Source organism: Populus trichocarpa, chromosome 1, assembly GCF_000002775.5.
Source record: "Populus trichocarpa isolate Nisqually-1 chromosome 1, P.trichocarpa_v4.1, whole genome shotgun sequence".
NCBI lineage: Eukaryota > Viridiplantae > Streptophyta > Magnoliopsida > Malpighiales > Salicaceae > Populus > Populus trichocarpa.
In genome coordinates, this window is record NC_037285.2 from 17,931,240 (window position 1) to 18,003,328 (window position 72,089).

Below are 72,089 nucleotides of genomic sequence, written 5' to 3' on the forward strand. Positions count from 1 at the left end.
TATATTAAAATAATATTTTTTTAATTTTTTCTATATATATTAAAATTATCAAAAAAATATTTTTAAAAAATATTAATTTAATATATTTTCAAATAAAAAATAAAATTTAAAATACAAATTTTGACCACAAATTCAAATATGAATGCAACAATGAAAGATGTAGGTAGTGTTTGTTTTTAAGATCAAATCGTGTTTTTGAAATTCTTTTATTTTTACTTGCTTCAAATTAATTTTTTTGAAGTTTTAAGATTGTTTTGATATACTAATATTAAAAATAAATTTTTAAAAATAAAAAAATTATTTTAATATATTTTTAAATAAAAAATATTTTAAAAAATTATAACTATTACAGTAGAAATACTAATGTAATACCGACACTTTGTTTAGTAGTTTTGGGTCTAGTCTCTTATAGATTTACTGTGCGCTATTGACTAGGTCTCGGCTTATGTGTCGAGGCCATGTTATGTATAGATTTGTTGGTAGATATTGATGGTATACATGTGTCACTCATTTATTTCTAATCAATGCATACCGTATTGTATTAGCTGTGTTTCCGGTATACAGAGGTTAGACAAATAGCTGATAATAATTATTTTTTATTTAAAAATATAATAAAATAATATATATTTTTTTAAAATTTATTTTTGATATTAGTATATTAAAATAATATAAAAATATACATTAATTTAAAATTTTACAAAATCACAAAAGCAAATATGACATACGTATTCCATGTTATTGTGGCCTGAATATGACAAATTACTGGTCATGACGTTCCAAATATAATATTCAGTTTGATTGGTAATGTGATAAAGAGTGGTTAAAGCTATATTTTATTCTAACTATAATTTTAAAATGTTTGATTAATTAATATATACTATAATTTTTCATGAATCCTACTAAAATCTCCTTTTAAAAATCTTGGTTACAGAAAAAAAATATAATTTATAATTTTTTTAAATCTACTTTTTAATCCATAATCTTAGTGGTACTGCAAATGAAATACACTAATAAATTATGTAATAGGATAATAAACTCAAGAGTGGTTTTATCATTAACGAGATTTGTTTATTTTTATATTTTTAAATTAAAAATTAAGAAATTAAAAGTCGGTCTTTAAAATCACTTAAAAATAGCTTAATCTTGACTCATAAACAACCTAGTCCGAATAAATTAAAATTGAAAAAACACAACCAATTAGATAAAGAAGCATCTAGAAAATAAGGTTTCGGATGATGCACAAAAAAACAAACACTAAAATACATGAGAGAAGCAAAAGACTGCTGTACCCCTATTCTCTTTCTGGAATGCCCTTCATCTATTTTGTGCCCCTAAAATACAGAGGCAAAATTAATTGTATTAAAGCACAGTTGCTACCCGTCCCTCTCACTTTCTGGCCACCTAGTTCAAGAAAAAATGATCGACGGCAAAGCACTGGTGACTTTTTGGCTGTATTTGGCTGTTGTATTCACACCGCCACAAGCCAAGTCAAAGATTACACAGCCACAGCCCCTCACTTCCTTCAAGATCAACACGACGCTGCAGGTATGAAGTAGTCTGTAGATAATTAGACGATTTTTATATATTTGCTCTTTCAAGACAAGTTAATTAGTCTTATGACTGATATCATATATGCATGCATATAACTATTTCATAGAGATACTGTACAAAAAATTTAAAGGATTTGACCTGTAAATTGTATAGTAGATTCTTCTTCTTGTACATGTATGTATAAATTAAGAAGATCTGATGAAATTGTTTACTCAAATTATTAATTCTTTAGTTAATTATCTATATATCTGTTCTTATGGCGTAAATGTATATGATTATTAGAATACTGCAAGCAGCTGTTCTTACACGGTGACAATAAGAACAAGCTGTTCTTCAAGTCGGTATACACGTGATCGGATCAGCCTTGCATTTGGAGATGCTTATGGGTATCAGGTTGGTGTCCAAACAAGGCTCCGCATCAGCAGTTTATTAGAAGCATATGATAATTAATTTTTAGTCAAAATCTTATTAGAAGCTTATTCATGCCAAAGTACTGTCAGTGAATGCTGCAAAATACTACCCAATTCTTTGAGGTTTAATTTATGTTCTGGGTCATTGGCATTCAATTCTTGATAACAAATTTATATATGAATGACCAGGTATATGTTCCGAGACTTGATGATCCACGTTCAAGAACATTTGAGAGTTGCTCAACAGATACATTTCACATTGATGGGCCGTGTACATACCAGATCTGCTATGTGTACCTCTACAGAAATGGCTACGATGGCTGGAAACCTGAGTCTATCACCATATCTGGCTATTACACTTCTTCTGTTACATTTTACTACAACACATTCATCCCTAATGCTGTTTGGTATGGCTTTAATCATTGTAATGCTGCTTCTTCTTCCGCTTGAACAATCTTATCACTTAAAATAGACTTCAATCTTTAATTAATAATTTAAGTTGATTTGAACCGTTTAATGTGGTATTTTGTATGTACCATTTTAGTTTGCTTCCATTCCATTTATTTTGTTATTGGTGTTGGGTTAAGGGGGACATAATAGGGAGACTGTAAGGACTAGAACAAAAATATCTGCATTATTATCTAGAGCGCTAATATTGTTTGGTGATTTGGTAAAGTTTTTTTGAAGTTTTGCGCTCATCGCGCGGTCCAGATGACATAAACCCCAATAATTTTCGAGCTTGTTTACGAAACGATGCTACATTGATTAGAGTAAATGCAGATCATTTGTTTGTTTAACAATATTATTAAATCTATCATGATTATCGAACAAAAGGGAGGTAAGCAGCAATAATTAAGAGGAAAGAGAAAAGGTAAAACTATAATTGTTATTGTACTATATGATTTACCTGCATTATGCTGCGAATTAATTTAAATTTAAATTTTTTTGGACATTAAAAAAATATTTAAATATTATTAAAGATGATATTTTTTTAATATTAAAATAAAAATATATTAGATTGACTTTGAACAACCTGAGTTAACATGTTAAATGTATGACCCGGGTTATGAGACTATGATAACCCTATCGAAAGTAAATCAAAATAAATTATGAATTTCAATCTTCAACCAGCCCAATATTGAAGGATAAAATTGAAAAAAAAATCAATTAAAAAAAGACCTAAAAAACTATCCAAGTTAACATGTCAAACTTTCAACTCGGTTCATAAGACCAAGATAACCTTATGAAAAATAAATCGAAATAAATTATGAATTTCAATCTTCAACCAGCCCAATATTGAAGGATGAGATTAAAAAAAAATCAATTAAAAAAAGAACATAAAAACAACCTAAGTCAATCTGCTAAACTCATGACCCAGGTCATCAGACCGAGATAACCTTATAGAAAAAAATAAAAAACTGACATGATTTAACTCGGGTCAATCTATCAAATCCGCGAATTTGATCTTGAGATTGAGATATCCTTATAGAGAAAAAGTCAAAACAAATTATAAAGCTCGATTCTCAATTACTCATGTTGGACCTAATGTTAAACGATGAAATTTATAAAAATATTAATTAAAAAAATGACATAAAAAATAAGTCAAGTCAACCCGAGTTAATTGTTAAGCACTATTACTGGGTCATGAGACTAGGATAACCTAATGAAAAAAAAATCAAAACAACTCATGAAACCTAATTCTCAATCAAACACATTATTAATTGAAAAAATTAAAAAAAAAAGTCAATTAAAAAAAATAAGTCAATTAGGTTAACCCGTGACCTGGGTTATGAGATGAGGACAAGCCAATAAAAAAACAAGTCTAATGTTGAAAGATCTGTGACCTGGGTCATGAGAATGCTATAACCTCTCAGAAATAAAATAAAAATATGATTTGATTTAACTAGGTTAAAATGTCAAAATACATGACATTGATCTTGAGACCAAGATATTCTCATAAAAGGCAAACCAAAATAGATTATGAAGCTCAATTTTCAACCGATCTAATATTGAATGATAAAATTAAAAAACAATTAAATAAAAGACAAAAAAAACAACTTGAGTCAACTCGGGTTAATCTGTTAAGCACTATTCTTGGGTCATAAGATCAGGATAACCTAATGAAAAGTAAATAAAACAAATCATGAAGTTTAATTCTTAATCAAATCAATATTAAAGGACGAAATTGAAAAAAAATTAAGAAAAAGAAAAAAAAATTGAGTCGACCGGGTTAACCCGCAAACTTAAGATTAAGATCCATGTCATGAAAGTGTGATAACTAAATAAAAAAAAATATAATATTAAAGGATAAAATTTAAAAAAAATCAAAAAAGAAAAAAAAAGAAAAGCAAAGCATTATTCCAAAGAATAATGCTTTGTGATGAGGGATACAGTAAAACCCCCTCCTCTTTTAGTTTATTATTAATAACAAATACAAATTATATAACTCTATTTTTTTTCCTTTTACAGCTTCAAATAGGTTTTCTTTCAATTATTATAATTATTAGAGTGCTAATAATCACAAAGGGTAGGATAGGCAATTTGTGTTTCTTGGAATTTATCTCTTTCACTATAAGTTATTGCACAAATCATCTATTTTCCACTCAAATAAACAAATACAATATCAATGCTTGTACTTTGTTTATGAGGTGTTGTAACTTTGTGTTAATGCAAGTGAAAATAGTTTTAAGGAATATTTTATACATGAGTCCCTTTATAGGAGAGTTAAGGATCTCGTTTGAGTTACGTTCATAGGAGTTAAAGATAACTGCTCAGTTTTATGAGGTGTCATAAGTGTTATAGCAAGTCAAGTAGGTAGAAGAATCAATTTCTTCTAGTATAAGCATTGAACACGGTCCACTTTTCGGTTGAGGAAGCCCCTAGGATGAAGAATACTTTTTTAAGGGTGATTTTGATAGGTGGCTAATACTATGGATTAATTTGGAGAGGAGTTATGGAATCTAGGAACATAATAAAAAATTACAAAAAAAATATCAAACACATGACACCCACGAACTAGCGTCTGGAATAATGTTCTTATATACTTGAGATGGGTGTGTCAACTTTTAGTGGCTAATCAAGGAGTTTTTAGTTGCGTTGGATTCTTTTTTGAAGAGATGACCCTTCCTGTTTGACATGTGTTAATGGGAAGTCCATGGAGGAGGAGCACCGTCACAATTTTGGTTCTGCCTTCTCCGTCTCTCTTCTTGCTTGAATTTGCACCACTTTTTTCAAGTTTGGGCTTGGTTTAGATGCAATGGGTTTGGTTTTTGTTGCAATGGGCACAACTTTGAGCCTATCAAACACCTCATTTAGGTCTGGTTTTGAGCTTTTTTTCTAGTGATTTTTTTCAACCCATTTTATAGGCAAATTTGGCTCTATTTTGGTGCTTGTTTTTCTCCATCTACTGCTTAGTTTTTTCAATAAACTTTTATAGGATAGAGATTACTTGGAAAGGATGTCCAAATACAAACATGGATTTATCATAAAGAGTTTGGAGATGTGGAATTATTATTAACCTTATTTTTTTTTAAAGATGTCATGTTAGGTTTATATTGATTTCTAAAATTAGAAGACATGTTAACCTAACCGTAAAAATTCAAGTTTTCAAAACATGATGCTAACATGATGAACACATCTGTAACATCTTGTTAGTTTATATGTATTAAAATCAACATTTCATATGATATTCATGAAAATAGGGATAATTATTTTTTTAACTAGTGATGAGATAATTCTCCTTTAAATTATTACCAATCATTCATCATCGGTTACCAATGGTTTGCTTCTTCAACATTTCATGCTGACTCTATGCAAGATGAAATTTATGATGAAATTTATGATGTAATATATATATATATATATATATATATATATATATATATATATATATATATATCAGTGTGGTTATTTCATCCACATTATTTTTAGATATTACTTGCACAATTTTTCTTTTCATAAATCATATCCATTGAACATTACATACACTTTTTAATTCAACCAATTCATTTATTATTTAAAATTTATAATTTTTTTGATTTTAACAAAATTTTGTTAGAGCCTCCCTTATTTGGGGCCTTGTCTATATCCTACATAAAACACATTTTAGTAACCTCCACACATATGCCTTATACATACCACTAGTTCATTTATTAGAGATTTTTCCATAGTTTATCCACAATCAACTATAACAATTCTAATTTTTTTCTTTCATTAGTATACTATATTCTCCACATTATGGATGCATGAATGAATTTAACACATAAGAGTTTAATTTAACACAAAAGAGTTTAATGTACATAATATTTCAAGTAAAGTTTTGTAATTAAACTCATTCCAAAATAAAATTATTGCAACAACATAACTAATTAAACTACATAGGCTATATACCTAACAAAATCTAGTGAACTAAGTGTCCGTTTATTTAGGAGGTTGCGTTTGCGTTTGAAGCAAAACGCAGGCGCAACCTGTTTGGTAATCCCACAACACAATTTACTATGTATGTGGGACCTATGTAGATTTTAATGTAAAACGCAGGTTTGCGGAAAGCAGCTCTCAGCTGCTTTCCGCAAACCTACGGACGTTCAGTGGAGAGTGAAACTCCACTGTTCACGTGAACAATGGAGTCATTATCAACTGTTTCGGCCGAACCGGGTCCGGTCCAAAGCTAAATGCATTGAACCGGGTTCGACCCAGTTATAAAAAATTCAATTTTTATTTTTTTAATTGTGTTTTATTCAAAAAATTAGAAGGAGATCGCTTGATGACGTAACATTTGCAGAATTTGATCGCAATCCCAATTTTATTCTTGCCGGGTCTGATCCAGTTAAAAAAAATCATTTTTTATTTTTATTTTTAATTGTGTTTTATTCTAAAAATTAGAAGGAGATCCCTTGATGCAGGCATATTTGCAGAATTTGATCTTAATCCCAATTTTGTTCCTGATGATATTTTACCTGATGTTGTTGCGCGCTTAAGAAACCAAGAAAACTGTAGTCCTTGTCGGATGGATTTCGTACGTGATGAAATTGTAGATCGTTTAATGGAACAATAAAAAATATTTGATATCAATATTATTTATTTCATGATGTAATAGTAGTAGTTAAATCTACAATATTTAAATTAAAAAATCATCAATATATATATATATATAACTTCAATTTGAAAAGCATTCTTTTAACCAAACACATTAAACTACTTTTTGTTCAACCTCAATTTCAACCACAGTTTTAACCAAACATATATAAATACCAAACCAACCTCAACTAAAAGTACTTTTTATAAAACAACTTTTTTCAAACTACAACCACAAAAGCTACCACAATACCAAACACATAAGTCACCATGATCCTGCTGAATGAGATGGACCTACAAGGAATATAACATTAAACTACTTTTTGTTCAACCTCAATTTCAACCACAGTTTTAACCAAACATATATAAATACCAAACCAACCTCAACTAAAAGTACTTTTTATAAAACAACTTTTTTCAAACTACAACCATAAAAACTACCACAATACCAAACACATAAGTCACCATGATCCTGCTGAATGAGATGGACCTACAAGGAATATAACATTAAACTACTTTTTGTTCAACCTCAATTTCAACCACAGTTTTAACCAAACATATATAAATACCAAACCAACCTCAACTAAAAGTACTTTTTATAAAACAATTTTTTTCAAACTACAACCACAAAAACGACCACAATACCAAACACATAAGTCACCATGATCCTACCGAATGAGATGGACCTACAAGGAATATAACATTAAAAGTATTATTAGTTAATATATATACATATATAAAACTCAATAACCTTATCAAGAAGCTTTCATTATCATTAACAAAAAAAATCAACTAAATACTAGTAATAATTCAAAATTTCTCACCACAACATCGATAATTAGCATGTCTATACTTATTGAATAAGTCGCTGTCAATATAACAAACTAAAATTTACATTAGTCTCATTAGTTGTCGTTAACACGGATGACTAAGTATCAAAACCATCTCTTTAGTTACTGTCTACATGGTCAACCAAGTATCAACGATCTCTTTTTAGTTGCCATCAACATGGTTAATTAAGTATTAAAACATCTTCTTAGTCACCGTCAACATGGTCAACTTAGCATCAAAACATCTATTTAGTTCTGTTAACATGGTCACCTAATGTCAACAACATATTCATAGTTACCATCAACACGGTTAACTACATATCAAAACATCTTTTTAGTTCTATCAACATGGTTAATTAATATCACCAACATATCCTTAATTACTATTAACATGATTAACTAAGTATCATAACATCTCTTTAGTTCTGTCAACACGATCAACTAATATAAATAAAAAATATTTTCTAATTAATTCATATCAAAATATATCTTCTACAATTGATTTATATATTCTCGTTTCAATCAAGTAATACATTATTTTCATTTCAAAACATAACACCACAATTTCCATTTCAACCCTTAATTAATAATGATACAATAATGAAGAAAACAATATTAAAGAAATATACTAAAATTTAAAGAGAATGAGTTGCTGAACACCTACATGCTCCTTTTATAGACATAACTCCTCCAACTGATGGCCCAACTCGTCATGCCTCTCCCAATTCAAGAAGGAGATACAACATCAGTCAATATGTCTCCTAAATTGACTCGTCCATATTCAAGTCAACAAATTTTCATTTAATACAAACATATTTCACTCTTTCTTAGCACATTACTAAACACAAAATATTATAGAATCTAACAATTTCATATTCATGAAATCACACAACCTAACAACTGTCAAAATCCATACCTAGTTACACTCAATACTTTTAAGAATCTAGCTAGTATTCAAAATTATATTCTACACTTCTATCTTTGTATGCCACACACTCAAAACACACTCTAATGATCACCTTTACATATCATTTCAACACTTCTCACTATTTTCATAATATGTAAATCATTTTTCTTAGAATATCTATAACACAATTTATACAATGAATATTAACACTCGATTCAAAATACATTTTTCACATATTTATTTCAAACTAACACACGATTTCACTAGTTTTCCACTAAATTCTCATCCCCCTTAAATGTACCTTAGTCAGCCCTAAAGATCATTACGATCTATTGTTTTTTATTTAATTTTAACTAATTTTTACTCTAGCTAACATGCATTCCATGTCATTATAACAATTCTACAATTAAACACACTTTTCCCTAAATTTTGTTCAAAAACCCTAACTTGAAATGAAGTTTTCACCCAAAATTGTCCCAAATCCAAAACAAAACGAAATAATTGGTGAGAAACACATTAAAAATTGATTTTGAGTTTAATTTATGACTCTTCTTTCTCCTCCTTTAATTCTTCTCCCTTTAAAACCCTATGTTTCTCTCTCATGCTTCTAACTTTTTATCTCTTAAACTTTCCCCTAAATTCACATATTAATCGCGTTTTCTCCTAATAATCTATCCAACACATGCTTAACATGTTTTTATAAGAAGAAATCTCTCAAAACTTTTAGATAAAAATAAAGATCAAACCATTTTTCTCTAAGAGTGGGGCTAACCAACTCTTTTAAAGTAAAAGGGGGCTATTTTGCCATTATTTATAGAATTTCCCCTCCTTAATAATTTGTTTTATTCCTTGTAGTTTTTCCCGATCACTAGTATTTTTGCATATTGATTTATAAACAAATTTTAATATTTCTCAACTAAAATTTTGGGACTCTTTCCCCTAATTATTACCTTTTTTTCTTATTAATTTATTTATTTCCATTACAATTTATTATCATTACAAGAAAAAATTAAAATTTCTAACCCAAGAGTCAATAAACATTCTACCTATTTAAATTCATCAAAAACTTTTCAATAACTTCCTAAAATCTTACTTCATTTCAATTTTTTTAAAATCTCTAGGCCTACGTCGGTCCATAAAAACTAAGAGACACAATGACCTAGTTGTTAATACCCAAGTTTGATAAAACAATCATGACTCTAACTTGATAAAAACTCGTCAATGTTGTTTTTCATTATTTGTTTGAAAATAAATATTTAGACACACATACATACGCAGAACTTTCAACGTCGAGGCTAAACCATTATGTTTCAAATAAACCTGTTGCAACCTATCATCCCAACCCCATCGTGGAGTATTGGTTCTAACTTTATTCCACCTAAAACTATAAAGCCCCGACGACCTTATACCCCTAGGGTTGTAACATAAAGGTATGGGCCCTAACACTTTAAATATTCATCATAATCAATGACAAAAAATTAATAATGCATTACAAATAATAATAAAAATCATTTAGGGTTCAAGAACGATCTTCAAAAGTTGTTGGGATCACCCGGGAGAAGTTGAAAAATGGTTAGAATAGTGACATCAATCTAGATAGTGTTGGTGTGTGGATTCACATGTCGTCACTACTGCTAGCATATTGGACCACACACTAATGCTGTTAAGGAGCATCACCTAGCAAATTGAAATAATTGTCACCATCTCTTCCTCTCTACACTAGCAATAATGCATACCACCACCTAAGAGAGGAGATTAAGTCACTTGAGGTTTTAGTCTTTTCTCTTCTCTTCGTTTCTCTTTCTCCATCACAGGTTAGGCTGTTATTTCTATTATTGAATGTTTTTTGTGGAGACTATTATGGTGAGCGAGATGGAGAAGGTGTTGTCATTGTTTGGCTTATAGAAGAAGGCTGGTTCAGGTCGACTAAAAACATGGTGATGGCTACTGAGTTGACATTGTTGTTGTCTACGTGGGGAGTTGAGTTTTTATTGGTAAGGATAATGGCTATGGTGTGAAGGATGGGCTGTCAATGGTGTTGGGGTGAGTAACGCTGTCTATAATGGTGGTTGTTGTATTAATAACTGAGAAAAATAAGAGGGGAGGGTTGTCACAATTCCCTTTTTTTTACTCTTTTTCATCTTTTTCTTTCTTTCTTTTTCCCTACACAAAAATTTCTCTTTTTTTTCTACTCGATTTTTTTTTCTTTTTTTCCCTCTATTATCCACCCCTTTTTTATACTACCTAATATTTTTTTTTATTCTTATCCTATATTCTCTTTTTTTACTCTTTATTCTCTCTTCTCCTATCTCAGTCTCTAACCTTCCACATCTTTCTCTCTCTCTCTCTCTCTCTCTTTATCTTTAAATTGCTTGGGGAAGGGGTTAGAAATGTTCATATTAGTCCTTTACGTCATCCTTAATTATTACTATGCTCACTAAGCTTTTTGTTTCTTTTCTTGTCATTACTTTTTTACTTTGTTTTCAAAACTTAATTTTTGAAAACTCATTAAAATAAAAATGATAAATGAAAAGGTTGTCGAAAATCATGAAATGGCAGAGAATTTGGCCATATTGCGTAAAAAATGCGCTTTTTTGGATTTTTTTTTAATATATGATCGAAACAAGAGGATCAAAATTAAGTTATGATAGCTACCATCTTTTTACAATGCTTATAGTAAAAAGTCTATAAATAATGAATTTTCTTAGGCTTGTTTAGTAAGCTTATAAAGAAAAGATGGTGTATACGAGAAAAATTTAAAAGGTGCTCAAATCGAGAGACGACCAACCTCAAGAATTGAAATTAAAAGAATCAATTGGGATTCAAATTCACACGAGTGATGCTTTGGACTTAAGTTTACAAGAGTCTTATGAGACTTAAAAACAAAGAATTTTGTAAGAGTTTTTTGAGACGTAAACACATAAAGATTTACAAGAGTTCTCAAAGACTTAAAAATAAAAAAATATCTTGTGAGAATTCTTTGAAACATCGTATAAGAAAATTACAAGAGTCCTCTAAGACTTAAAAATAAAGAAAGATTTGTGAAAGTCCCTCCAGACTCAAAAGTAAAGAAAAAGTTGTAAGAGTTCTCTGAGACTCGATTGTAGAAGAAAATGCTGAGTTTTTTAAGACTCAAAAGTAAAGAACGAGAGTCCTCTTATATATAATCACATAAAAAAAATACAAGAAACTTCTAAGAATTAAAAGTAAAGAAATATTTGCGAGAGCCTTTTGATACTCAATTGTAAGAAATCCTTTGAGGCTATGCATCACAAAAAATTTATAAGAGTCTTCTGTGACTCAAAATAAAAAAAGATTTATGAAATTCGTTTGGGATTCAATCATAAGAGCTTCATGATGGAAGGGTTCGACTCAAATCCACAAGAATTCTCTAAGACTCTAAAAGTAAAGTAAAACTTGTAAGGGTAATATGAGGTCGTGAAGATTGAGGGAAAAAGAAAAAAAAAATAGATTGAGAAAGACCAAAGGTTTCAATTGAAAAAATTATATTTCTGGAACTTCATTGAACTACGAGTAAATGTAAGCGCACAGGAAAGAAATGATTTCTCTAACCCATAGCTTTGTTTAGGAACTCTAGTTCACAATGAACAGGGACTGAGAATTGTTCTTGTCAGAATCTTATATCATGCCCATGTCTATTTTAATTTATTCAAAATCTTGGACCTTTGTTTTTTACCTTCAGACAGACTACTTTTCTCCTTTTAAAATCAAATTGCCAATACTGCTCTTCTTGGGATAAAAGAGAGCCTTACAGTCTCGACTGAAGGTAGCTAGTTCTAAATAATCTAACCATACTGACACTTTATTATGTGAGATGCCTTTTTCCTGTTTTTCCTATAGCTTCCTGTACAGAAGTTTTAATGTATCTTCCACCTTGTATTATAAGTGCTTGAATTTTATTGTTATGTCAGTATTCATCATGGAAAGAGACGTATCTGTGCCTCTTTCATATTCATGCCCGACTCATGCAGGGAAGTTTTACAGGGCCAAGGGTATTTTGGTCTGGTTCTAGCCTTCGAACTGAAGCTACTGGCTATGGGCTGGTAATGATTCTCCCTTCAAACTCTTAGTTACTGCACGTGCAACATGTTTTTAAGTTTTGTGCTTTCTAGCTGTGTGCATCCATGTGTAAACTTCTTTATTCTCTGTTTTGCCATAGTCTGTGATTGTTACCTGTGTGTGAAATTCTTTATTCTCTGGTTTACTATATATTTGTCTTCTTAATGAGTTTATTGAGCTCATTGTATTACTCTCGTTTAAGCATCTTAATATCTAACAAATTCACCATGCTTTTGCAGGTTTTCTTTGTGCAGCTTATGCTTGCTGGCATGAATAAAGAAATCAAAGGACTAAGGTTCCTCCCTTGACTCCAAAAACTTGTTGCTGTTGATGACAGTATCCCTCAAGCCAATGGCATAGTATAGGCCTATAGAAATATATTCTTACATTCTCCATAATGCACGGTGAGATGTATTGTGTTTGAGACCTGCTGCGTTTGATTCTTTCAAATATCAGAATATTTCTCACCTTTATTAGGTTTATTAGCTGCTTAATATACTACATAAAGCATTCAGTTGATGCTGAGCTTCTTTTGCAAATTTTTAGCTTTTTTTTTCTAATTTCCCATTCAGATGTGCTGTAAGTGGTTCTGGAAAGATTACAATGCTTGTTCTAGAGAAGCTTATTGGTTATGGCTCTCTTCCAATCACAGTATCAGGTACATTTAGTTGTCCGTGAATATTTTATACAATCAAATTGAGTGATGGGCTCCAGCATGTCAAATTAGTTCCCAAGTCAAAATACCTCAAAAAGAACAAGCTATGTTGATCATCACAACTCACAATATCTATATGACCTTTGAGTTTTAGTTGATAAGGAATGTAAGGTTCTTCTATTTCAACTGCATCTCTCAAAAGTGTTTCTTCCATCTTATGTAGAAGACTTGCAAGAGGAGTGATGCCTTCAAGGTTTTGCAGGTCTTTTATCTTGCATCTCGTCAACAAGCATAAAAATACAGAAAAAGCTTTCTATTTCTTTTCACAATTTTGTTTATTTGGTTCTTCCACTTTCAGTATTTCTGATATTTAGGGGTTAATGGCCATAGTGCAGTTGAGGTTTTGCTGCGGAGGATTATTTGAGTAGCAACTCTTGTAACATGTATCAAAATATTGGACAGATTCAAAGGGATATTTGGTGGATGAGGATGGATTTGATTACATGAAAATATCTTTTCTGAGAGATATCAAAGCGCAGAAGAGAAGTTTGCGGTGTGTTTTCCTTAGTCATCATTAATCTTGTTGCTGGGGTGATTTGTTAACATTTTATGGTGTTATTATAAATGTGAAACCTGCAGAGACTACTCAAAGACTTGTGCTCGATCAAAGTACTATGATGAAGCAAAACCTTGGAGTGTAAGGGGTGATGTTGCATTTCCTTGTGGTTACCAGAATGAAATCGATCAATCTGATGCCATTAATCTGGTTAATTCAGGCTGTCGTATCCTTGTACAAGGTAGGAGTTACCAGCGTAATCCCTTATGGAATTAATATTTCCTCCTTCATGACTTTCAAACTGGTGCTGGAGGGATAGGTTATTTCAGTTAACTTGTGCGCCATAAATATTCAATACACGTTGAAAAAGAACAATGACATGAATTTATGTTTGACATATTATGACTCCACCCCATGCTCTGGGGATGAATGTTGACCAAGCATAACTTTTGAAAAGAAATGCATCTTATCATGATTATGAAGTAGGCTTGTTTCCTTTATTTTTTTGCATGGGGAAGGTTCTGCTACTATTCAAAAGATTGTAGAAGTCCAGGTGCGTAGGTCTCAAAAATCATTGAAACTTGAATAATTGTCATAGTTCCAACTTCTCTGAAGAGTGCTATTTTTCAGGGCTTGATGTAGGACTACTTTGGATTTTTGTCCCACAAAGGGTTGTGGTGAGCCGGGGTTTGTAATTTGCAGAATTAGGGTTGACTAGTTTCGTCAAGCGTAGCCGTGGCCAAATATGGTCTCAAAGCTGTGTTGCACTTGCAATCTATGTTAGAAAGTTGAAGGTGGATTGAAAAGACTGGTCAGTTTATCACTGTTTGTGCAAGATGGGTTTGAGTCTTCACAAGTTTATTCAGCGTATTTATATGTGCTAAATCAGTAATACACCTGGGTGCAGGTTGTTGCTGGGGAGCTTGAATTAAACCATGAGTGCAATTTGCTGAACTGGTCACCTGAGGACTTTGAATCTAAATTGCAGGTAAGGCTATTTTGCTTTTATATTTTTTCATGTTTTGAATATTTTCTAGCTGGAATGGGATTTTCTTAAAGCTTGGAGCTTTGTGCTCAAACTGAGAAGCAATGTAATCTGCTTGCAAGAACCACCTTGTTCAGATTTCCTTCTAAAATGACTCCAAAATAATCAACTCAAAGCTGTAAAATATTTATTTCTGGTCCAGACAGCAAATTAGATTATAATGTTTGAAGTGGCCTGAAGTGTTCTTAAGGGATCCTTCTCACTACATTACTACATAATGACTAGTGTTTAGGTCTGTGTTGGGGTTCAGTAGGTGGATCCGCTCTTTGTGGGTTGTTGGTTGTACTTCATTCGTATATTCTCCTTTCTGATGACTGATGAAAATATACCTGATGAACATTATACATTGTAGTTTGGTTGGATTTTCTTTTTTATTGATGTATTTTATGTGGATTTTCCAATTACTCCTCCTAATGGTAGGAAGCAATGAAACAAGATCTACCAAAGAGCCCTGAAAGCAGCAAGCGATTTTGGCTACCAAAAGGAGAGTCCCGAGGAAGCGCCTTATCATGTCTATATGAGTTGTGATCCAAGCGACCCATAGCAAGCAGTTGGGGAACGAGTGTCAGTCTGAAAATTCCAACGTAAAGCAACTTGAGAGCTCTCATGTTTCACGATTTATATTATTATGCAATGAGTTTTTGATTTGTGTTTCTTACTATATGATATTATCACACGGTGTGCTATGTATCAGAAACTAGTTATTGAGGTGTTTTCCGTTAAGAGTCTAAGTCTAACAAGTACAGTTTTGAGACGCCATGGTTAGAAGAGTTGATGGTCTGGTGACTTGGTTCAATCTACTACGCTCTTCAAAAGTTGAATCCGTGAAGGTTTTCATGATGTTGTTTACAGTCCACAAATTCATGAATTGAGAACACGTCTAGTGACTTTGTGAGTGTAACAAGTGTGATAGGTTTAAAAAGCCTATTCACTGAAATTAGTTTAGACGCGTCAGTGTTTGGTTTTATTTGTATCGTTGTAGGGAGATTCTACAGACCACCGAAGGCCAAAATGATGCGATGCATGAAATTATTTTGAGTCTGCATCACGAGAGATCTATTATTTTCCTTACCTGCCTTTTCATCCTCTGTTCTTCTCAGGGCGTTGGTGCACGGAGCTGTCTTCTCTGCTTTTCTAACCATTGCTCAAGCCATGTCTGATCAAGGATGCGTATAGAAGTCAAGTTGTATGATCTCTGAAGAGGGCACTCCTTGGCATAAAGATGATTGATCATTATCTGCACCGTGCGGATCCTTAATGCCAGGGAAGGTAATCGGTGGGGGGTTTATTACAACATATTTATTGTGAAAATATCCGTAGTTCTTGTGGAGAATAGAAGGACGCCAGAGCCCGGGGGGTGTGTGTTCTATTCTGGACCCATTAATCAATCCAGATGTTGCAGTCTTGTGAAATATTAGAATACTGTGATTAGAAATAAAATCAATCATTCATCGTTGCTATTCCGAGAAAAATGCTCTCCTTTGCTTTATATTCTGATCTTTTCAACTCATGGATTTGGAATCAACAACACACTTAATTCATGAATTTTGTCATGCTGGAGTAGTTCTTAACCAGCTCGGTAAGTCGAAAAATGCTCGTTTACATGTATCTAGTGGCGCAAGAGAAGGATGTTCTCCTTCATCCATCGGAGCCCCATCTCAAACAGTAGAAACGAACAGATCCTTGCTGTTTGTCAGCCATTGCGAATCTGCATCTTCAGTATAGGTTTCCATTTATTGGAATGAAGCCTTTATGTGCTGGAGCTCGGGATTGAGACTTGTGAGAGGCTTGGAAGGCTGGATATGTCGCGCCGTCGCTGCTTACCATGACTTTATTTTCACGTTAACATTGTCCACATGTAATGGTAATGGATTAACTTAGCAAATAGAGTACTTAGATTCATGTGCAAGATTTTTCTCAACTTGTTCTAAATTCTGGATTGCATCTCTACATTAACCCCTCCTGCCCCTCCCTTGAACAAAAGGAAATCACTCGGATCTACACATCCCTCTTCCTCACTCAATAAATATATAGGGGAGAAGGAGATAAATACGTGTAGGACAACGCCCAGAAAGAAATTAAATTTTCGGCCGATAATGCCCATACACTTGCCTTCGACAACCTTAATTTCAACACCAAATACTTTCATTTACGCAGCTCTCCTTGAAGCATGAGAAGAGTCAGATTTATCCGCCAGATAGTGCTCAAGCATATCTTCTTCATCATCTGCCATTACATCAAAGAAAGGACATACTTCAAAAGGATGCATGTGATAAAGTTCCAACATTGAAATTCAAGTTACCAAATAAAATTTCCATGCCAATAAAATGCCAAAACTATATAAATTGTAGACCAAGAAGATAAAGAATCACCTTCAAAATCGTCGTCATCAAAATCAATTTCTTCCTCATCTTCCTCATCAGATCCTTCATTGACTGCTACTGCACCTTTCTGCAGAAGGGACTCAACATGTTATTTACCTTTTAGCATAAAAGAGGTTCAGTTAGAAATTGGAATGCAATTTCTATCTAAAAATGAACCCTTCTCTATGATAGACATCTATTGAGATGTGCCAGCAAAAGATGTATGAGAGAATTCAAATTATTTTAGAAACATTTAGTAACATTTTAGGTCTGTGATTTAGAGCGGCCAGTAAAAATGACAATCAATATATCGAGCCATCCCAGTGCTAACAATCTAAATCAGAGTTGACCTCAAATGTTACTAAATGCCTTTAATCAAGTGAAATAGCCAACTCAATGAAAGGATGAATTAATGACGTCTAAGAGCATTGATGGTTCATCTTGATTCATATTTCTTGACCTAAAATAAAATTTCATCAGCCAAGGGCTAGCACTGGGGGGAAAAGAATAATGTTATTTAATCATCCAGTCCAAACTTGATTAAACATTATTGTATCATTAGTTGAAATTGAGCAAATGGGATATCATCTCTAACGCAGGTAGGGAAGCAATATTAGCGAACAGGATGACTGCTACAGCTCAGGTAGGGAAGCATTATTAGCGAACAGGATGACTGCTACAGCTCAGCCACCAAGAAACCATACATCATCAGAGATACTAAATATTTTAGATGCTATGGTTTAGAGCAGTCTATTAAGTGCACATTTTGGGAATATCATCAAATCTTAACATGGGAAATTGAATTGTGCATCCACTTTATAAGAGGGAGGAAAAGTCAGGGATAGCATACCGCTTTTCCACTTTCATACCACAGTCTGCCTGTAAGCTTCTTCTCCTTTGGGGCTGTGAGGGCAGACTCCGGCATCAGCCTGAAAAATGGTCCCAGACATTAGTCATGAATTAATGGTTGAACAAAAACTTATTCCACTGATCCGATTATAATCTAAGAAAAAAAGAGTTTACATAAAATGCAGCACATGGTTTTTTGTGAGATGAGATGTACAAGAAATCATCTGAAACTGCATATCCACTTTTCCTTACACGGTAGTAGCATCACATGCTTGCTAATATAAAACGTAAAAAGACATCTATGAAACAAATGACTCAACTATATATTGCCCATAACATGAAGAACATCACTTGGAATAAAAAAAAAGGCTTCTAGATTGTTTGAGATTTAAACCTAGTGCTAAATAGAAAATTGACAAATTAAAATAATGAGTAAATTGCAATACCACTCCCCCCCTCCTGAAAGTTTCTCGAAGTTTGACAAGAAACTCCTCCCCATTCAAGAAAATATTACACAAATCACCTTTTATGCCAAAATGCTCATACCATAAAATAGGGTAGTTTTAAACCTATTAAGGTCATTTTGGATATAAAACGCAGTTTTTGTTGTTTATTTAAAATATAGAAGGGGACATCTATCAAACATTCAAGCTTTGGGAAGTGCTTGTAATTTCAAGACACCACCAGGGGTAGTATAAACATAAAAGAAGGCTTCTTCAATGAGATGAACAAACCAATTCACTCTTGTAGTGTATGTCAATAAAAAGGCTGAAGTCAAGCATACAGCTGTAAATGCTTAAATAGGAAATTTACCTTACTATATTTAGCTTCCTAGATTTCCTCTTTGTAATTACTATGTACAGCACAACAGCACTACTTTTCCTATATATAATGAAAGCCTAGTCGAAAGGTTGAGGCAATTCAAACAAATCTGTTATGGTATCAGAGCCTCTCTCATAGAATTCCTAAAATCTTAGTCTTTTTTTTTTTTCTCTCAGTCATAGCCTCATGAAAAAGTCAGATAATGTTTGTCAGATTTACTGGCAAAAATTATACTGCTTGGGCATTTCAGCTGGAGATCTTTCTCAAGGGAAAGGAGTTATGGGGCTATATAGATGACAGCAACAAAGGAGACTTGGCTGTTGAGGGATCTGTTGTTGCTAAGGCAGCATGGGCAGCCAAAGATGCACAAATCATGTCATGGATTCTCAGTTCTATGGAGTCACATCTGATCCTGTCTTTGCTCCCTCATAGATCAGCAAAGGCTATGTGGGATCACCTCACACAAGTCTATAACCAAGATAACAATGCTAGGCGGTTTCAGCTTGAGTTGGCTATTGCCAACTATACCCAAGGAAATCTCTCTATTCAAGATTACTATTCTGGATTTTTGACTCTATGGAATGACTATTCTGATCTTGTTACAGCTAAGATCTCTGCCGAAGGAGTGTTGGCAGTGCAGCAAGTCCATAAGATCAGCCAACGCGACCAATTTATGATGAAATTGCGATCTGAATATGAACTAGTACGTGCCTCTCTTGTCAATCGTGATCCTGTTCCATCCTTGGATGCTTGTTTTGGAGAACTCTTGCGTGAAGAACAACGTCTCCATACTCAGACCATTATGGAGCAGACCAGAGTTGCCCCAGTTGCTTATGTTGCTTACAGAAAAGGGAAAGACCATGATATGAGCAAGACACAATCCTATAGTTGTAAGTATGGTCATATTGCACCTCATTGTCCAAATAAGTTTTGCAACTACTGCAAACAGCCAGGACACATTATTAAGGAATGTTCTATTCGTCCTCCTCGCATCAACAAAGCCTATCACACTGCTGTTACCAATGCTGGTCCTTCTGCTCCACAGCCTCTTGTTGGCTCACCTATCTCACAGCCTCCAGCACATTTATTAACCAAAGAGATGGTGCAGGAAATGATTGTGAGTGCTTTCTCCACACTTGGTCTTCAAGGTACTGGTTCTTCAACTCTTCCTTGGATCTTAGATTCAGGTGCTTCCAATCACATGACAAACTCCTTTGGTGGCTTACGTAATATCCGCAAATATTATGGATCCTCACATATTCAAACAGCTAATGGCAATGCTCTTCCCATTGTAGCTGTTGGTGATATACCTCCTTTAAAGGATATTTTTGTCTCACCTAAGCTTGCTGTAAATCTAGCTTCTGTAGGTCAGTTTGTGGACAATAACTGTGATGTATCCTTTTCTAAACATGGTTGTATTGTACAGGACCAGATGTCGGGACAGCTGGTAGCGAAGGGGCCTAAGCACGGACGTCTATTCTTCATCCAATTTCATGTTCCACGCACCTTGGTTCCTTCCTCTGTTTTATCTCTCTTTTGTACTGCACCTAAAGTGTCTAATGAAGTTTGGCATAAACGTCTTGGTCATCCAAATCCTAGAATTCTCTCCCATCTGTTGAAATCTAGATTAATAAACACTACAATGCATTCCTCTTCCAGTATGTTCCTTGATTGTGTCACATGTAAGCTTGGCAAAAGTAAAGTATTACCTTTTCCCTCTGAAGGCAGCAGAGCAACAAATTTGTTTGAGATAGTTCATAGTGATGTCTGGGGAATTAGTCCTATCCTTTCTCATGCAAGATACAAGTATTTTGTAACCTTTATAGATGACTACAGCCGTTATACATGAGTTTATTTCTTGCGGAACAAATCAGAAGTTTTCTCTATGTTCAAATTGTTCCTTGTACTGGTTAACACCCAATTTTCTGCCACTGTTAAAACTCTTAGATCAGATTCAGGAGGGGAGTATATGTCTAACGATTTCCAATCTTTCTTGCAATCTAAAGGTATCATTTCTCAATGCTCATGTTCCTATACTCCTCAGCAAAATGGAGTAGCGGAACGCAAGAATCGCCATCTTTTGGATGTGGTCCGTACTTTGCTCATTGAAAATTCTGTTCCTCCTAAGTTTTGGGTGGAAGCACTCATTACAGCAACTTATCTAATCAATAGACTTCCTTCACAAGTCTTGGGTCTAGAGTCTCCATATTTTCGGCTTCATCATTGCCCTCCTATATACACCAATCTTCACACCTTTGGGTGTGTATGCTTCATGCATCTTCCTCCACCTCATAGAAATAAACTTTCTGCTCAGTCAATTAGGTGTGCCTTTCTTGGATATAGCATTACTCAAAAAGGTTATCTATGTTTTGATCCACACACTAATCGAGTTCATGTTTCCAGAAATGTTATTTTCTTTGAAAATCAATGTTTCTTTCCTTTGCCTTCATCCTCAGCCACTTCTCTTGCCTCTTTACCCTCTTTTGATGACTCTTCTCATCTGCAAAGTGCTCAAGTTGACAGGTTCAAGCCACATATGGTATACAAGAGAAGACTTCCAGTGCTGCCCCCTTCAGCTTCTGTCCTGTCATCTGCTCCTCCTTTGCACCCTTCTGTGGCTTCTGAGGTAACTGTTTTGGCTCCTTTACGCCGCTCCTCTAGAGTATCTGTACCACCTGCTAAGTATGGATTTAACTCCTTTGTGGCACACAATTCTACTGCTGCTCTCTCTGCCACTTTATCCTCTATTGCTATTCCTACTGGTTATTCATAGGCAGCTAAAGAACCATGCTGGCAGCAGGCTATGCAGGAAGAATTACATGCTCTCGAAGCTAATCAGACTTGGGACATTGTTGATTGTCCTTCTGGTGTGACTCCTCTTAGGTGTCGATGGGTCTATTCTGTTAAAATCAAGGTTGATGGCAGCTTGGACAGATATAAAGCACGATTGGTGGCTCTTGGAAACCATCAAAAATATAGAGTACATTATGAGGAGACTTTTGCTCCCGTAGCCAAAATGGGTACTATTCGAACAATTCTGGCCATCGCAGCATCTAAACATTGGTGTTTACACCAATTGGATGTGAAGAATGCCTTTCTTCATGGTGATCTCACTGAAGATATATATATGCGACCACCAGCCGGCTTATTTTCCACTCCTACCTCTGCTGTGTGTAAGTTACGCCGCTCCTTGTATGGTCTCAAACAAGCTCCTCGTGCTTGGTATGAGAGATTTACTTCAATCCTTCTTCAATTTGATTTCCTCAAAAGTAAATATGATGCATCTTTGTTTCTACGTAAGACTGCACATGGAGTTGTGTTTCTATTAGTGTATGTTGATGATATAGTTATCACCGGTACTGATTTAGCTCTGATTGATCAACTAAAGCAGCATTTGCAGAAATCCTTCCACATGAAGGATCTAGGTCCTCTAACATATTTTCTTGGTCTAGAGATTCATGCTGGTTCACATGGCATATTTTTATCCCAACACAAGTATGCCATGGACTTGGTGACAACTGCTGGTCTCCAGAATTCGCCACCCCTTGATACTCCGATGGAAATTAATCTCAAGCTACGCAAAGATGAGGGTGATTTATTATCAGACCCGGCAGCATATCGTACACTCGTGGGCAGCTTGATCTATCTTACAAACACTAGACCTGATATTTCTTATGCAGTACAACAGGTTAGTCAGTTCATGGCTTCTCCGAGGCACCTCCATATGGTTGCTGTTACAAGAATAATTCGTTATGTTCATGGCACAATCCGAAGAGGACTTTGCTATCCTGCTGGTACTTCTCTTGATCTTATTGCTTATAGTGATGCTGATTATGCCGGGTGTTCTGACACTCGGTGTTCAACTACTGGTTGGTGTATGTTCCTTGGCCCTGCACTTATTTCCTGGAAGAGCAAGAAACAAGACCGTGTTTCCAAGTCTTCTACTGAGTCTGAATACAGGGCTATGTCCCAATCTTGTTCCGAAATCATCTGGCTCCACGGGCTCCTTGCTGAGCTAGGTTTTCAGCAGTGCACTCCTACTCCTCTTTTTGCCGATAATACAAGTGCTATACACATTACCGCCAATCCTATCTTCCATGAGCGCACGAAGCATATTGAGGTGGACTGCCACTTCATTCGTGACGCCTTTGCAGCTCAAACTATATCACTTCCACATGTGTCCAGCAATCTTCAGGTGGCTGATGTTTTTACCAAGACTCTCACACGACAACGTCATCATTATCTTACGACCAAATTGATGCTTATGGATAAGCCCGCATCAATTTGAGGGGGGATGTCAATAGAAAGGCTGAAGTCAAGCATACAGTTGTAAATGCTTAAATAGGAATATAAATGCTTAAATAGGAAATTTACCTTACTATATTTAGCTTCCTAGATTTCCTCTTTGTAATTACTATGTACAGCACAACAGCACTACTTTTCCTATATATAATGAAAGCCTAGTCGAAAGGTAGAGGCAATTCAAACAAATCTGTTAGTGTATTCGAAATGAAACCTGTTCTTGTTGAAGTTCCACAACTAGTCTTGGCAAACTCCGATGAACAAGCACCTTTATTCTCTTCTTTTCTCCTGTTCTTTATACAAGCAAATAGAACCTATAGGTGGGTTGTCCATCCTAATGCATGGTAAGTCTACTGTATGATTAGTCTTTTGCTTGGCATGAAGTCAACAATTCTCTTGCACATGAGAGCAAAAAAATATTTTGAAAGTTACCTCCTAAAAGTAGCAAATGATGCTAACTTCTTCAAGGTTTGACCACCTCCCTCTATCGAATTGTTTTCAAAGTGAACATTAACAAAAAAGCAAATTGAGAACCAGCAACCTTATCTAATTAGAAATAGTTAGCTTTAGACCCATCAAGTTCTAAAATCATTCAACTATCAGTTTGCAGCAACAATACGTTGCACAAGTTTTGCAATTGAACTGTGTCAAGACAAGCCCACCATCAAACTAGACAAAGGTAGTCGGCCTCACAGAAATTATTAAATTCTTCCAAGTCAACCTCATGAACATGATAGGCGACCCTATACACTCGCTCCATACCCTATGAAAAAAGGGTAGCTATGCCAACTAACAAATTTTATTTAGGGTTAGGAAAACACCACGACACAATAACGACAAACACAAACAATAAATATGATGGTTTTGTTTCCTAACTGTGGACGGTAAGGTTTCAAGGTTAGAAACATATCCAAATAACATAATTGAAATGGAACCTTGACCCTGAAATATAGTGTTCAAATAATAGGACTTACTTGGCTCGCTCAAGGGCCAACTCTGCTTCAAATATTTCTCTCCAAGCCAAAAATGTCTCGACAGTAACAGGTTCTCCATGTGGGACAATTACCTGTAAATGGATTAACGAGCAAGAAATGGCTTCTTAAGAAAATAAAAATGACATCAGCAAACATCTGAAATTATCAATGCACAGTAATTTGGTAAGCTTTTGAGATCAAGTGGACATATCTTGGAATGCTAAATTATGTTTTCACTTAAATCTAGTAAGAACGCAGCCAACAAAAAAGAAAAATTCACAGAGGAATACATACATCATCTTTAGCTGCCTCTTCGTTTTCAATGTCCTCATTGATAGCATCTTGACAATATCTTTCAGACAGCCACTCTTTAGCAGATGTAACTAGTGTGTAGACCATCGCCATACCAAGATTTTCGAATGACTATCAAGTCAAATTATTAGCATAACCTCACAGTTTCCTGAATTGTATATTCACTTTATGGTATAAACATATTTTACCAAACAAAAATAAACAGCTTATAAATTTAGAGGGTAGATTTTAGTTCTTATAGCTATCCTTATCCCAGGGAATCAACGATCTAGACTTGAATATTTTGCTGCTCTACAGAATTTACACTTTTGTAGTGCCCTATGTCATCTCAGTTCTTGCTCTTCTTAAGTGTTTTTGAGGCTTTTTCTGTTGTATTTACCCAATCACTGTCTCAGGGAACACATCATGAAGAGAGTGCATTAACATTCCTCGGCATTTCCAAGCATGAGAAATTGTTAGACACAGCTCCATCATATGAATGATACCTCCATAGCTTGACTACATTCTTAAAAGGTACAGTAAAAAATCAAAATATAGAGTTCAAGTAATTACCTCTTGCTCAAGCTTTTCTTTCAAAATTTTAAGATAATCTGCTTGGATACCTCGTATGCTGGAACAGAGAGGAACAACAATCAGATGTCTCTGGGCATGGTTCATCTATATAATACTCCAATTATAGGTCATACTTTTATCACTTCACAGTAGTCATTTTGATACATGTTACATAAGTATCACCCAGCTCTTGCACCACACAGCCCATCAACTGACTTAACAAGATAGGTGGTTCAAACACCTTCTGGGTGCATTTGAACGTTTAGCAAAGCAGCAAGAACTCAACAGCCTTTTTATGATCATTTTATTTTTGTAGGTCAGACTTTCTAATGGGTGAAAAGAATACTTTCGAAATAGCACTTAGTGCAGGTTAGCTGCCTCTATGGCTTGCACTTCAAAATTGATATCCTGTCAGTGCTTATACTATAAAATAATGAAAATAAATGTGAAAAAAAAAAGTCTACTTGCAAAACACCAAGGGATTCTGTTTCATGAAAATTAAGTTTAAGATTTCTATGGTTTCATGAAAATAGCATTTTAATGAAAACCTATGCACAAGCCACAATGAATTTACAAAGAATTTCCGTTACACTGTCAACATAGAGAAATATCAAGGTTGATATGGAGACTCTACAGAAGAAGAAACCAGTAGCATGCAATAACTGTATATCTAGTCACTTTTGCTGCAGGTAACCTGGTTGCTGTACCACTCTCATTAAAGGCCTTTCACGTGCTGCTGGCTGTAACTAGATTTTGGAGATGACAGCGCAGCAGTGGAAACAACATTGTAGCAGAGACATGTACACAAGTTGATGCAACCATGGAAAAAGGAAGCTAGTTTTTCTTGCAATTTTCAGATTGGCAAATGCAGCTTCTCCTTATGAGTTGTGAGTTGTGAGTTGTGAGTGGTGAGTGGTGCACATGAGGCATCATAAATAAAAAGCTTCAAGTCTTTCAATAAGGTCACTACCTTACTGATTCATGATCAAATTATCTTATTGTTTCAGGTTTCAATTTTTGGTAATTCTGCGACCACAATTTCCTTCTGTATTTTGGCACTTTGGTCAATTTTCTAATGGTTTTATGAATCTGAGGTTTATTTTCTCTAGGTCCAAGTCAGTCTTGATATTGACAATAAACTTTCCTATACAGCATTCCGAAATGTCCATGAATACTCAAGCCTTCTAGTTATTTGCTCAAAACCTTGATGGCAAAACTCTCAATATTATAATCTGGGTCCAAGGCATGTGTGCCTCTAATGTCTTCACCTCCCCCTCTCTTATTTCTCTCTTTCTTCTTTTTTAATCTTTCAACTCAATTGGATTTCAGAAGAAGGTAGCCAATAGGAAAACAGTGGTCCTCTGTTGTTACATGTTTGTGTGGTATTTGAGAAGCATTTAACAAATCAAGGAAAGCACTCAGAGAGCAAAGTCGAGCTCCACAGACAAAAAAAAAAGTAATTTTCTTTCAAGTAATACATTTTAATTTTGAATAGAGATAGAGAACACTAAATCAAAAAAAGAACACCTCCAAATAGGAATGTCTGCAAAATGTACATACTAACCTCTTCACATTCAAAAGTGGTGGTTCATCTGGATACTTTACTGTGTGGGAGAAAACTAGACCTAGCTGAACTGCAAAAGAAATGGGAAAGAACTTAATAAATAAATACTCAAGTCTGATCAAAGGAGGGCACCCACCAAAACAGTCCTAAAAGCAAAACATGAAGTTGAATTTAACAGGATGGCTATGGCAGTTTCTTAAAGTCTGTAGGAAGCTGGGATAACCTTCATTTACTGATCTAGCAAAAATCAAAACATGTTTATTGCACCAAAATAAAGAGAATAACCTGGAATGTCAGTAGACTCATCCGTGTCATCATCCTGTTGACCACAGAGCAAAGTATTACATGTGAAGAAAAACGAACAAATTAATATTTTCCAGCCAGTGCTAAAATACAAAGAAAAAAAAAACTTGAAAGAGTGATCCAATCTGATAGAATGGATGTAAAGTAAGAAGAACAAACCAACCAACCTGTGGAGAAATTATTATTTGGAAGCAACGATTAGAAGTATTTAAGCCACTCTCGCTAGAATGAATTTCTGCCATTGCATATCATTAGTTTGTTTACTAGGGGAAAAAAGAAAGAAAGAAATAAGGTACCTTCGAACTCATCCATGAGTATGGCTTCCAATGCTTCAATTTCCATCTCCTGCTCCTGTCCATAGTCTGCCAATTCGTTTCATTCAATCAATCAATCAGTTCTTAACACATAGATATAAACATGCCCCATTGCTGCAGCGCAGCACAACACTCCTCTACTTGGAAGGAACTGATTATCAACCAACCAATATATGTAATCATAAACAATATATTCAAAAAAACCCATTAAGAAAATCAAAGGAAATTACCAGTCATGGTCGATAATTTGCTTTTTTATTGAATGTCAATCTCTCTCTGTATCTCAGTTTCTCCAGAGGGCCGTCGCTATCTTTTCTTTGCTATAGAAGATTAACGCCGACTACTCAACAAAGCCAAAACCTAATAATGCAACCCGGACCGGGATTTAAAACAAACCGGGTCCCAAATTTAAGATTTTATTTTGTTACCTAAAAAGAATTATTAAATGTTTCGTTTATTTATAATTACTAGATTTAATACCTACGCTACATACATAAGATTCTAAGTTGATTTTTATCATAACATAAAAATATATCAATGTTATGCATGTCTATTATAATATCATACATTGAGTTTTTCAAATGTCATTACACGCAATAAAAATAATAAAATAAAATTATTCATGAGTTCTTAAAATCTTATTATACAAATCTAGAGTTGTTTAAAGGATTTATTATTTGAAGATTTGATCTTCTTCGACTTTGAATAATTATTTAAATGCTAGGTTATTGTAAACCACAAATTGTTTAATTGTTCAGCCTCCAACAATAATCAACACGAATCACTAATGAGAAATCTCCTAAATCCCTATTTAGGATAGATGGATTGTTATGTCTAGAGTGCTAGCTCTTTATTCTGTGACTTGTATAGTTTTTCTGCCTAACAAACAGCCACACTTAAAAAATAAAAGGTATAGCTTACTATTTATAAAAAAATCTGAAAAATCTCAATTAAGTCATACTTAATTAAGTCATCCTGGTTTAATTTCTAACTAATGGTTCTTAATGTGTGTGACCCATTAGGTTTTTAATATATTGGCTCAAATATAAATTAAATATAATTAAATAAATAAAACAATTTAATTTATTATCAATTCAACAATTGATTAATTAATATTTGAAAATCAAGTGTATCATTTAACAACGTGTCATGATCCCCCAAATATTAAAAAAATCATTAGTGGTTTGACTTAACTTTTTAGTTATTAGTTTCTCGGTATAACTAATATCCTTTCAACAATAATGTTTTTATTAAACATTAAAGCATAGAGTATGTCCGCCATGTTAAATCATGTTTGCTCTCTACATAATAGTCATTGATCATTTGAATAAAATTTGAAATTCTTTTCAAATCTCATTCCACTTGGCCAATAATTTCTTAGTCAATATTATTTGAGAATAGATGAAATATTTTCCTTAATTCACCTAGGGTGATAAATATACTCTTGACCACTCAAGTACTTTCATATAGTTCATATTATACATAATGTCTGCCCTTTCGTTACCTCGATCAAAACAGCATGCAACATGATCAAAACATAACATTTTCTATATAAGATAACTTAGTGATCTTAAGTGTAAGAATCACTTACACAACTATCATATGAGTCTTTCTATATACATAGGTGATCTTTCTATATGGAATTCTTATACGGGTCATTTCAGTGTACATTTCTTATGACAAGCACCTATATATTAGTTCCAAGTATCCCTTATACCTTAGCTTATAAGAACAATTGCTTCCTTTCATAAAAGAAAGAACATATTATGTATCAGTCTATACGACTTTAATAAATGTTCAATATTTAAGAGAACATCAACCAAAAATATTTTAGGAACAATGCTATAATTATAACAACTTTATAATTTCTTTTGCAAATTATTTTTTGTCTCTTGGACTTTATCTTTACTCTAGATTCATTAATATAATATTATATGAATATTAAAGATAAATTAAGCCTTTATTAATAATAAATATATATTTACACGAATATAATAAATACCACGTGTAACCAATTGATTAGCTATAGGGCATATTGAAATATCATGTTTTTTAATTGAGAAATATAAAGATGTCATTTAAATTTAATAAAATCAATTAAAAAAATCAATCAATCAATCATGGAAAAACCGCTGATAGTAGGGCCTTGAAACATAAGGTCAAGTAACTAGGCTTATATTGTTTTTTGCAGGCCCACTCTTTTTATTTTCAAAAACAAAAATTAAGCATGCGACACATCATCTACTACTTAGTTTTTTTACCTCTTGAGGTGGCTTAAAACTAGCTGGAAAGTTATGTTTTAATTTTCAAACTAAAAACCTTATTTTCAATTAAATTTTCATATAAAAACACCTAAAAAGTACCTTAAATGAAGGCCAAAAACCACCACCATAAAACTCATCTCGTTGAATAGAACATTTTGAGACCAAACTTGGCCATTTTTGTTGCCTTATTCATTACAAATAATAACTTTCTCTTTTTTCCATCATTTTTCAATGACCTTCTCTCTCATCTCTTAAGCTGAGTGATTGAAAATGAATAAAATGAAATTTTGAATCAAAAATAAAAATTATCACATATTTGGGATTATCATGTATTCTTTGTGCTTTACATTTCAGAGCTTTGTCTTTTAATTTGATCTTTCTATCATAATTTCAAACTTAAGCTATTTTAATTATGCCATAAAAGGATTCAATCAAAGAAAAAAGTTGGAGGAAAAATATAGAAAAAAATGGATGAAAATGAAAAAAAAAATTTAAAGAATAAAAGATGAAGAGTGAAGCACCATCAAAAACTTCAATTCTTTTAGTTTTTTTATATGATTTTTATCCAATAGCAATTATAGAATTTAAATTATTGCATGGATATAATTTATTCATAATAGTATATTAATGACTATTTAATTAGAAAATTATTCAATATTGGGAGTGTACTCCCCTCTCTTTTATAAAAATAAAAATCATAAATAATTTTTATAACAAACCTTATGTTTATGTGAGATAGAGAATACAACTCTTGATATATAGTTTCTCTTTTTAATTAACCCAAAAACATGTGATCTTTCACAAAATATAACCATGCAGTATTTTTTTATTAATACCACCAAAATGATCAAAATTGTTTGGAAATTAAAAAGAGATTGAAAACGTTGATTTTATAATAGTTCATTATCAATTGTCTACTCTATTTTCTCAAGTTGTATGCCCACTAATTAGGTTTTTTTTAAGAAAAATATTATACTTTTTACATTATTCGATTTCAAACTCGCAAACTCTTTAGATGCACTTACTTAGTTTCAAATATTTAAAGTATCATTCACATTCTTACAATACAATAGCTCAATTTTAAAAGGAGTACAAGAAATATATTATATTTGTTGATACCTAATTTTTTACCTTGTTTTTCAAAAACCAATTGGAAAAAAAAAGAAAAAGAAAAAAAACAACAAAACCCAAAAACAAATATGTTCTTGATGTATTTGCATTATTTTCAATATTTTTAACATCTTTTTCAAAAAATTTAAAATTAAAAAAACTCTACTTTCAACGCTTTAAGTTTTTAACGTGTTTGTTTAAAAATCTTTGATTAATTCTTCTCATTGAGTCTACGTTCATGTTGTCTTTTTTCAAAAAATCAAAATAAAAAAATAAAAAATATATAAATATAATAAATGGGCAAAAGGACTAATAGTGAAAAAGAAGAAAATAAAGGACCAAAGAAAATTTATATTGCTTCAGGATCAAGCAATTAGGGGGAAGAAGACAAAAAAACATTTACGTGTAAATAGGTGATTATAGACACACAAAAGGAGGGGAAGCCATAAAAAATAAAACAAGGGAGAGACCATTAAAAAAAACTAACAGAAATAATAAAAAGAAAAAGGCGCACACATTCTCTAATCCTCTCTCACACACACCCGCACAAAAAAAAAAACCTAGACCCTATCTTCTTCTTTTTTATCAAATGTAAGTAATTTATAGATCAAATGAAACAGAGCTGGAGAACCAGCAAGTCAAGAATATACAGATATAAACAGGAAAAGGGAACATGCTCTCTTGAACATAATATGTGAACAAACTCCTACTGAGGCCGAGAACAACCTTAAACAAAAGAACTAGAAACTAAACAAGCAGCAACTGCCCTGCTAGACTACAACTGAAGCTATGAACAACAATTGAGGAGGCAAACAGGCAATGCACCAACACAAAACCAGCAACACTGCGGCAAGGTAGCCTCCACTTCAAAAGCCAGAGCAGGCAAGAGCACAACTATACTGAGCAGCAGAACCAACACAGCCAGCCGCACAACCAATCAACAACACCTATATGTGAACCAAGCAGGCAAAGCAACAGCAAAACCAGCAGCAAACTGAACCAACACAGACAGCAACAACAATCAAAACCTGATTACAGAGAAAACAAGCAGGAACCTACACAAATGGCAAACCCAGCAATAAGCTAACCCCAGCACAAGGCCTAAAGGAAAGTAAACAAGACAAGAGGGCAATAAGGCAGAGATCCAACACAAAAACAGAACCGACAACGTAACAACAAGCTAACCCCAGCACAAGGCAGAAGGGAAAGCAAGCAAGAAAAACCAGCATAGAGAACATGGCTGCATTAAGACATCAACAAGCCAACAAAAGGCAGAATAGACCTATCAAGAAGCAAGAGAAAACCAAAAACCAAAACAAAAGGCAGTGGGGACTTAATCTGCTCAGGATCAAGAACAGCACAACAAATCCAATACAAGAGACACAAAAGGATAACAGAGGGAACAAGCTCCCTTACAAATAGAGATCCACAAATATAAAGAATCAAAAGAGAAAATCAAAGAGAAGATGAGGCAATAAAATCATCAGAGCGGCTCTGATGCCTTGAATCAACTGCAACAGAGGGCTTGGATTCTCTCCCCTACTGGCCAAAGCTAGTGGTCGCAACAACTCTGCTACGAGTTGGATATTGCCTCTTAGGAGGCTCCACATCTGTAATAACATTCTGATCATCAGAGATATGAACAACATTTGAGGAAGCATGGTGTTTAGCACCAAAATGTCCTGTTTCAGCTAGTTTGGTCCTTTTACGCCTAGGAGATAGAAGTCTCTTATCCACAATTATGGCAACTTCAGTAGACATTGGATCAATGGATGGTTCATCATGAAGGCCTTCGTTGTATGGTTGTTGTTTCTCAACAGCAATAGTTTCTGCAGAAGGGCTAGAGCATCCAGAGCGAACATGAACTTCATGGGACCTCTTCTTACGTTTATGACCAGTGCCTTTATTACAGGTATAAACTGTAAGCCCGAGAACCCTGCATTGTTTGCAGAAGTGAGGCAGTGATTCATACATTACCTGCTGAGATAAAGAGGAACCATTGGGCAGGACTAGATTAATAAAAGTAGGTAGATCGACAAGCAGGTCAACCTCTATGAAAATTCTGGCATCTGACAACCGAGTCATAGAGGCAGTAGGAGAATCACAGTGAACTGGTTTCCCAATCATACTAGCAATTTTGAAAAGACAGATTGAAGACCAACATTTGAGAGGTAAGTTAGGAAATCTTACCCAAATCGGCATATGCATCATATCAATGGCTGTGAAATCAAAGAATTCTGGCATGACCTTCAGAATGAAGGGCCGACCAAAGACAAAGTAAGGACCGCCACCAAGAATATCAAGCATTTCCAATTCAGAGGAGAAAGCAAAAATTAGCCAGCCAGAGTCATGCATAGTAAAATTTGCTTTGTGTTTCCAGGAATTGGTAATGAATTTTAACAGAGATGAAAATCCTGGGAATTTCCCAGCAACATAACCGATTAAGCAGAACTGCCATAAGTCTATATGTTCTCCAATATCAGTTTCCTTCAAGTGACAAGATGTTGAAGATGTATATTCAGGAAAATGCACTAAAGTGAGAGATTGTGTGTTGGGGGTACTTGTTGAAATATCAGAGGGGGCTCGCAGGTGACTATTAGAAGGGCCTTGCCTTTCAATAGGGAAGGAGAAGAGGTAGCGCCAACCGGAGAGGTGACACCAGTAAGACGTAAAGTGGGGATGCCGCACCCAGAAGTTGGAAGGGGAGAAGGGTCCTCGTTCAGTCCTAGGTTAGGGTTACCAGTACCTGGGAAGGAACTACAGGGATTAGACCCAGTCGAATGTTCATTTGAAGAAAGGTGGGGTCTGGAACTGCCAGAAGAACCATCATCTTGTCCACATGAGGCAGGAGAGGAAGATGATTGGGCATTAGGTTTATTCCTTTGTATATCCCTCTTTCTACTCTTCGAGCAAAACCTAACCCTACGAGAGGAACCAGCTACATCGACAAAGACCACATTGGTTCTAAGAGGAGTGTAGGCTTGAGATGGAGACAAGGGGTCTTGCCGGACATGAGATCTACTGCGAGACAGAGCCCTTGGTGCACGCGAAGCGGACGAAGGGCGAGAAGCTTGAAGACTGTAATTGTGCCGAGCAAACCGTAAAATCGAAGATTTGTTTTTGGATTTTGCCATCAAGTTGTGACTCGGAGAAAGGAAGAACAATGAGAGCAGAGAACAAGAAGACAAAACGCTGCACAATGAGAGGAAATCATACTCATGCAAACAGGAGCATCTCTCACTACAACCGAGAGCTTCTCTCTCTTGTTCTACTGAGAGCTCTTTGTGTGTTCTTTTACCTAGACCCTATCTTTACATCACTGAGTCGCGACCTTTCATTTTTTTTCACCCAAAATAGCAACTTATGTCCTAGACTTTTTTTTGCAAGAAAATATTATTTACTTTTAATATAAGGATAAAAAAACATAAAAAAAGTTAATATTCAAAATATTATTAGGGATAATAATTTATTATTACTCACTTTAATATAAGGATTTAAAAACATGTATGAGGTTAATATCCACGATATTATTAAGAATAACACAACTCATTCATCATAATATAAGGATAAAAAGACTACAATGAATTTTATCTAAAATGTTGCACGTGGGCAAGTGGCGTAACGAGATGTCGGGGTCGAGGAGTCGCCACCTAGTTGTTTGGTTCCGGGTCACTAGGAGACCTGGATGAACTGTACTTATCAAAAATTTCAAGGGTAAGAGATTTGTTGCGGTTAGGAAAGGTATCAGCACCCCTAGCGCATCTTACTTGAAGTTAGCTGCTTTATGTAGTTTATATATGGTTTAAAGGTTTTGATGGGTTCATAATCGATGGTTTATTTATGACTCAGAATAAAGATTTACTCACATGAATAAATCTGACATTTCAAATTTATTATAGGCTCGTATGCCCAAATAAATTCTTATGGGAATAGTCCATATAGGTGCCCTGATAGAGTTCACTTATCCTGGAAGGCGAAAATATTTCTCACAACTCGTACATTGTGATGAAAAATACTTCCAATTAAAATTGATAAATGTTAAAAGAATTATGAGAATTTTCTAGTCAAATCTTGATATTTAAATACTAGCCTCTTTATAGGTCCAACATTTATACCAGAATATTGACCATTAATTTTCAGAGAAAGAAAAAAATAAAACTTAGGGTTATTGAAATATTGGCAAAATCCTTAAGGAATTTTACAAAGTTGTTGTAAATTCCACAAAAATACAAAGAAATACAAAAAACTTTCTAAAACGATGCTAAAATATTTTTTCTCTTCTTTATAAATAAAAATGTAATTTTTATAAGGATTGAGCCATATGAAACAAATAAAAATTACTTTTTTAGGTCATATGTAATTAAAACATTTGGTTAAATTTTTTTATCATTTTTCCTTTTTTAATCATTCATTTAACACAAAATAAAATAAAATGCAAACATGCATACACAATTTTTAACTATATTTGTACTCACACACCCTATAAGCACATGTTCACAAGTCACAAAAATTCAAAATTTAAAAATAATTTAAAACACAAGCTAAAAATTAAAAAAATATTCAAAATAGTCCTTCCAAAGATTGGAAACAAGTTGGAGAGATTGTTGGGAACTCAGGAAGCGCACTGAAAGATTCTAGGATCGTCGGAACAGTATTGATGCATGGGTCTCACACACCACTGCCACTGTTTACTCGTGCAAATGATGCTCTAGCATCTTTGAAGGCACGTGATATCGTGGATTAGGCAGCTCTTCCTTTCCTCTTGACTCCTATACCTACGGTGTAACTAAGAGGAACCAATAAAAACAAGAAACAAACACAACAAAATTCGGTTCTTTTTCTTTCTTTTCCTTTTTTTAGATTTGCCTATCTCTCATTATTTTGTTCTTTAAATGGTCATTGTCGTTGCTACCACGGGTGGAGCATTGTGTGTGGAGAGGGTCAGTTCAGTGGCTGTTGATGGGTCATTGATTCACAGCTAGAAAAAAAGAAGAAGTTGTTGGTATTGGTATTCATAGCAATGATGCTGCTAGAGCTGGCGTTGTTGAATCTATTGCTAGCGGAGGTTGCTATGATGTTGAGGAGCTAGTGCTTGTGGGTGGAGGAATGTGGGGCTGGTGAGGTTACATCCGTTGACAATTGTTGCTGGTGGCCAGAAGCAAAGGAGAAAAAAACAGGTAGCAAGCAGGGTTAGAAAATTTTAGGGAAGATGATAGAGAGGGTTGATGGTTGTTGTTGATATAAAAAGGTATATGCGTTGATGAGGCTTCTAGTTGGGAAAAGGTTGAAAATGAAAGGATAATATGGTGTGTTTTTCGAGATTACGAGGGAGAAGGAAATGGGTTTTTGAAGATTGGTTTTTTATTTAGGTTTTGTCGGAGGCTCCAGTTGAAGATGAGTGGCTAGAGGAGAGTTAATTATTTTGCCATTCTTTGGCTTGAGGGAGAAAAGGTTGTTTTGTGAATGTTTTTGGTCATTGGGGTTGGCGGTTTAGTGTTTTTGTAAAGATAAGGTCCATGTTTTTTTGTGTTGTGTGGGTATGTGAGCTAGAGAGAGGTTTTTTTTTATATAATGGACTCCCTAAAATCCCCCATATTTTGTGTGTGTATAACCACCTATTTATAAGTAATTTTTTTGTCTTCTTCCCCTCAATTACTTGGTCACCAAGCAATCTAAATTTTCTTAGTCCATCATTTTCTTCCTTTTCACTTTTGGTCCCTTTGCCCATTTATTATATTTTAATTTTTCTTATTTTTTTGTATTTTGATTTTTTTAAAAAAGGCAACATCAACATTGACTTAAAAAAAACGCGCTAACAACTAAACACATTTGAAAGTAAATGTTTTTTCAAAAAATTAAATTCTTTAGAAAAGACGCTGAAAATGATGCAAATATGTCAACATATTTTTTGGGTTTTTGTTGGTTTTTTTTTTAAATTCAAAAATTTGGTAGCAACATGAAATATTATTTTGAACGCAATAGCCAAAAATTCCATTTTTACCCCTAAAGAAGCATCAATAATAATTGAGGATAATTCACCATTCCAGACCAAGTTCTTGACCAAGGAAACCAGGGTTTATTCACCATAGCAAACCTGTCATAGTAAGCTAATAGGAATAGAAACATCATCACACCATAGCAAACAAAGAGAAAAAACAATGCAACTTACCTTAGGTAAAGAGTATTAGGGGTATTAATACCTTCCTTTTATACAACTAGTCTCTTACCTAGAATCTCTAAAAGACAGACCAGTTATGGTTCTTATTAATCATAATACTAAGTGGCGACTCTCTTATCCAACCAAAGACCTTCCAAAACACCGTTTGAGAAGTGTTGTCGCGACGTCGCACCCTTGTGAGGAAGGTACGACAAGATGGCGACTCCACTGGGGACCCTTGAACTAATGTTTTGTTTGTTTATGCTATATGAAAACCAATGTTTGTTTATTTTTCTACTATGATTGGTTTACTTTGTTTAAGAGCTTTAACATGCATTCTATTTACATCTTGTCATGCATAGTATATTGGATAAGGATGAAAGGCATTCATGCATCACTTATATTATTTGTGAGAGCACACACTAAAACTTTATGTTAAACAGGGGCTTAACAGCTTACCTTATGCCTTTTAGTCAATGTTTAAGTTTGTGTAAACCCTAACTTTTCATTGGGTGCTTAGACTGGTAATGAATGATCCACATGCCGTCACATTGCCTACTGAGCCCCCATATTACCTTCACAAAGGTGATCACTAGGAGAACAAGAGACCCTTTTTAGAGACCAGGTAGTAAACTTACCATTTGTCCCACGTAAAGGAACCATAACATATCTTTAGGGTGTATGCTCCACTCCTTACACATGTTTTACATCAAGGCAAGCCTTTTATGTAGCATCTTGAGTTCAGGACTTGCGAGTGACATAATGGTCGTTACTCAAGAAATTTTCAATGTAGAGTTTGGGAAAGAATCAAAATTCTTGTTCATCATGCAAGAGTAATGATCATGTCTCACCCTTTAAACGGTGAGCTTATCATATGAACACATACATAGTCTCCATTTTACATGCATGTTAACAAGTTAAAATATAAGTCCCTCAAATCTAGTTTTTCCTTGAAGAGTCAAGAGTTGCCAACGTCAACTTTGCTTTATAATGAACTTAGCTCGTGACCTATGCTCGAATATCATCTATAAAGTTTTAACGTATTCATCAATGAAAACCATAGGGAAATGTAGGGTTCTTTTCAAAGAGTGCAACAAGTTCACTTATGAATTCACTTTCACGAATCTACATAGCCAAAGAACCAACACTATCTCTGGGTTCTTTATACAAAGCATGATAAAAAAAAATGAATATCATATTTCCTTTGTTTTAATTGACACTTCAATGCACCATCCTAAAATGTGATTTAATTTCCTTCCTAGCCATGTGGAGATTATGACATCAACAAATCAAGGAGTGTTACTTTGTCATGCATATAATGGACCATGCTATTATATGTGCAACCATAATACCAAACAATGGAAAAGGATCTCGAATTCACAGACACGATATGATATTATGGAATTTGACATGATGGTTAAAAGATCAAAGCCTTTACACTACAAGATCGTGAGATTCTTAAAGCTCAAGTTTTGCCCGCATGATAAAGAATTATATATGTACCACTACATTAGAGCTGAGTTGTTTGACTCAAAGAATTGGAGATAAAAGTTATTAAATGAAGTGAAGCTGCTACAAGAGGAGTCATTTCATCGTATGACAAAAGTATCTGTGAATGGTTTACTTCACTGGCTTACTTGGAAAAGAAATGTATTTGCATTTGATGTGAAAAGAGAGGGTTATTGCTTGTTTCCACTTCCTTCACCAATCTCCGAGGGCAATAATAGCAAAGATATTGGACTTGTCGAATACAACAAAAAAAAAAAACTTGCCATAACCTAGATGGATAGGGAAAGTGATTTCATGAAAGTATGGGTCATGAAGGATTATAATGGAAAACAATGGAACAAAAGGCATTCAATAAGCATTGAGATTTTAACAAGGAAAAAACCTCATGTAAGTCCATTGGCCTTTTACAATGTTGATGCTGTGCTGATGGGAGAATATTTTCCTGACGTGATATTTTTCAACTTCAAAACCAAAAACATTGATGTGTTGCAATTAGAGAAAGGTTTACTCCATGAATGCTTCCCATTTCGATCAACTTTTATTGCAAAGGAAAGAGCACAATTGTAAACCTCGAGAATAAACTTTTACATAAATTGAAAATAATATAGATGGAAAAAGGAAAATGAGATAATTAATGTACAAATTAAATAAATTAGGGATCAAAAATTTTTCTAGTATAAATTTCCCGTGTAAAACCCGAGAATAAAACTCTACAAAAAAAATTTAAAATAAATTAAATTGCTGGGGTTTTGTTTTGTTTTTTTTTTGTTTTAAAAGAAGAAAAGAGTTATGACTAAATTGTAAAAGAGAGGAAAGAATGGGCAAAAGTATAGTTAAAAGAGAATGGGACTATAAATACCCTCATTCTCTCCTCCATGTGGTCGACTGCAATTTAATTTATTTTCTCCACCAAAATTGGGGGAAAAACACCAAAATTTTTAGGACTATACAAACTTTAAACTATTAAGTAGAGATAACACTCCTTGACAAAGGAATCAACAAGTGAAGAAATTGTAAGGAAAAGAGGAGGAGAGGGTCGACTGCATGCAAGGAAGGAGAAGCTAAAAATCTTTAACCAAATTTGAGTTGAAATCCAAATTTCCTCAAGGTAAGGACCTTAAATCTAATTGTGAAAACCAATTTGAAATTTGATTAGGAATTGTGCACCAATTTCAGATTTTGTAAATTAGGGTTCTTGAGTGAAAATTGGGAGAATTGCATAATTTGCTAGAATAAAGTTAATTAAACTATTATAAGTTGTTTTGAATATGAAAATTCTGCAAAATTACCAAAGAAAAATCAATGACCAAGGGACATGAGTGGTCGTCATGTGAGGGTTGAATGGGAGGAAAAGAAATTATGAATTTATACTTGATAAACCTTGTGATATGTGTTTATGATGTGAACAATGAGTAAATGAGACAAACCATTGTAAAGAAAGGAAAAGGGGACCCTTAGTCCTTTTAGGCCAAGTTCGTTCGAGAATAGATTAAGGGGAGGGGGGAAGAGTTTTGGCATGTTATATGTTAATGATGCATGAATTAGTTGTAGTAGGAAGCTTACTAACGGGAAAAACATGAAAACTTGATAATAGAAAACTTCATAAGTCAAATGCATGTGTTACGTGAGGTGGAAATGAAATTATTAACCATGGGTATAGCTTATGGTTTGGCTTAGAAGGAGTTGTGAAATGTAGGAAAAACTTAGGAATGAGTGTCTTGAGAGAAAAGGGAAAATAGGGGTACTGGAAAGTTCATCTAAAAACCATCGATAAAAACTGGACAGATTCGTCACCTTGATTCTAGAGAAGATTTGGGCCTAACAATGATAAAATTCAGGGAAGGGTTCTGCATAGAAGTTATAACCAGGTATGTTAGCTTTCCAATGAATCTGACCTCGCTTAATTTTGAGCTCTAAAACTCCAGATATAGGTAAATATCTGAGGAGAGGTCGAGCTGTCACCTCTCCTGGTAGATTCGACCAATTGACAAAACAAGGAAACTTAGTTGCGTTAGGGGTAGAATCAGACTCCTTTCACTCAAGAAATGTGTGGTGTCATGTCTTAGGGTTCAAATGAAATAAGACGTATTTAAAAAAACTGAATTGGTGATGATAATTATAATTTAATAAAAAAAACAATGATCTAAAGGGATATAGTGGGAAACATAAATGTAAAGGAAACAATTGTTAAAAAGAAGTCAACATTGCTGTTATTATTACTATTGTTGTTGTTATGAGAAATGTAACTGAGTAAGAAATGGTGTGGTATACATGTGGATTTAGAAGAGACCACAGGAGAAGCACAACAACAACGAAGGAACGCAAACTGAGCTTCTGCAGCAGGTAGGTGTTCTACACCCATATCTTTCTTAAATGTATATAATTATGAAAGCTTGTTTAATTTTTGGAATAGTTAATGATATCGATGGGCTCATCGATATTGGTATTTTCATACAATTTGATTAGCTATTTCTGGTATGGAGGCTCATGATATCAAGGGTCCTTGACATCGACATTTCCGAGGATATTTCAAAGTATTGTTGGGACTTGATTAACTATTTTGGGTTAGAAATAGTTAATTATATCAAAAGTTTGTATTGATATCGATATTCACGATAAATTTGATTAGTTGGTCCTAGTGAGGGAGACTAATGATATTAATAGGATTCATTAGTATCGACATTACCATCCCAAGGTTTTGGGAAAAAATAACAAAAAAGATATGATTAGCTATCTGGTGAAGGATGGTTAATGATACCAATAAATTGGTATCGACACTTTCTTGAAGGAATTGTCCTTCGGTATAAATATGTGATCTTGGTTGGAGATTGAGAATGGAATGAAAAATATTAGCGAATTCATGAGAAAAAAAATCCTAAAAAGAACCAAGCAGGAATTATAGGGAAATATGAATGAATATTAGTCTTGAATAAATTGCTTACTTACCAATATTAATAGTGTTTTCCATAATATTTATATTTTAATGTTATATTTGTTCCAGGTCCATCACACTCACGACATGAGTGATTTTCATATCTTTCTATCATTTAGTTATATAGCTTTAGGTGAATACTTAAGTATTTTGTATTTTAAGAAATTGTTATGACTTGAATTGTAATAATACCTTTTAAATTGAATGTATGAACTTAGATTTTATTTTCATGTATTTATAATCTACATGTATATGTGTTTACTTATTTAGTGTCATTTAATACTTTATTTCTATTATAATCTACATGATATTGCGATTCCATTATATTGATTGTTGGAATTGAGACCCAGGATGACTGGGTTGTGATTGGATAATGGTTAATAGAAGTGTAACAAGTTGTTGTCGATAACTTGAGACCTCACAGTATAGGGGAGATTCTGTCAACATTTTGATGGACCCTTATATGAATTTGATTTTTTAAAAAACAATTACCATGTTTTTCCCTAAATTATGATTGGTGTGTTTTCTGATAACTAGGATGTTACAATAGTTGGACACAACATTGAAATTGTTATGTGACTCATGCTCTCAAGAACAATTACCCAAAAACCACCATTCCCTATGTGGTATAATCTAGATGAGAGATGTTATTATGAAAGTATCATTTGACATTTTATTTTTTCTTTTTTACTCGGATTAATATAATGGCAATTTGTCAGAAAGGTTGAACTCAAATATGCATCAAGACACTAAGAAACACCCCTACCTTTTCAAAACGTTGTGACCAAATCAGTTTTATAATAATCTTTTACCAAAAAATCAATAAATAAATGTGTGTTTTGATTTCAGAAATAATTTGATTTTAACTCAAATCAATGTTTCGACTTCCTGTTTATAGGATGAAAAACGAATCATTCAAGCAATTTTCATTTTAAAGTAACTAAACAATTCTGAACCAAGACACAAAAAATTAAAAATGCACAAAAAGCCCGCACCCCATGTCTCTTGGGCCATATTTTAATTGTTCGCATAATTGCATATAGTTGGATTTACTAGTCATTGATTCATAAAAATATAAGTTCCAAACAAATACACTAAACAAGGACAGAACTTATTGGTTCTAACCACTTGCACTTGAAATGATGAAAGAACATTTTATTATCCCTTCATATTCTAAAATATATCCTTTATGGTCCCTATTTGAGCTTGAAATAGTTTTTTTTCTTTAAAAACCTTGATTAGGATCATACCCCACACTAGAAAAAATAGAAATTTCAAAGATCAAGAGTTGATCCTAACTAGGACCATACCCCACACTAGGGGTAAATAGAAGTTCTAAAGGTCAAAGGTTGATCCAAACTAGGATCACACCCCACACTAGGGGCTAGGCAAAAATTCACATATCAAAGACTGAGGAGATGCTATGAAAAATTCAAAGAGCCTAAAAAATTTAAAATACTAGGGGGCATGCCCAAATGAAAAGATAAAAAAGACCAAGTAAAGGTCAAAACAAAACAAGGATGTCTCACCAAAGCAATCAAAAAGGGCGAATCAAAGAAACATGATGAAAAGATTGAAAGATATAATGATAGAGATATTAAATCCTTATGACCTTGAAACACTCTTTGAGCCTACAAATCCCTTTCTCTCATAGTCAAAAGTCATAGCCTGCATTATGTGCCTTTAAAAGCCATTTCTAATCAAGCAAGCAAACGAGCAAACTGAACAAAAAAATAACACTCTTAAAATGCAGAAAGACTTTTCATAAGAATCATGATATTGTGAACAAAACTACTCATTATTATTCATGTTGATAAAGTATGTGCTGAAAATGAGATAAATTTTTAACAAAACATCAAGTTTTTACTCAAGCCTCTTGCTTTAAAACCCACAATAGTAGAAAGTCACCATATTGAACTAAAGAAAGCGTTAAAATTTGACAAAAAAAAAAAGAAATAATAATAATAATAATAATAATAATAATAATAATAATAATAAAATCTCATCATGTGCCTTCACCAAGATCAAACCATCTTTTTCCTAAAGAAAGATTAAAACCCCTAAGAACTATAAGAAATTTAAAACAAATTTGTTTTAAGCTTACACAAGGCAAATTCTTGTTTTCAAAATGCAAAGAATTTTATTTGAGCCATGGATAATCCCAACTTTGAGTTAATATTTCTTTCTCAACCTATACCTTATCAATCATTAACAAAATATCTTTTAGCATTGAATGGTGTGTTTTAGGTCTTCAACCAAAGAGGTTTAAACTTTAAAAATACTTTCAAAAATTGCATCTCTCTGATTTCTTTACAACAATTATATTTGAATGGATATAATTCTTGAAATTTAGAAAGTTGATTCCAAAACAAGAAAGAAATTTTCAAACAAAAAGTCATTGACCAAGTTTGCAAAGTCTTATTGACACTTGTTATGAGTCGTCCTTAAAAAGTAGAAACTAGGGACAATGTAGTGGATCCTTATAGGGAAAACAAATAATATTCAAATAAACTAGGGGGCAAAGAAGCACATAATCAAATTATGATTCAGTGAAATCCATCAAAGTTGTGGTTAACATCTGGCAATGACAATGCCTTTTGATGATAGAAAAAAGAATAGACACATCTATTTCAGCTAATGGCGATGTTACCTAAGAAGTTTATGGATTACTCAATGAACTCCAGTAGCAGTTGAGAGTAACGCTGCACTTGAGGGGCATCTTCATGTCTAAAAGCATGGATTACCCTTTGATATATGATTATGACTCTTGAAAGATGTTATCACATGGGTGCATTTGGATAAATGTTGAAAGGATGCACATTACCTAGATTAACCGAGGACAATTTGCTTTGAAACCTATCGATTCAAGGTGCATTTCACTGCATAGATGTCAATGATAAAAGGAACATCAGTGATGATGATAATGTATTTCTTTCCACGATCGAGTCTAGCTGATTACTAAGCCTTGAAATGAAAGAGAATCTCTAAAATAGATTTCGTCTAAAGGGATTAACCTAGCCATATTAGTTAAAAAGATGTTAAAGATCATTAGCAAAGGATAACGTAATGGTTTTATTTAAGAGTCTAGGAAATGTTATTATATTGTAGAAGCATGGCCCAATTGGGCGACAACTTCATGGCTATATAAGTACATATAATGGTTGCTAGAAATATCAACAATAGTTGTTCAATAAGATTAGACGGGATAAGAGCAATTAATTGTGAAGAACACCAAGTACAATTATAAACTTTTGTTGTAAGCTATGAGTAGAAAAGATGCACTCATGAAAATGAAAATGCATGTCTAGATGACTTAACAATTCAATGGCAGTTAATGATTGACACGACCAAAGAGTTGATGTCTTCTCCCAAGTGTAGGAGTGTCGAAGTAATAAATAACCCGGCAAGACCGGGGTCAAACCACAGGGAGGTTAACTGTATAAACTACAAATAAAGAAATAAATAATAACAGAAAAGGAGTTGAAGAGAGATTTGAGATGTTATATTGATATAAGGATTAAACAAGGATAAAATAATTGTCAAGGTTAGAGGATCCACTAATGGTATTTCAAACAAGTATAGTATAAACTCTTTTTATTACTCAACTGGAAACCACACACAAAGTAGGTTCCAATCGGATTATAAATTATTAACATGATTACATTAGTTATCTTATTCGAATAATGTTAATACTTGTAAATATTGTCAGGTATTCATGATTATAACTTATGTCAACAACAAATCAAGTTCCTTTCATAGCACAGATGTCGATTATACCATACAGTTGGGTTATGAAAGTGCCAAGTATTTGTTGTACCAAGGGTTATACAACATAAATCTAGATTAACCATTTAACAAGTAAAGTATTAAAAGTGAACAAGATAACAAATACAAAACATGTTAGTATCAAACATTAAAGTTCATGTTGAGTTTATACTATACTTATTCTTACACCATTAGTGTAACCTTTTCACCTTGACATAATAAACTTAGCTAAACATAATGAAAGAGAGAAACATAAATAAACAAGATAAGAACATAAATAAGATATAAGTTAACTAAGTAAAGGAAAGAAAATGAAAAGCATAAAGAAGAGATTAATATAAATAAAACTTAAGCATTACAAAAATATAAAGAGAGAGAGCAAGAACATGATCTTGATATGAAAATCAAGATGCCTAAATGCATGGCAAATGCCTCCTTTTATAGGCCAAAATACGGAACTATTGATTTGATGACTAATTGTTGAGTGGGTCTTGACTTGGTAACACTCTTTATCTTCTTGTCTGCAGAAAACATCATTGCTAATACCAGAATTTGAATAGATAGTCTTCATAAAAGTTCTGGGAAATTATCTCAGCTTTCCAACAAAACAAGAATCGGTACATTTGTACTTCTAGAATCGAGATATGGGCTGAACACTGAACAATGTCTGAACTGTAGAACAGATTCTAACTTCTCTGTTGTTGCTATCATTTGAACTCGAGAATGACACTTTTAAATCTTGAACTCTTCATGAAAGTTTTAGGTCTATGTCTTAGCTTTCCATACATATAAACCAGACCTAAATCCAAGTTCTACAGCTCCAGTTATGATCCAATAACCGTATGATGTTCCAGTTTGGACTGAACCATTAAACTTAGCCCTCTCTTTGTCTTCTCAATTTTAGTAGTTAAACTCATTAATCAATCATTTGATTTATGTGATAGACCTGCATTTAAGATGAATATTTACCATAAATTAAAGGTATCTTATATTATTAGACATGTTATTATAAAACATGCTCTAGTTAAGGAGTTATTGATACTTTAAGTGCAAAATGATGATATAAAACCTTGATAAAAATGCACTTTTAAGTACTAATCAATGATAACATATGCTTGAAGAATATAGTTCAACTGAAGGCAACTACGTGGTTGATTGACAATCTAAGATGAGGTCGACATTAGAAAACCTTTTGATGATTGTTGGAAGAATACACACAACTGATCAGAGGGTAATTTTTGAAATAATCTAAGAATTTGAATGATTTATTAAACTCTTGTATGATAAAACAAGCAATACCATACTTAGGAGCATGGTATGACCTGATAAATAATAAAAACAATAATCATTATGGACAGTCTAAGATGAGAGCACTTACATTCAAGTAGAGGATTGGCATATGGTAAACTTGAATGAGCTGGTGGATTAAGGGATTAAGAAAAAGTAGCAAGCAAAGACAACCTATGATGATGAAGCATAAAAATGTAAGGGCTTATATTTCAAACCAGGTAAGGATGCATGCATGTTATCCAACTCCAATGCATTGCATAGGTGTTTTTGAAATTTTACAGGAAAATCCACAATGAAATCAGAGTTGGCAAATAAAGAATTCATTGAGCTATGATAGCAAGGAATCTTAGTTTTAAATCTGCAATTAAGAAAAAAAAAAGATAAACCCTATTATCAGGAGTTTATTAGTTCTTTGGCATCGGGGAGTGTCAAAATATTCAACCCCGTGACCGGAAAGTATCATATGTCAACCCTCCAATCAAAATGTTTCAGGTCAATGGAGCTGAAAACAAAAGTCGTTGAGATGACAGGACTCCACCAGAAAAACAATGCCAAAAGAATAATTGTAAGAATACAATTCTCCTGGTAGTTGTAAAACTTCAGTTCTAGTTGAAAGAAATTGCTGAGATGCAAGATTTCAGGTCAACTAAGCTAGAAAAAAAAGTTGAGAAGAGACAATTTTCGCCAAACCAGAAGCAAATTCATAAGTCGAATGCTGCTTCATTTTTGTAAAGAAAAGAAAAGTGACAAAAACCCTATTATTAGGAAATTCTTAAAGAAAAAGAAAAAGAAAAGAAAAAGAAAAAGAAAAGGATCAACCATGTCATCAATAAGAGTCTTCAGGTCAACATGTTGTTAGGAAAAGAAAGTTCAAACCCTATCATCAGGAAGAACAAGAAAAATCCAAGCATCAAGAAATCTGAGTTTTGGGAACTCTGCCTTCAGGAACCTTAATTTTCAACTCACAATCATAATGTTTTGGATTCAGTCATAATAGTTAAGAAACATTGGGAAGGTTCTAGCGAAGGGAATCACTGAGATTCCGGATTTTTCAGGTCAACTGAGTTGAAAACATGGGTCGTTGAGATGACAAGACTCTGTTAGAAAAAAGTTGCACAAGAAAATAATTGTGAGAATATGGTTCTCCTAGTAGTTGTGACAAAGATTTTGGTTATGGTTAAAAAGAATTTATCAAATTGGGATTTCAGATTAACCGAACTGAAGACAAAGATTTTGGTTATGGTTAAAGAGGATCGTCGGATTGGTATTTCAGGTTAACCGAGATATATACAAAGATTTTGGTTCTGGTTAAAGGGTATCACCGAATTAGGATTTCCAAGTTAACCGAGCTATATACAAAAATTTCGATTTTGGTTAAAGAGAATTACCAAATTGGGATTTTAGGTTAACCAAACTATAAAATCAAAGTTTTAGATTAAAAAGGATCACCACATTCAAGATTTCAGTTAAACTAAGTAGGAAAAGAAGACAGTTGCGCAAGAGAATAGCTGTGAGAATACGGTTCTCTTAATAATTGTAAAACCAAGATTCTATTTGAAGGGAATTGTTGAGCTTCAGGATTCCAGGTCAACTAAGCTGAAACAAAAGTTGCCAAAGTGAACAAATTCATTTCCTAATGGAAATAGTTGAATCATAGTTTTAGTTGAAGGGGATTTCTGCGAAAACAGAATCTCGGGTCAACCGAGCTAAAGTTTTGAGAAGATCAAATTTTTTAAAACAGTTTGTTTGTCTTTACAAACTTACTATGCAAAGCACTTGACAAGTCTTTACTCCGTAAATATTGTAAAGAGAGGATATATGTTGTTACCCAATTTTTTATCCTATTTTTCAAATACAAAATTCGAAAAAACCAAAAAATAGCAAAAAAACAACAAAAAAACATATTCTTGACGTATTTGCATCATTTTCAATGTCTTTTCCAAATAATTTAAAATTAAAAAATCTACTTTTGTTGCGTTCAATCTTTAATGTGCTCATTGAGTTGATATTGATGTTGCTTTTTTCAAAAATCAAAACACAAAAAAATAAAAAATGAAAAGAGAAAAAAATGCATTTATTATTTTAGTGATTTAATTGTAATTGTAGAAGAAAGATGACTGATTTTAAAATTGAAAACCCTCTCAGCAAGCAACCCAATTTTTAATCGAATGGTCCCCAATCAATATTCTCAATCCAACGGTCCATATTTCTTTGCTTTGCCTCTAAGTTATTCCGATAAAGCTATAAAAATCAAATGGGTGGTATAGATTAATTCTTGAAGTCCAATGATTGATGTTGGTTTGCTTTGCATTCAAGCCAAAGGAATTACAATATAAATTAAGTGTGTGTGCTGCTTTAAAGGGGGGGGGGGGACGAGGAATACCATTAAATAAAACAAAACAAAAAGGAAAAATACCAAACTTTCTCCAGCTTACACACTCTCCTAAAGACACAAAAGGAAACCTAACCTTTTTTTTCAAACACAACCGCCAACCACCACACAAAAAGAAAAAAAAAACACACCCACAACCTCCATCTCCACTAGCAAAAACATTGACCAAACCTGGCCTCCTTCAGCCCATTGTCACCATCATCGGTAGCTTCCCTCCAAAACCCATACTAGTAGCTTTTTTTCCTTTAGTTTCCTAATTGCCTTCTTTTTCTCCTTCACAACCAGTGACTAAGTCGTGGCATCACCACCTATAAATCCTTATTTTTCCTTCCCACAATAGCAAAGAAGCAGCACCCATTAACAACCCCTCTCACTTTTCAAGACAGCCACACCAACAGACTCATCAACAGCTCTTGACCACCCCACCATCTTCTTTCTTCAACAATCAAATAACCACAATTAAAAGCTCAACAGCCACTTAGACTTCATCTTTCTATCTACTAAAATCGAAGCTTCCACATTTCTAACCTATCAGACCAACTAAAACTCAATTGTAGTTCCCTCATAACTAAAAAATAGCCAAGGATGTCTGCGACACCACCACCACCAAAGTTCCAACCTCAATCATTGTACTACCCCCCATACTAGATCTCCCCGTTTTTGCCATTTCACTTGATCTCCTCAACCACTTATTTCAGCCTTTTCACTATTTCTTCAAATCAAACCCAGCTTTTCCATTTTTTTTCCCCAGTGGCCATAAATAACCATAACCGATAACTCTCTCTCTTCTTTATGTCGACCACAATAACAACAAAAAAATTAACGTTAACTCCCTCTCTCTGATCTTATACCATGATGACATATACTCCAATTGCATCAAATTTTTGGTTTTAGCAAATCTAAAAAAAGGAAAAAAAAATTGAATGCTTGCTTGTGGAACTTTCTCTTTTGCAGGTATTGCTTAGTGTCATTGCCGATACAAGAAGGAAGAGGAACCACTCTAGATCCACCTATTTTCTTTGTCTTTACTGGCAACGCGTGAACCCATGCGCCACTAGTGTTCCACCACTTCCATAAGTCTTCCAACATTGTTCTAGAGTTTCTAGCAACTCCTCCAGATTATTTTCAACATTTGGGAAGGACCATGTTGCAAATTTTAGATGTTTATTATATGTGTTTAAATTATTGTTAAATTCAGAGTTTTTGGTGGTTTGTAAACATGTGAAATTTTTTGGTGTGTGAGTAATTAGTGGAAAAAAAATGTGTTTGTGTTTGCATTATATTTTATTTTATGTTAAAAAATTGGTAAAAAAAGAAAAAAAAGAATTTTTTTAATTAATCCAATGTTTTAATTGCATATGGCCAAAAATCCTTAAAATTATTTGAGCATTTTTTTTAAATACTTTGGCATGTTTTAAAAAGGTGTTGTATGGATTTTACAACAAGATTATAAAATTCCAAAAGGTTTTGGTCTATATTTAAAAAATATTAAAAATTTATTTTTGACAAGAAAATATTATTCACTTTTAATATAAGGATAAAGAACCTAAAAAAGGTTAATATCCAAAATATTATTAAGAATAATAATTTATTATTACTCACTTTAATATAAGGATAAAAAACTTGCATGAGGTTAATATTCAAAATATTATTGGGAATAATATAACTCATTAACTTCTAATATAAAGATAAAATGAATTTTATCTAAAATATTATTTGGAATGATGCAATAGCCAAAACCTCCAATTTTACCCTAAAAGAAGCCCCAATGATAATTGAGGACATTTCACCATTCCAAACCAAGTTCTTGACCTAGGAAATCAGGGTTTGTTCATTATAACAAACCCACCATAGTAGGCTAATAGGAATAGAAACATCATCAATCCATAACAAATAAAGAGAAAAAACAACGCAACTTATCTCAAGACGTACTAAGGGTGTTAATACATTTCCTTTACATAACCAATCTCTTGTCTAGAATCTCTAAAAGACCAGTTAGGGTTTCTAGTATCCATAATATTAGGTGGTGATTTCCTTATCCAACTAAAGACCTTCTAGAACACCACCCAAGAAGTGTTTCCGCGACATCTCACCCTCGTGAGAAAGGTACGACAATATCATTAAATGATATATACCTTTGATTATAAACAATGAAGTGCTTATATATAAGAATAGATCCATAACCTAATAGCTTGGGATTTTGAACTAGAGATGGTGTCCATTAATATATGTCATTGTGTATTTAAGCCCATGAATAGGCTCGCAAACTCTCTAAGTGCAAATCTCCATGACAACTGGCATAAGATAGATGGATTGGTTGCCAAGTGTTTATTAGAACCACTATTATGTTATAATTGGTTGGAACAAGTACGGAGACATTGGATTTTGTTGACTAAAAGTACTTATTAGAGCCAATGTTTTGTTAATTGGTTGAAATGAGCATGGAGATATTAGATATTATCGATATAGTTGTCATTGTCTTTTTCGTGAAGTAAGTAATTAGTTGAATTGTTAGAAAAGGAACAACACGGATGGTTTCTAGAGTTTTAAGATGTGATTCCTATCTTAGAAGTGGAGGGTGGGTGAAGGCTATTGAATATGCAAGCTTTTATATATATAGAGTGTTTAGCTTTTGATTGCATTGCAATTGTCGAATGTGGTCGTGTGACGTCGAGGGGTCGTTAGAGTTGTCACCTAGTTATTTGGTTTAGGGTCGCTAGGAAATCTATGTGTACTGGTTTTATCAGAGATTCAAGGATAAGGGACTGGTTGTCGCTAATAAAGGTATTAACACCCCTAGTGCCTACCCAAGGTAAGCTGTTTTGTGTGGTTTGATATAGTTTAGAGGTTTTAATGGTTTTTTTTTATCAGTGGTCTATTTGTGGCTTAGGATTGAGATTTATTCGTGTGAATGAAGTTGATGTTAAGAATTTATTATGGGCTCGTGTACCCAAATAAATTCTTATGAAAACGGTTTTCCGTAATTTGTATATTAAGGTGAAAAATGCTCCCAATTAAAATTGATGAATATTTAGAATAATTTTGAGAATTTTCTAGTTAACTCATGATATTTAAATATCAGCCTTGCTTAGAGGTCCAGTATTTATACCAGAATATGTAACCATTAATCCTCATGAATTAAAAATTTAAATATTGAAATATTAGCCAAATTCTCGTGGATTCAATAAACTGGTTATTAAATCCAAAATGTACGCTAAAAAATAAAAGCATACCATGTATTCTATTTTTTTCTTAAAAAATATGATTTTTTCTGTATATTTTTTTGAGAGAATTGGTCATATTTGGCAACACGCAAATAAAATGTTTTTATAAATTCTATTTTAACCACGATATCAATTCAAAACAAATTATCGTTCATTAACTCAAAATCGAACAACGCCAAACATCCACATAAATTTTATTAATTTCCCCTATTTTGTTGAAATTTCATGTTAATCTAAATAAATCAAACCAACCTGAACATAACTCATGCACCAATATTTAACGTCCACAAAACAATTACAACCCCAAAAAATAAACCTATAATCCAACAAAAATAATTAAATTATTTTGAAATCCAAACCAAATTAACAATCCAATACTATACAAAAATAACAAGCATTTGGTTCCAAAATTTCACAGTTTTTGCAATTTGTCAAAAAATGATTTGAGTTTATAGATCAACCTTCCGAGGCATTTGAAATGTTTAGGATATATTGGAATATACACTGGAAAACCGTTAGAATAGTGGCAGCGCCTGTACCACACATCACCAACATTATCGGCGCATGAATTCACGCACTGCTGTTGTTGAAGGAGCGTGAATTGGTAGATCTAAAGAGCCTCAATCTCTACTATGCAGGAGAAAGAAAGCTTATTTCTTATGTTTTTTTTGTTGGCCTCTCTAGCTAATACCCCTTTAAATTTTTGCTCCTAATCTCTCATCTAATCTCTCCCCTTTTATGTATGTGTAACCACCTATTTATAGGTAAAATAGTTTGTTATTTTAAATTGCTAGTTACCAAGTTTGCTTGAAAACTAGCAACCCAAAAACAATTTGATCCCTTTGAAAATTTTGATTTTTTGTATTTTAATTTTTTTGAAAAATAGCAACTTCAACGTTGACTTAAAAAGTGTGTTAACAACTGAATATGTTGAAAAAGACGTTGCAAGTGACGCGAAGATGTCAAAAACATATTCTTGGGTTTTTGTTGTTTTTGCTATTTTTTGATTTTTTTTCAAAAAATAGGGTAAAAAATAGGTAGCAACAACGATACTTAAATTGCAATTGTTATACTAGAGATGTTGATAATGCTTTTTTATTGGAAAAGGAGTTGTGTTCAAAGTAAATGGAGCTCATATGAAAGAGTGAGATTTTATGAGCCACATATGTGAGTTAGTATCGCATGATTAGTAATTTAAACAATACATAATGGATTTATAACTTAATAGCTTATAAACTTTTTAAATATAGGCGTTTCTATTTATACATGTAAACATTTGTATATAAAAAGATCTATAAAGAGACTTACAAAACCCTGGATTCATATCTCTACAATAAATAGTGGTGGTGTTGATTATTTAGCTAAGATGATTGAATACAACAAATTTTAACAAGAGCCAATGATTCGCTATTAGTTAGAATAAGTATAGACAATGGACAATATATTAGCTCTCATAATTGCTACCTTTATTGCAGATGAAAAGTCAATTAAATTGTTGGATGAAAAGTGATGCAAATGAATCATAAAATAGAAAGACATGATTTTTGACTTGGAATGAAGGGTAATGATTATTCTCTTAGATGAAAAAACTTATTGAGTGTTCAACTCTTGATAACATTATGATACTTGAGTTATGATTTTCTCAATGCTAAATGTGCTTTAATAGGAGAGAACTGTGGTTGACATAGATGAGACTTGCAATAGAAATGGAAGTCATTGAGATAAATACATAGTGAGGTTTCTTCTTTTTTATTTTGTTATAGAGGTATATATTCGTGTTAGAATCCTACATCGATTAATGTTATAAAAAAATGATATTTACATATAAAAAATAGGCTTATATGATATCCATATAAATATATGTACCCATAAACATATGAAGATGCTCATAAATACCTCAAGATTTAAGTATAAATCTCTTAAATATATTAACATAAAAATAAAATATTATTTTGCTTACAAAAATAAAACCTAATATTTCTTTCAATTGCAATTAGTAGTATTATCTAAAAGTTAAAGCTCAATTACATTTGAAACATTTGATTCAATAAAAAATGTTTTTGAAACCCTAAAACGCTACCTCTTTTTAGACAATTTACAAAATTTTTATAATTTTTTTATAACATACTATTAATTCGTATATAACGTAATTTTAAATGATTATTCTAAACATTTGTTATTGAGAAATTAGCTCAAAATATTAAAGATAACTTAATTAGCATGTGGTATTATATTCGAATTTCATTGACATTTCAAAGATATATCTATATTTGATTAACTATTAGATATAAAATCTTGGCCAAACACCTTTTCAAAATGTTTGAATATACATCTACTAGGCTACTCCTCCATGCTACATGTTAGATCAATTTTTTTAAAGTAAAAAAACCTAGATGCCCAAAAAAATCCAAGAATGTGGATTCAAAAAAACGTTTTTGTATGATGACATATTGAATTGATCCTGGTCAACTTTGATTCACCTGCTGAACTCACGACACGGGTTTTAAGACCATGATAACCCTTTAAAAAACAAATCGGAATCAATCAATCCTAAAGAAATCAATCATAACATTAAACAAGTAATTATTCAAAATATATTGAGATGATAATATATTGGATCGACCTTCATTTTGTGGCTTAACCCGCCAAACTCGCAACCTGGATCATGGACTTCATTGGGTTTAAATAGTTTTATTTTTTAAATTATTTTTACCTAAATATATGATAACAGAAAATAGAGAGAAATTTTTTTAAAAAAAAGGTTAAAAGATGAAATTGGAAGAAATTTTTTTTTTATTTTAAAAAAGATGAAAACATATTAGATAGATCAGGGTTTCATGACTTAATCTGTCAAATCTGTGACTCAAGTCATGGACCTCATTAGGATTAATAATTTTATTTTTTAGCTAAATATATGATAAAAAAAATAGAGGATTTTTTTTAAAAGTTAAAGGATGTAATTGGAAGGAAAAATATTGAAGGACAAGAAATAATAAAAAAGGCTTTCATTTGGGCCTGACCTAAGTGGCCTAGATGTGTGGACCTCTAGCTTAGGCCGCGTGTCTGAGCCTTTTTTTCTTTTTATAAGGGTTTTGCAGGGGTCTGCCTTAAAAAAAAAAAAAGATTGATGACACATCGTCTACTCTTACCCAGATTCTAGCCACCAGTGGTGGCTAAAAAATCATAGGTTGGTTTTTGTTTTGTTAAAAACCTATTATTCGACCCATTTTTGTCTACAAACATCTAGATAACACCCTCATAACATATAAAAAAAACTAATTTATCAAGCTAAAAAACCTAAAAATAGTCAAAGAACACATAATCAAACCAGGTAAAAAGATTTTTTTATTAGTTTTGATATGTTTTTTGACACAATTTTGATTTTCAAAACAACCATCATCAAAATTTTCTTGTTGAATGGAACCTATTGATACCAAAATAGACCTTTTTAGTGTTCAAAATCGATGTCAACCAACGACTTTTTCTCTCCTCCCTAAAACCGAGGAACTGAAAAATAAAAAAATAAACTTTTTGTCAAAATTGAATCTTGAGTAATTATAGAGAATGTGAAGATTGAAAAAACAAAATAGGAGGATGAAAATGATTTTTTGAATCAAAATTTAAATTGGTAATGAAATTTATTTGTGTTTCAAACGTCACCTCGAAAACCATCGTTTGGACTTTACCTGACCACTCATGCACCCCCTGAAGGGCACAAGGGTAGCCCTCACGCACACGCCAACTACTTTTGATTTTTAAATAATATTGATGTAGATTGAAACTAAAGACAATTATTAAATAAAGAACACAAAATATTTTTATAGACAAAAGAAGCTGCACATATGAGTCCCAAATTCACAAGTTTTTTTTCTTTAAAATAATGATAATCAATTCTACCTCATTAGGAGGTTTATAAAGCCTTAAATAAGCCAGAAATCCTACCTCAACTAGAAAACAAAAACAAAAATGCAAAATTACAAAGGAAAGAAGCGTAAAATCCAAAATAAAAAGAAAAATCACAAAAACTACCACAATTGGGGGCCTTTGGCGAGATTTTTGATATCTAAAGATCTGACAATCCGCGTAGCAACATAGTGGAAACTATAAGAAAAATAGCCTTCGGGAACTCTTGTAAAAATTTAAACACGATTCAACGGTCGGATAAAAAGTTATGGTTCTTTTGGGATGTTATTTTAGTTTGGCGTGACCAAACCTCGTCTTGGACCTTTATTTGTCCCACCGGTCCATAAATGTATCTGTTAGGCCATCCACATAATCTGTCCGAGGCAAATCCTTATCTAGTTATGGTAGACCCACACTTGACTGCTTAAAACCACCCGTTATGGTAGGCCCGACTACATCAAATATTTTATATTTATTAAATTATCAAATTGCTCCTTATTCAACCTCATTATAACTAAAATACTAGGATGAAAATATGAGAAAATTCCTAGATGTCAGTTCAAAATATTATGCTTTTAAGGATAATTAAATCATTTTGTTGTACTTAAAAAAATAAAAATCTTAAAAGGCTCCTAGATAATAGTTTATTTTTAAGGATATTTAAGTTATTTTACTATGGTGAACAAACGTTAAAAGACTTTTTTGTTCTTAATCAATTCGTAAATGATTAATGGTTCATGAGTAAAACTGATCACGTATAATTTTAGACCTTATTTGTTTTTATGGTTAAAAAATACTTTTGTAAAAATCTGAATTTTTTTTCTTTAAATTAATTTATTTTTATGTTTTTAATTTTTTTATATCAAAAATAAAATTTAAAAAATAAAAAATATTATTTAAATATATTTTTAAATAAAAAATACTTTTAAAAAAATAAAAATGGTAACAAACCACGCATGAGAAGTGACTCAAAGGTAAAAAATTGCAAGTCATAAAATTGCAAACCACGCAGGAGAAGTGTTCTCTCCCCTTGAGAGGAAAAAGAGAAATGAAAAAAGAAAAAATACAGACACACATAACAACCCTGCTTCTCTCGTCTCTCTCTCTTACATCCTGAAAAAAAAAAATCGTAATAATAATAATAAAAAAGAAGAAGCTTAAAAGCTAAATTACAAATGAGAACAGAAAACCCACTAAAAAAATTCAAGAAAGCTGTCCTTTTTTCTTTAAACAACCGCAACAACTAACAATAAAATAAAAAACCCTCCCAGATCTCCTTCTTCGGATCTCTTTCTTTTTACGAAACCCTTCAATCCAGGGTTTATTAGGGGTTTTGTGTTGCAACTTGAATGCAATATTGTGTTTTCTTTATTTTGCTGATTTCCTCCCCTTTTTGTATCTTTTATATTCCAGGTTTTAAAGGGTTGTAAGCATTTCTCCATGAAACCGACCTTCGTAGCTGGTTTTGGCACCTGGGCTCCCTTCAAAATATTGGGTTTTGATTGATTTGCAAGAGATTCTCTGTGGCTTTTCTTTTTTTCTTTTTATATTTTATATTTTTCGTTTTCTTTTTGGGTCTGCAAAGATTGAGTTGGGGTTTTCTGAGATGGGCAGTAGCTCTGATAACCTCAACAGTAATAACAACAACAACACCACCAAAGCCATTGATGCGTCTGTGGGTGCTTTAGTTTGGGTCCGCCGTAGAAATGGGTCATGGTGGCCGGGTCGGATTGTGGGTCTTGATGAAATTTCCGAAGGTAGTTTGGTCTCGCCAAGATCAGGCACTCCTGTCAAACTTCTCGGACGCGAGGATGCTAGTGTGTAAGCGCCTTTACTATCTCTTGTTGTTAGTTTCTAGATTTTGATCAGTCTGGCATTTGTGTTTTCTTTCGTTTTCTTTTTATTTTATACAAGTTGTACTATCTTTGTTAGTTGCCGGTGGTTTTGTTTGAGTTGTTTTGAATGGCTGCGAGGGTCTGGGATTTGTGTGCATGCATTGATCTGTTGCAGTTTTGCTAGTGCTTCCTGGCTTATGAAATAGATAATTGATTCATTGCAGTTTCTGGAGCTTTTATTTGACAGATCTTTTTCCTGGTTTTGATGGTTCTGTGGATTTTTATTGCAAATTTTTTCGGTGCTTTAGTTTTATGGTAAAAATTGGATTTTTCGGGTTGGCTTCTTGTTTGCACACATGTCCAAATAGGTTGCCCCCCCTCCCAAATTTATGTATATATCTGGTGTTGTTATTTCGGACATTTTTCTCTGTTCCAGAGTGTTTATTTTTCGATTCTATTTTCTATCATAAAGTTCATGTTAATTGGTGTTGGATACTTGTATGAAACTTCTGTTGGGAACACGTTTGGTTTGGTATGATTGGGAACACATTATGAAAAACTGAAAAGTGTAAGCTCTCTTATTTAGTGGATTTGAGAATGGGAGAACATTAGCTCATCATCTCATTAACTTGCATCTGCATAGCTGCCACCAAAACTATCACCTCCTCATTAGGATCATCTCTGCTGCATTATGACCTGCATTGTTGTTGCTTTTTGAACTTCATGTTTATTTGATATCAGTTTAAGACGTGCTTGATTATGGTATAGTTTGATGCCACAATCTACATCTACCTAGTTTTGTAGCTTCTAAACCCTATCCATCTTTCTTAATAACATGGTTTCTACTACTAACACAACTACAATGTTTCATCATTGAGTGTGGCTCCACCACTCAGCAGCTGATCCAGTACTTTTCTTGAAATGCTACTATACTAGATTCATACCTCTGCATATTGTGAGGCTTGATGTGTGCTTATATTTTTCTGTGCTGTCATGCCAGAACGATATTCCTGTTGTGTTTGTTGAGATCTATAAATAGATCTATCTTTCTGGACAATTTGTACTATTTTTGTGCTTTGGACCTTGGTTTCCTATTAACCTTTTCTGAACTGAGGCTTTGTCCATCTTTGTAATGTGTTACTTCTACAGCTCAGTTTTAGAGAAGATAACTCAAGCTTTTTGCCCATTTTGGTTGCCCTTTTCTTCATGGTTGGCATGTATACTAAAAGGGCGAGACTGTGTTCTGTGTTTTTAGGTTGGGGCATATTTTGTTTCCAAAAATAGGGACATATCTCCCCTATTCTAAACCATACAGATTGTTTATAGCATAAAAGCACACAAACATTGTGTTGAGTCCATCCGAATTCTCCATGGGAAACAAATATTTTAAAGCTTCTGTGTAGATGGTGCATTCCACTGAACAAAAACTTCGAGTTTAATGACTCCATTTCTGCGAGTTTTATGTATTATTTCTATTTGTATTGTTTCTTGTGATGTGCATCTAGTGATGAAGCAGGAGAGGCTTAGGTTAGATTTCAAAAGAATTAGTGTTATATGATATTGCTATCAGAGGCACATATATTTTGGGATTTGAAACTGCACACGTGTCTATTATGTGGGACACAGGAATCTTAATACTCATTATTGTACCTTCTTGTTGCTGTTTGTGGTCCTCGTGGCATTTATCTGGGTGTTAGCCATCATTAGATGGACTTTTACTTCAGTCATATTATCTGTCAATTCTAGTTGGAGTAAGTTGGCTTGGATGATCATGCAAGCAGATGTGCTGAGGACTGATCTGTAATTTCTAATTACACTATTTTAGTTGTTTATGAGGTGGTCAAGCTCGAGGCTGATGAGATTTCTATGTTTATGCAAACCCAAATGTTGGCTCAGAAGTTTTATTGCCCTCTCGCATCTGGATACCCGTTGTATGAGGTAGTAATAGAACCTGGTAGAGTTTTTGCAGCTTTTGAACCGAGTTTTGTTTCTCAAGATGCTTAAACATGCAAATAAATATGTATCCATGAAGGTCCTCTTTTGTGTCTGTGCTGTATGATGCTTGTGTCTGTCTTGGCTGATGCTGGTATTAAAAGTACTAAGTTGGAACAGTGTTTGTGCATAACACTTCTGTGATATTAATTTTATTTTCTTTTCTTTTTTCTTATCTTTTTTTTTTAAATTTTTGAGGCTGAAGTTTACAGTTTTTTTCTCTGAAGAATTTGAATTCTTAAGTAACATTCAAATATAAAATCTTCACCTCATATAGATATGATTTTTGTGTAACAGACGCTTTATTTTGTTGGTTTAGGGATTGGTATAATCTTGAAAAATCCAAAAGGGTGAAGGCATTTCGATGTGGGGAATATGATGAATGTATTGAAAAGGCAAAGGCTTCCGCTGCAAATGGTAATAAGAGAGTGGTGAAATATGCTCGGAGGGAAGATGCCATTCTCCATGCCTTAGAGATTGAGAATGCTCGCCTAGGCCAGGATCAGCTGGACTTCTTCTCTAGAAGTGATAATTTGGGTGAAGAGCATGGTAGTTCAGCCAAAGAATCAAGCATGTCATTTTCTGGAAAAGAAGACGGTGATATGACTGATGGGGATAGTGATTCTGAAGATAATTCAGATGCGATTGCTGATTCAGATTCTAGTTTGGATTCTGATTCAGGTTCACATTCAGATTTAGCACCAGAGTTATCACAGTCTGGTACATCTTCTGAAGATCCAAATCATCTTGGTGCTTGTAAGGTGCAATCTTTGCCAGGAAAGAGAAGAAGAACCCCAAATGATTCTGAGGATGATGGAACAGAAGGAATTAAGCGTATGAGAGGACTCGAGGATCTTGGAATTGGTGTAGGAGATTCAAGCATTGGGAATTGTATGCCTAATTTCAGTCCTGTAAATGGTAGCAAAGGTTATAACTCGTTGCTGAAAAGAAAAAGGTCTCAAGTAGCAAATGTTAATGAGCTATTGAAAAGAAAAAATCGTCACCGACCACTGACGAAAGTTTTAGAGAGTACGACCATGGTGTGTGTTCCAGTTATTTGTGACCAAATTCCCAGTTCAAGTAGCTCACCACTTCCTGGATTATCTGACAGTAAGATTTCTGGATTAGAGTCAAATGAGTCTAGAAAGGACTGTTCTATTGCAATTAATAATAACTCAGACAATACTGGAGTTTCTTGTGAGAATGATGGCTCATTAAAGTCTTCTGAGCATGTTTATGATGCTCCCCTCATTAATCACAACTTGAAGAAGGAAAAAGATATTTCTAGCGTATCTGGGCTAACTGAGAACGATTCTGCAGACAGGTTATTTGATGTACCATTTGTTGGGGAGGAAAAACACTCTACAGGTATGGTTGATTAGGACATTTAAAACTTCAGAGCATGCACCCTTCTCTGTTTACCTGTTTTTCATTCCATGCATAGGTTGTCCAATCTCTTTAGTAGCATAACTGAGAACATTGGACATAACTTGTTTGCTAGTCCTATTTATCTAATGTTTGTATAATTTCTTTTTAAGTGTCTTATCTAAGCACACTGTTGTATCTCTTTGTTTAACAGACTTGGGGTATGCCAACTACTGTAGAGGAATTTTCTACTTGTGCTGATTTTTCATTTTGTTCTCCAGGAATTTCTCCTATGTCCTGTTCATCTGGAAGGCAGCAAATTGGTGGATTGGGGAGGCAATCTAGTCAAAGTAGACAAGCAGAAGCTGTATTGTTTAAAAATGAAGCCTGTAATGAATCTGGTTCCACTAGTCTGGCAGTCAATTGTGTTTATAATAATATCAGCCAAAGGATAGAGAAAGGTACATCAAAGTGGCAGTCAAAAGGAAAGAGGAATTCAAGACACACAAGTAAAAATAAAAATCAAGACTCGAGAAAAGATCTGGACATGGATGATGAACCCAATGTGTTCTTGGCAGGTATGGAGCATTTGGATGAATTCTGTCAGGGTCCTGGTCAGGAAGTTGATTGCAGCGGAGGTAAATCCCAACCATTTACTGAAGACCATGGGGATGCGGTACGGGACTGGAGCAAGTCTTTTCCTCAGGGGGATCTTAGTATGAAGGGGTTAATGGTGGAGATGTCTGTGCCTCAAAGGTCACTTCCCTACCGTCAATCACGCTTCACAGTTAATTCCAGATATCAGACATCAGATTTTTCTGGCAGAAATTTCTCCTCAGGTTCAAAACTATTTAATGTTGACATCAAGGTTCAACAAAACTACCGGCAGCAGCATGTTCCATTGGTTTCCCTAATGAGTAAATTGAATGGTAAAGCCATTGTTGGTCACCCTTTAACAATTGAGAATTTACAGGATGGCTATTCTGATCTATTGCTTGGTAGCAATGAAGGGGATACAGTGCATGTTACTGAAATAGAAACTCCCAAATTGGTTTATGCAGCTATGCGGAATTTAGAAGCTGGTAGGATACCTGCCAGGCATATGACAATGAAACCACTATCTTCACCTAGTAAATCACACAAATTAAGGAAATGTGGGCTGTTGTCTAAAAAGATTCGGAAACTATCTTCATTGACTGGAAAAAAAGTAGAAGATAGGAAACTGGTGGTGGAGAAGTCCAAGGGTCCTGCCGTAACTTGTATCCCCCTCAAATTAGTGTTCAGTAGGATAAACGAGGCAGTGAATGGTTCAGCAAGGCAAACACACTGTGCCTTTACATCAAGCAACTCGTGAATCTTGTTCTCTGGAAAGGTTGGAGAGTATGAATTATATCTGATAAATTTGTTTTGTTGGGGTCATTGGAGCCAGTTGTAGTTGGGGAACCCGGTTTTCTGCATATTCAAATGATGCCCGATTTGTGGCAAGCGTGCTCCACCCTGAAGGTAGAGGTGAAGGTAGAATCCCTCGGTACAAGCCCTTTACCATTGTAGAGATGAACAGACAGGATTGAGATCAATGGAGGCTGTCTAGCTATGTATATATGTAACGGTAGTTGAGGTGTAAATCAAAGATGGCGACCTCGGTAATAGGTACTTGTGGTCTGATGCCAGGTTTAATTCATGAATTGAGGTTGGTTTAGAGGGCTAATAACCTATTAATTTTCCTGTAACTGGTTTGGGGCATGGTTAGTAATTTTACTACCAAACCATGTTTTTTCTTTGCCATTGCTTATTGCAATATGCAACTGATGATGCAGAAGGTTGTGTCTCCGGACCTTGTTTCCTACCTGATTTTCTTTGTTTTTTTTCCTGAGCCAGGAATGTGGCTAGTTGGTATCCTCAATTCGCTATCTTTCACTTGGATTGCCAATAATTTTATCAACTTTTGTGTTTTTTGAAACTAAATTAAGAAATGCTTCCATTGATTTTCCATGTAAATTTTAAAGAGATGGTAGTTTTTGAAATACGGTAAGAAATCAGGCATGCATGACTTGTTTGATTACTAGGCTAGGGGACATTTGATAGCAACTGGGCGGTTTCCTTTACATTTACATGTTTCGAATCAATTGTTTTTTTCTTTTTTAATTATTAAATTTATATGTTCAAAAAAGAAAAAATTTAATTTATTATATTCATATATTATTCTAATTACTTCCATTTTATTTCTTAAAAAAAATAAAAAATGTTAGATGAGTATTTTGAGAAAGTTTTAATATTAAATTTCTTGAGATATTGATTATTTATTTATTTTTGTAGTGTTTTTAAAAATTAAATTTTATTTGGAATTAAATTTTTAACATTTAAGAGAGTTTCAAATCTCTAATTTATTTTTGTAGCATTTTAGAAAATAAATTCCATTTAAAATTCAATTCTTAACACTCAAAACGATTCCAAACATAATATTTCATTAAAAACCACTAAATTGAATTTAATTCAGAAAATTCTGTCATTAAATACCACAAATCCTCATTTTTTTATGTAGCTAGGACGAATAAGAAATCCTTATAAGAAAAGAATTTTGAAACATTAATGAATCTTTACCACACTCGAAAATTATATTGCAGTCCATTAAAAATCCTTATAGAACTAAAAATTTCTCAAAACAAGTTCCCACATTCTCGTAGGGAAATGATCATTGCCAAATATAAAGTCCAATAGTCAAAAGTAAATAAATAACAAAATTCGAACAACCTATTATGATCTATATCGCAAGTTCTTCTCAAACTTCGATTCACCTGAAATTTTACCCCAACATAAAAAAATATCTCTGAATCTTCTGATGGTTTGATTTGGAGTTATGCTCAATAGCATAAAATTAGACAGTAGAAAATTTTACGCAAAAATCCGAATCTAATCTTGCTTGGATCGTATCATTCCCTGTCTTTTGATGATTCATCCTCGAATCACTAACAAGTTTAATGGACAATTCCTTAGCCTCTTGTTAAAGCATTTGGAGTTTTTTTTCTTGCACGTACTTGCCTGCAACAATATTGTATGGATGTAGTAGTCGATAATAATTTCAAATAAACACGCATTGCCATCCACTTGCGTATATATTTTTGAATAATAAACACTACTGCCCTCTTTTATTTTCATCCTTTTGGTTCTGAACTAAAGCTCTCAATTCTCATGTTCTTTATTTGTTTCTTTATAAACCTTTGCAAGTCGTTCAACCTCACGCTCTTTATCTAACCTTATAGAAGCATTATGATCATAAATATTTGAAACTCGTAACCTCTATTTCTCTTCCTTACTCATATTGAATTTCCTCCGATTAGTGATTAGTACTTAAAAGTGTATTTTTATCAAGGTTTTATATCATCATTTTGCACTTGAAATATCAATAACTCCTTAACTAGAGCATGTTTTATAATAACAAGTCTGGTAATATAAGATAGATTTAATTTATGGTAAATGCTCATTTTAAATGCAGACATATATCACAATTCAAAGGATTGATTGATGTGATTAACTATTGAAAGTGAAAGGACAAAGAAAAGGCTAAGCTTAGAAAAGAGATACTGATTCAATTCAAATTGGAACACTGTTCGGTCATTGGATCATATCTGGAGCTGCAGATCTTGAATTTCAGTTTGGTTTATATGGCTAGAAAGCTAAGAAATAGGCCTACAACGTTCATAAAGAGTGGAAGACCCAAATCTGCCGTTTTCAAATTCAAAGCTTGGCCACAAAAGAGAAGTCAGAATCTGTTCTGCAATACAACCCAAACACTGCTCAGAATTTTACTCATAGCTGGAGTTCTAGAAGGCAAAATGATGTCAAATTTCGTGGGTGGAAAGATAAGACAATTTTCAACAACTTTCATGGTGCCACCTGCTCAAGTTCTGATGTTAGCAATGACATTTCATCCAGACAAGAGCTGGAGGATTATCCATCACGTCCACCAGAAGCACTACTCAATATTTTAGCCATATCTCGAGCTGTAGTGATTCAAATGTTCTGAAATGTTGTGGATGGAAAGAGGAGATGATTTCTAACAACGTTCATGAAGAACACTTTGCCAAATTTGGATTGCATCAATGTCATTTCATCCAGCCAAAATGCTTGAGTGCTGCTGTCCACCAAGTCCACTAAATCAATAGTTGGCCACCACATCAATAATCAATTACCAAATGAATAGTTTCGAATTTTAGTCTATAAAAGGAGGCATTTGTCATTCATTTAGGCATCTTGGTTTTCAGATCAAGATCATTTTATTGCTTTCTCTCTTTGTAATGTTCAAGTTTTATTTTCATTAATCTCTTGTTTGTGCTTTTCATTTCCTTTACTGCTCTTAGTTAACTTATATCATAATTATGTTCTTATCTTGTTTATTTATGTTCTTCTTCTTCATTATGTCTAGCTAAGTTAATATTGTCAAGGTAAAAAGGTTTCACTAATGGTGTTAAAATAAGTATAGTATAAACTCAATATGGACTTAAATGCTTATATTTAAGAAAATTTGATATTAACATGTCTTATCTTTTTATCTTATCAATCATTAATACCTTGCTTGTTAAATCGTTAATCTAGATTTGTGTTGTATAACACTTGATACATCAAATGTTTGATCCTTCATAGTCATTGGGCGACATCGTTGTTATGAGAGAAACTTGATTTGTTGTCAATATAAGTTAGCATCATGAATACCTGATAAAATTTATAAGTATGGTGTTACGTAAATAAGATGATTAATATGATCATGTTGATAACTTATAAAGAGTTTATGTAAATCCCGAGAAAAAAAAAGGGGCTGGATTAAATTAAAGGAAATAAACTAAACTAAAAAGAAGTGGGGGCAAAATGAATACATTTAAAGAAAATGGAGCCTAAATGCAAATAAGAATAATTATAGAGCATAAGTACTCATCTTCTCACCAAAAAAAAGATATGCAAATAACATAAAGAAAGAAAAGAGGGAGTTTTTATATTCATTTTTACAAATCCAGAGAGAAACACCAAAATTTCAAAAACCCATCCAAGATTAAGGGTTATAGGTAGAATAAACACTGGTGGGAAAAGGATTAACAAGAGAAATTGAACAAGAAGAGGGGAAGGGAGGGCCGACTGTCATTAGAAAGAAAAGGAGGGATCGAAACCTTGATTCGTACCAGGTAAGGTATTCTAAATCTGCTCTTATGAGTCATTTCAAGTCGATTATGAATTAATGCCTGGATGTTAATTTATAGATTTGAGTTCTTAGACTTGAATTGAGGAAAAAGTATGAGTTGCTAAATTAAAGAACTTCATGTGTTGTATGTAAATGGAAAGATTGACGAATCTGGACAGTTTCGTCTCTTGACTTTAAGAGAGATTTCAGGAGGAGGATGAAGAAATTAGGATCAGGTTCCTCATAGAAATTGTAGGTTTGGATGTTGGCTAACTAATGAAATTGGTCTTGCTCAATTTGGAGTTATAGAACTCTAGCTATGATCACCAACCGAGACTGGGTCATGATAGACCCTATAGGGTATTAGGTCTGGTTCGTTGATGAGAAATTTTGACTGCCTTAGAGGTAGAATTGGGTTCTCCTTCCTTCAGAAAACTTGTAGTATCATGTCTTAGCTTTCTAACAAGACTAATCTCGCTTGAATCGGAGTTCTATAACTCTAGATATAGTTAAAAATCTGAGGAGAGGTCGGAGAGTAATAGTTCAATATCTAGACAGTAACAGTTCAAAAAAATAAGACAGTAACAGTTCAAAAACGAGACAGTAACAGTTAAAAAATGAGACAGTAACAGTTCAAAAAAAGAGACAACAACAGTTCAAAAACAAGACAGTAACAGTTCAATGTCTAAACAGTGACAGTTCGGGATTTAAATAGAAATGGTTATATATATATATAAGGAATGATAACTGTGGTTGGACAAAGAATGACAATATTAATGGGTGAAATGAGAAAAAACATAAAATATTAAGAAATAACTGAAAGAAAGACTTATTGGTTGTTGATATGGTTATAATAAAACATATCCTTGGGTGAGGAAAATTTATAAGATAAACCTGTAAATTTCAGGAGGGACCACAGGCGTGGTACAGCAGCAGCAAGGGAGCACGAGTAGAGCTTTTATTGCAGGTAGGTGAATCGCACCTATACTTCCTAGTTAATTCCATGATTTATTTATATTACCAATGTGAAATGTGAATTACCGAATGTATGTGTATTCAAGATGGAAACTTGTTGTGTGAATTGTCAAATGATGAAATTATCACTGACAAAAGAAATATGAGAAGTATGATTTGAGGCGTAAACTAGCATACATTTAGTGTATGTTAGGATCCCGGGTAAGGGGATCACCTTGCATCGACTCCTATGGGGTGATGATGATGATACCAGTGAAATTGGTATCAGTAATGTGATAAGCAAGAATAATCATGGTTGATCTCATAAAGTCTGAAATGAAGGTTGACAGTGGCAGAGGGAACAATTATTAATAGTTGAATAAGGAAGAGTTATAATAAATACTAAAAGGGAGAAGCAAATGAACTATGAATGCATTTTACCTTGTTGAAATTGTTAGATTTTCGTGTTGTTATATTTATTGTAATATTCACCTTTCAATAATATGTATTATGTTTCAGGATCATCGCATGCACGACAGGAGTAGATCCTAGCTTGTGTTTCCTTCTTGTAATCTAGGTTCTAGGGAGTGTACCCTTATATTTTGTAAACATGAAAATGTTGGTATAACTTAATTTGTATAATAAATGTTTAAACTTGATTGAATGAATTTAACCCTGTAGTTCATATAACCATATTTCATGTCTATGTATTTATATTTATTTATTTTTATCAATCCATAATGATATTTTGTTATATAATGCATATCATAAATATTGTGGTTAATAGGGTAAGTATAAATGTGGAATTGAAACCCAAGATGATTAGGTCGGGAATTAAGTTATGAGATGCAAGCTATTAGAAGTGTAAATAGATTCCATGTCAATAACTTGGAACCTTCCGGTATAGGGGGACTCTTTCGAAATTTCAGTAGATTTTAATACAAAGACCATGAATATATATATATATATATATATATATATATATATATATTACTCTGTTTTCCGATTGACATGAGATTGTCGTTTTATCCTGGAATGGGGGATGTTACAGTTTATACTTTACTTATCTCTAATACTATTAGTGGATCCTCTAACCTTGCCAATTGTTTTTATCATTGTTTAATCCTCATATTAATCTCACATCTCAAAGATCTCTTTAACTCTTTGTTAAAATATTATATTATTTATAATTTATATAGTTGTCCTTCCTGTGGATCGACCCCGGTCTTGCTGGGTTATTTATTACTTTGACACTCCTGCACTTGGGATAAGACATCAACTCTTTGATTGTGTCAATTAGCCCAACTAATCTGTTGCTTCATCGAATCCATATCATCTTTCAGCTTCTTTGCTTTTGAATAACTACGACAATCGAAAATCCAATCCACTTTTTTATCCCATTCCAAATACACCTCGAGATCATTTTTACCTTGAAAAAGAGGTATTTTCAATTTGATAACATCTGAATCATCATCTACATTATCATGTCATCTGAAGTTATGAAAATTTCTCTTCTGGCTGAATTAGCCCCTAGTTCTATTCCCAAAATCCCTTTAGTTTCTAGGCTATCAAAAACCACCCCTACTACCATTGTTTGATTTTGGTTCAGTCACAACCTTCCTCACATCCCGGGTACTTGTACCAGCTTCATTACCATGTTTTTTCATCTTCTAAGTCTGTCACACACGTTCCTCATCACAAAATTCACCATCTCATCATCTTCGTTAAGACTTGAATTTGGAACTTTACATCATCCTCAGGAGGGGGTGGTGTGTTATTCTGATATGACATGATTATACTTGTAAAAAGTAGTTAGTGATATATATATAAAAAAATTCTCACGTCCCTCGTGTTTTGCTTAAAAGTAAGTTTTTCACTCTAATAAACTCACTACGCTTTTTACCTTACAACTTGTTTTTTTTTTTTCGAAACTAAAAATCCAACCAATCAAAAGTTTGAGGCTTTTGCAACGCATTCAATTTATGAATATAGACTCAAGAATCAATAAATATATTGAAAATAAGCAAAACAAAACTATGATTATGATTTTGCGAGTAGCAATGCAAATCCGTATGAATTTTGGACGAAACGAAGATGAAAAAAAAAAACAGAAATGAAAATTAATGAAGACATTTATTTGATTCATAAATAAACCCAATATAACAAAAATAAACTGATATGGTCAAAATAAACAAAAGACAAACACGTTTTGAAAATTGACACAAATCTGACCTGTTATGTAATTTTAAAGCACAAAAATCATGACTAAGACCTAACAATATCAGAATGAACTCAAATTAAACATGTAGCATCCTGATATCATACACACTACAAATATCAGTTTATAGGTCATTATCTTATGTCTAGGTATCAAACCCCGTGTATGATCAATTTGCAGCAGAATTAAATCCCAAATTAAAACCTCAAGAAAACGATATCGAAATAAGCCCAAATTTAATATATAGCGTGATTTCACCACGGTGGTAAATATATGAAATTTAAATTAATTTTGAGGTGGTTTGCTTAGGATTCTTTATGAGTTGTGTTTTTGTGACAGAATTGCATCAAGCTTTGAATAACGTGTCTTTCTTCTTCTTTTTTACTTTTATGCTACTAATATGTTAGAGACAATAACACAATGAAGAGTTTTGTTTTGTTTTGTTTTTGTAGTAAACTGCAGACACATAGAAGAAAAAGATTGACACAAACATCGAAAACTTAACGAAACACTAGGAAAACAAAAATTCAGAAAGATATGATCTATTCTTGGAGCCTAACTTTGATACCAACTAATGCAAACCTTGTGATCACATGGTCACGTAACCCATAATCAAAATTAAGATTTGATCTCGGAAAGTCGAAAGAAGTATGATAGAAGTGTAACACAATAGAAACCTGTCCTAAGGCACCAACACTATTGGAATGAAGTCGAATGACGTCATAAAATCAGTTAATCTTTGATAAGTCAGATTCAGTTCATTCAAGAACCAAAAAATGCAAGAATCTCTCTCATATGTTAAAACTAAAAAAATTCAAAAGTGTTATTCATCAATGACTTCTGAAAATTTCAGCTTACAAAACCTTATATAGTTCAGCAAGTAACCATAATGAACCCAAAACTTGTGGGCTAATATTTATCCACTTACAATAAACCCAGAGTATGTTAACTAAGCCCAAACATGTAAGAAAATAATAAAAATAACTAATTTTTCATTAAATACCACCAACCCTCCTTTTCTTGTGTAACTAGGATAAATAAGAAATCCTTATAAGAAAAGGATTCTAGAACGTTAATGAATCCTTATCACACTTGAAAATTATGTTGCAATCCATTAAAGATCTTTGTAGAACAAGAAAATTCCCAAAACAAGCTCCTACATCCTCATAAAAAAATGATAATTGCCAAATAGGAAGACCACAAGTTAAAAGAAATTAAATAACAAAATTCGTACAACATATTTTGATCTATATCGCAAGTCTTTCTGAACTCTGATTCACTTGGAATTTTACCCTGACATAGAAAAATACCTTGAAAATTATTTGGTAAAGTTTTAGCTTGATCTAACGGTTTAATTTGGAGTTATGCTCAATATCATAAAATTAAACGATATAAAATTTTACGCCAAAATCCGAATCTGACTTTACTTGGATCGTATCAACTGCTTTACTTAACGAGTAATGAATAAAGTATCAATATCGTGAAATCTAATCCAAAACTCGATTTAATATATATATATATATATATATATATATATATATATATATATAATATTTACATTTTTAAAACCATTATTTTTCAGACACATATATTAAATTTGAAAGTGGGTGTGGTAAATGAGAAACTGCTTACAAATTTTTAATTGCTAATTGGATGAGTTAAAAAATCAAAACATACATGAATTAAAACTAAAATTTTGATATAAAGAAACATTTCATATTTTACAAAGGATATTATATTATTATATTATGTGGTCAAATAAATCCTTAAAATTAAAGAATATTTTTTCACTTTACAAGAAAGAGGGATATTATTAAAATTTCAATAAATACGAGTAAGATTTTTTTTAGTATTGAAAAAAAAAAAAATATAAAAAAAAAATAGAAAAGAGGGTTAAATTTCCTTGGACCTACATTAATAAAAAGGGAAGGTCCAGAATGAAAAGACCCAGAAAAGTATTACAGAGGCCCAAAATAAAAGAAGACATTGTAAATCCAAAACCCTAAAGAAGCAGAACCTAGGGTTTCACTATAAATATATCATGAACTCCCCCGTCTTCTCTGTCCACCACGCCAGTCCTCCCCCACTTCGGCAGCTCCCATCCAAAACCGTAAATATAACAGGTCTCTCTCTCTCTCTCTCTCTCTCTCTCTCTCTCTCTCTATCTCTCTCAATATCTATTTATTTTTGTTTCAAAGACTGAGTATAGAGATTTTGGATCTCGTGTGTTGCATGTGCAGGGAAGGAAGAAGAAGAAGAGAGGATTTGAAATGGCGACAGTACCAGGACAACTGATATGGGAGATAGTTAAGAAGAATAACTCATTTTTGGTGAAGCAGTTTGGAAGAGGAACTGCTAGCCTTCAGTTTAGCAAAGAAAACAACAATCTCTACAACCTTAACTCTTACAAGCATTCTGGTACTCTCTTTCTTTCTTACAGTGTTGTGGAAAGGAACTGTGTGTTTGAGATTTTGTTTGATCTAACATTACTGCTTGATTTAGTTAATTTATAGAGCTGCGTTGTTTCTATGTTTTGTTTTGGAATTT

At 33.3% G+C, this 72,089-nt stretch overlaps 4 protein-coding genes and 1 long non-coding RNA gene across 8 annotated transcripts in view; 4 read left to right on the top strand and 1 right to left on the bottom strand.

The window, feature by feature from the left end:
* Positions 1-1,340: 1,340 nt before the first annotated feature.
* Positions 1,341-2,478, top strand: LOC7475122 (embryo-specific protein ATS3B). Its single transcript, XM_002298218.4, has 3 exons — positions 1,341-1,545; positions 1,834-1,944; positions 2,151-2,478. Exons 1-3 carry the CDS (start codon positions 1,417-1,419, stop codon positions 2,409-2,411), a joined length of 501 nt encoding a protein of 166 aa, XP_002298254.1. The 5' UTR covers positions 1,341-1,416; the 3' UTR covers positions 2,412-2,478.
* Positions 2,479-12,361: 9,883 nt separating this feature from the next.
* Positions 12,362-15,029, top strand: LOC7470593 (uncharacterized). Its single transcript, XR_002979547.2, has 7 exons — positions 12,362-12,558; positions 12,764-12,835; positions 13,091-13,255; positions 13,424-14,059; positions 14,146-14,303; positions 14,693-14,873; positions 14,970-15,029. It is a non-coding gene; the product is annotated as an uncharacterized LOC7470593 (long non-coding RNA).
* Positions 15,030-16,984: 1,955 nt separating this feature from the next.
* LOC7470594 (uncharacterized) lies at positions 16,985-27,857 on the bottom strand. 3 transcript variants are annotated; one of them, XM_002299722.4, is made up of 11 exons: positions 27,693-27,857; positions 27,445-27,510; positions 27,316-27,383; positions 27,131-27,164; positions 26,846-26,915; positions 25,282-25,339; positions 24,712-24,840; positions 24,418-24,509; positions 18,321-18,399; positions 17,480-17,558; positions 16,985-17,333 (listed from the first exon to the last, which is right to left on the bottom strand). In XM_002299722.4, exons 1-11 carry the CDS (start codon positions 27,697-27,699, stop codon positions 17,257-17,259), a joined length of 759 nt encoding a protein of 252 aa, XP_002299758.3. In that variant the 5' UTR covers positions 27,700-27,857; the 3' UTR covers positions 16,985-17,256. The 3 variants fall into 3 exon arrangements, with proteins under 3 accessions (XP_002299758.3, XP_006369222.2, XP_024448016.1); XM_006369160.3 differs by lacking the exon at positions 27,316-27,383; XM_024592248.2 differs by lacking the exon at positions 24,712-24,840.
* A 29,199-nt stretch (positions 27,858-57,056) lies between these two features.
* On the top strand, positions 57,057-63,028 carry LOC18094794 (uncharacterized protein At1g51745). 2 transcript variants are annotated; one of them, XM_024590363.2, is made up of 3 exons: positions 57,057-57,829; positions 60,133-61,203; positions 61,482-63,028. In XM_024590363.2, exons 1-3 carry the CDS (start codon positions 57,715-57,717, stop codon positions 62,552-62,554), a joined length of 2,259 nt encoding a protein of 752 aa, XP_024446131.1. In that variant the 5' UTR covers positions 57,057-57,714; the 3' UTR covers positions 62,555-63,028. The 2 variants fall into 2 exon arrangements, with proteins under 2 accessions (XP_024446131.1, XP_024446126.1); XM_024590358.2 differs by having other exon boundaries at positions 57,059-57,829; positions 60,155-61,203.
* Positions 63,029-71,509: 8,481 nt separating this feature from the next.
* The window catches only part of LOC7470595 (60S ribosomal protein L28-1), a 1,965-nt gene continuing 1,385 nt past the window's right edge, over positions 71,510-72,089 (top strand). Inside the window, exons 1-2 of the mRNA XM_002298221.4 lie at positions 71,510-71,665; positions 71,783-71,960. Of these exons, the coding sequence (XP_002298257.1) occupies positions 71,813-71,960 (148 nt within the window). The 5' untranslated portion in view covers positions 71,510-71,665; positions 71,783-71,812. The remainder of the gene's footprint in view (positions 71,666-71,782; positions 71,961-72,089) is intronic.

Bases quoted from the DNA above. Each gene is read 5' to 3' on its own strand.
- LOC7475122 (XM_002298218.4), top strand. From the start codon at position 1,417: ATGATCGACGGCAAAGCACTGGTGACTTTTTGGCTGTATTTGGCTGTT. The intron at 1,546-1,833 runs GTATGAAGTAGT...TATGATTATTAG, and splicing joins AGATCAACACGACGCTGCAG to AATACTGCAAGCAGCTGTTC. The intron at 1,945-2,150 runs GTTGGTGTCCAA...ATGAATGACCAG, and splicing joins GAGATGCTTATGGGTATCAG to GTATATGTTCCGAGACTTGA.
- LOC7470594 (XM_002299722.4), bottom strand. The intron at 24,510-24,711 runs GTATGTATTCCT...ATCCATTTACAG, and splicing joins AAGAGGCAGCTAAAGATGAT to GTAATTGTCCCACATGGAGA. The intron at 17,559-18,320 runs GTATGCTATCCC...TCCCTTCTGCAG, and splicing joins GGTATGAAAGTGGAAAAGCG to AAAGGTGCAGTAGCAGTCAA.
- LOC18094794 (XM_024590358.2), top strand. From the start codon at position 57,615: ATGGGCAGTAGCTCTGATAACCTCAACAGTAATAACAACAACAACACC. The intron at 57,830-60,154 runs GTAAGCGCCTTT...TTGTTGGTTTAG, and splicing joins GGACGCGAGGATGCTAGTGT to GGATTGGTATAATCTTGAAA. The intron at 61,204-61,481 runs GTATGGTTGATT...TTTGTTCTCCAG, and splicing joins GGAGGAAAAACACTCTACAG to GAATTTCTCCTATGTCCTGT.